Here is a 56,932-nt window from a genome sequence, read left to right as displayed (position 1 = left end):
AATCTAACCTTCATCATTTTTAGCCACGTTTTGGCAAAAATATTGTCATTCTTTTTCTTTTCTTTTCGTTTTTTGTAAAAATAACTTCTTTTTTTTTTAAACGTATATGTAAATACTTGAAATAGTTAAGGACATTTATGTCAAAATGGGATAGTATTTAAATAAAAACATGAAAAATATTAAATTCACAAATATGAGAACTATTTCATCCATTTTTACCAATTAATTTTTATTACAAGAAGTAAGGGAAGTCATCTCCAATTGGAACTATCGAGCTACAAACCAGTGTGACATTTCATTAGTGGGCGATGCATGTCAGTACTCAATCTAACAAGGTGTGACATGTCCCACAATATGGTCTATATATATCCATGTCGAAGCACATAATGGCCGAATAATTTCATTCACCTTCTTGGATAATTTCATTCACTTTCTCTAATAATTTACTTAAATATATATAACTTTCATTGGTTTACAATTTCGTAAAGTACCTCTTTTATTTTAAGTTATAATGAAAGTAAATAGAAATAATAAATAAAAAGGATAAGAAAAGTATTTAATGAAATTTCAAACTAATAAAGATCAAATGTATTAATTAAAATCTTAACGAAGATTAATGAAATTAACTTTAAAGATAATTAACTTGGGTGGTGTTTGTTTTTTTTACTTAATTCTAAATAGAACCTTAATGTTTAATAGTGTTAAATATTAGATTGTTTGTTTTTGTAATATTTTATTTCTATTAAGCATTAAAAAGTAAAAAAAATCAATATGTTATTTTTTCTACTTAAAAAAAGTTATATATTTTGACTTTTTCTATTTAGTAAAAAGTTTATAATAAGTCATAAAAAAATAAAAAAATAAATAACTTAAATTCTAAAACTAAATTGTTTTCAACAAAAAACTAAAAAAACAAACACTATCATAAACTCTTTGAAATTAAAAAAATATTATATATGTTAAACTTACTTTTAGATTAAATTACAAAATGTATTTTTGAATTTTCGTGGAAAAGACATCTTGCAGGACTTGTGATATGACCTTAACACATGTGATAGGTCACTCGTTAAAGCTTAGCACATGTCATATACGACATTAGATGACCCAACTCTAAACAAAACCATTGCACCAACCTCATGGGATAATCCATCTCACACAACCTCTTAAGGATTTGGACTTGTTAGAAGACAAACGACCAAGTTGACAACACTCACACAAAGGGTGTAAGACTCAACAACCATATTTTGAGTAGAGAATGTTGTCCAAGTAAAAAACCATCTTCTCTGTCTTAAAGCCATATCCTATTGATTCACAAAGTTTCACTATAATTAACCCAAATTATTAACCACTCCAACAAAAAAAAAAACGTTCGAATTTGTTTGTTTGTTTGTTTTTTGTTTTTACTTAAATCTAAATAAAACTTAATTTTACCTGACTTTAAATATAACTTAACAATATGAAATATTAAATTATTTATTTTTTTATTAATTTATTTTTATTAAGTATTAAAAATTTAATAAGATATGAGTAACCGTGTTTTAATTGTTTTGAAAAATTATTTTTAACATTCAACAAAATACTAAATATTTTGATCTTAAGTAAAAGAAAAGTTACAAACAAACATTTAAAGTTTTAAAAAAAAATTACATTCAGTATTAAATTAAAAAAAATATCACCTTAGTTAACAAGTTAAAAACCTAATAGCTTACAATCCTCGATATTCTTTAAGAATAAACTCTAGCAAATTACAAAATATAATAAATAACCTAATTTTTCTTTTTTCCTCTTATTTTTTATCATCGTTTATGTTTTTTCGTATACCCATTTGTTCAGTGGAGAAATTTCTTCAAGAGAGACCCAGTAATAGAGATGACAAAGTTTGATAAGATTCATCAATACAACATGAATCTAATATGTTTTTCATAGGTTTGAATTAAATATAAATAAATTTAAGTTAGATTCATGTCGGCTTCCATAACCTGTTTAATAAATAAGTAATTTTTCAAGTTGCATAACATGAATTCGATCTAAATGGACTCAGTTAATAATCTCACCATTAATCTAATTATGTTTTTAAACAATTTAACCTATATTTGACTCATTTTAAATTTATTTTTAAATAAAATAAGTTAATTGAATCATAAACATATTTGGTCAAGATATGATTAAATGTATACAAGATCTAATTCAACTTAATTATTAAATAGAAAGACCTAATTATTAAATAGATTAAATGAGTTACATGATAAATTACCTATTTTAATAATTGGACAATATTTTTGTTTATGATTTTTATATAATTATTAGTAAAATATTCGGTGTCGGGTTTGGATTGAATTATGTAATAGAATATATGGATTTTAACGTGACATGTACACCACCCAACAACATGAATTGCAACCCTTACCCACTAATACTCACTCTACATGCTCTCTCCTACATGGGGCATCATGGGCTCCAGGAATTGAGGAGCATGCCAAGCAACAAGCATCCATTTCAGGCCATCTCCACATCAGCATCTAGTTTCCAACAGCAACAGTTACCCTGCCTCCATCCACGTCTAATTAGCGACTAATGGACGATTAGCATTCATGTTTTGTTTCACATGTATATTATTAAAAAAAGGGATGATGTACCATAGAAAAGACTCGAGATATTGTTGGAAATTTGTACAAATGTAATCATTTAGCTCATTGAAAAATTCTTCTCTCTAATCTCTATCATGTCCATGTTAGCAACCAAGCTTTTTTTGGAAGAATCATTTGTATAGTAACAAAATAAGCTAGGGATAAAGCCTACTTTAAAAAAATAAAAATAAAATAAAATTCAAACCTTATATTCTCAAAATACTTTTCCTAGTTGCCAAAGGTATCTATCCAACGGTAGATCCTTTCGATTCAACGTCTTAGATATTTCCTTAATATAAGAAAAGACACATCCCCTATATTCTTCTATAAAAAAAATGTCAAATAAAAGATGATAATGCATTTAATATTATCATCTAAAACCTAACTCATCATATTCAAATCAAAATGATGGTTAAAAGCAATTTTTTTAGTGTTTCTTATATTATTTCTCTAAGTCTTTATAATAAGCGTGTCCGTCGTATATATAGGGTTATTACGCGTAAACTTCTGAATGATCATGAGAGATTCGCAAGTTTTTTTAGCTAAATACTAAATGAGAGGCATTACCCAATTAGCATGACCTTATTGATGGTCAAGTGATAGTGTAAAAATGTATAGAACGTAAAGAAATACCTTTTAATAGATGGTACTAAAAGGGTTCTACTATTTTGGTCGTGGTATCATATTGAATTGCATCATTTCTGAGATACTTAGGTGACATATACCTAATTTTGACATCACCAATGATACTTATACTATACATTCTTGTATATACTACGATAAAAACCAAAATATATTTATTAATATTTAGACCATCCTTTTTCTTTATCCTCAATCATCATTAAAAGCAAGTGGGAGGGATAGTATAAACAACATGTGTCTAGTTTTCCTTTCTTTGTTTTGATTAATTGAAAAAAAATGTCCAACACATTCCATAAGGAGCCCAACGTCACGCGAATATTCCAACACAACACGTGGGGGTTTTCGTTTTTCACCCATAGAACGGGTTTGGCAATGTGAAAAAGGGGAGGACAAAACGGTAATTTCAAAGTTTCCACTAGGGAGCAAGGAAAGAATCCCTTCTGACAAGGAGTGACTCACACGCACGCCAATCCCATCAACTCTGACTCGAACTCAACTCTACACTCGCGTAAGGAACCGCCCAAAACTTGCCACGTGTCTTATCGGCGACGAGGGGCACCCAGCCATTACCGGGAAAATCCACGTCATCTTCCTATTAAACATAAAAATAAAATAAAATAAAGTGGCCGCCTCCAACTCATTTTCCTCAAGTTTCTCTCTCTCTCTCTCTCTCTCTCTCTCTCTCTCTCTCTCTCTCTTTTTTCTTTTTTTTAGTTCTCTCTTTCTCTCTGATAACTTCAGACTCTCTCTCTCTCTTGCGCCTTCGTCTTGAAGTTATCTTGAAAAACCCTAGATACCATTTGTTGAATCTTGTTGCTTTCAAGTGCATTTGGGCTCAGCTTTTGTAGATCTCTCTCTCGCTCTGCAGGGTCGTTCAGGTGAGTCTATAGACTCGGAGTCGCGCTGAGTCGACTCGAGGGTTTTATGGTTTTCTTTCTTTTTTCCTTTCTTTCTGATTTGCGCTGATTTTGGTCTTTTTGGTGTTTGGTGGATGTCTGGTTTTGTTTTGTTTTGTTTGTGTTTTTTTTTTTTTGTTTTCTGTGGGTTATCGCGGTTTGTTTTGGGGATTTCGATCTTTGCTTCTTGGTTTTACTCTCTGTTTGGTTGCCGAGAAAATCGAGGGGAAGAAAAGGGAATGATGTTTGGGATTGGGGGGGGGGGGGGGCGTTTGCTGTTTTCTTACGATGGGAATCGCGGAAATTCTTGGATTTGGAAGTTTGATTTCTTTTCATTTCTTGTCCTGTCTTTTTTTGGTAACCAAACGGAATTTGGCGGAGAAATATATATATATTTTGATTTTCTTGGGAATTAATTATTTTGAATGCAGCTCGGTGCTTTTGGAGGTGAATTTTCAGGAAATTTCCGGTAAATTCGACTTCTTAGAGGGTTTTCTTGTTTAAAGTTGGAGGTCTGGGTCTCATGAGAATTGTTAGGGGAATGCAGAGATTGATTCGTGAGGAGCAGAAGGCACCGTGCTGGAACAAATCATTTGGCCGGGGGATTGACATTAGCGCGCCTAAGGCAAGGACGCGTGATAAACCTATGCTCTAGGTTTTAAGTTTGTAAAATTGGGATTCTGGGAGGGAGATTGGGGATAGGGTTTCAGTCGTGCAAGAGAAAGGATGACTCGGATTTTGGTTCAGCGTGGTTCTGGTTCGAACCCTAATCGCACTTCTTCCTTGCCCAGTTCTTCTTTGGCTCCATCCCAGCCTCAGGCCGCTACTCAAGTTCCTTCTGCTGTCAAAGATGAGGAAGTCGGAGAGGAGCTGCAGGAACAAACAATCGTGGATGATACCTTGGAGACTTGTGAGAATAAGGTGACGAAAACTGATGATCTTTTGCAAGAAAGTGTCCGGAATGACAATGCAAATGATGATAATGTTGATGGTGAAAAGATTGTTAATGATGATGTTCTGGGGTCTGGGGATTTGGATCAAGAGTTTGGTGGGTTGAGGATTAATGAGAAACTTGCAGTTGAAAATGAGGGCTCGAGTGCTGATTCTTCACAGATTGTTAACAGGAGTTCCTATCCCCCTCCTCCTCCTGTCCCTCCCCCAAAACATTGGGCGACTAATTCAAATCCAATGAGATTTGGCTCAGACGGTTCAAATTCTGTACGGATTGGATCACCTAGAAGAGCAGTTGCCTGGCCTATTGTTTCAACTAGGACTTCTCCAACTGGGTCACGGCCTTCCTCTCCCAGGTCTCATGGTGAAAATGAAGGTTACAATAGTGCTGATGAGCAGAATTCCTGCTTTGTATCCTCCTATGATGATGCTGTAAGTCCTCATGGTTTTACTACTAACTAATGAAGTGACTCTGGCATATGCTTGCTTGTTATGGGTTAAGACCCATATTTTGGTTTGTCAAATGATTAGCCAGCCTGCTTACTGTATAAAATTTCTTTATATGTCTAAGTAGTAAGAAGCTTAAGTTCCCTTACCTCTCCCCATATCATTTGATTAGTTATGTAGGCATCATTTCTTGTTTAAATACAGTTTGTGCTTCTTTGATTTGAATTATTTATTGGTTCTGATGTGTCTTTCAATGTTGGAGGTCCCACCCATGTTGCCCATTATAACTCTTACACACCCCATGATCGAAGTCCTTGTTTTAGCTAGTTAGTTGGATGGAAGTATCACATTGATCTTTTTCTAATGCTGAAATTATCCTTCCTTCTTTAACATGGAAAATGGTGCACTTTCTTCTTGATCTGGATGTCACAATCTCAACTTGATCTTGTACTGTTGCAGAGCTACTGTATACATGTGATTCAACATTCTAACATCAGCGTGTTGCATCCATTTCAGGAAAGAGAACGCCAATTTGAGATTGATATCAGGCGGGCAAAAGGTTTAGAAGTCAAACGGATGGTGGAGGATGGGAACTGCCTCTTTCGTGCTGTTGCAGATCAGGTCTATGGGGACTCTGAAGCGTATGATTTGATTAGGCAAATGTGCATTGATTATATGGTATGACATCTTCTTTATGTGAATATTCATTTGAATGATTTATTTTGTTTGTGCTTATATTTTTGTAGTGTACTGCTATGCAGACACTACAAAAATATATTGGACATGCAAATTTTTAGCTGCTAAATAACCTTGTGACTTGTTCAAATGAAAACAAAAGGCATGTGATTTGTGTAGATGGGTGCAGTATATTGGACATGGAAATTTTGCAAACTCTAGATTTGGAATCCTAGAATGTGTTCTTATTCTGTTTTCTCTTTTTCTCTGTGTGTGCGTGTGTTGTTTTGTTTGCTTGTCGGATGCTTTTGTCTTCTACCCTCTCCCCCATGTAACCAAATGAAAAGCAAAGTTTTCACATTCTTGACCATAATGGAATTGTTAGTTCTTTTTTTTTGGATAGTGAAAACATGCTTTCGATATCTTCCAAGTTTCTTTTTGTATTTACAAGCACACAGCTCGTTCGTTGCACTGTTACAGGCAATCAAATACCATTCTGAATTTTTAAAAATCAAACTTAATATGCTTCAAAAGGAAAACAATCAATGTATAAGGGCAGATGATGACTTCAGTGAGGCTGCTGCAAAAATATGTTCTTGAAATGGTGGTACATTGTATTCAGACCCGTCTATATAGTTTGCAATGCAACAATTATACATTTCTAAATATTTTGCTATTAAAAAATTTTTATAGTAAGAAAACTACTTAAAATTCTCTCACTAAGAAACCCTCGAGTTTTTTTAGTGATTTTTCATATGTATTGGGAAAAAAAGAGAGGAAGATTTCGAGTCAAGTCATCCTATGCTATATTGGAATTCTTGGACATATTTAGCTATTTTTCAATGTATGGGAAAAAAAAAAACAAAAGATTTTGACTTCAAGTCATCATATGTCATATCGGAATAGAGGGTTAGTTTAGGTGTAGTGCAAGGTCTTGATGTGCTTTTGCATACCGAAAAGGGTAACGATCTCACTAATTGGGACAAGCAAAGGAAGAAAGAAAAAGCTAGAAGTTAATTCAAAATCACATCATCCATAGGAGCCTTTTCTGTTTTCCATCTTTGGTGTTGTTTGGGTGATGTTTGAGGAAAGGATTCTTTACTCAGTTGGCATGTTAGTTAGAAATGAGGTAGCACAACTGCTCCTTAGGGTTTGCTTTTTTTTTTTTTGATAGGCAAACATACAAAAAACATATATTAGAAAAGGGCACCTTGAGGCTAACCCAAAAGCATACAGGGAGTATACAAGAGGCGCCAAAGGGCACAAAAAGAAGAGGAAATACAAAACCAGCCCTCAACTAGCACCTAGCCAATAAAAAAAACTGAGTAAAGGGAGAGGACCATCATTTACAACCGACTTAGTCCACAACCAAAGGTTACATACGAAAGAATTTTTCAACCTATGAATCGAAAGCTCCTCATTATCAAAACAATCCTATTTCTTTCCTTCCAAACCGTCCAAAAAATACACAAAGGGGCTGCCTTCCATACCTTTTTGCGCTTCTTGCCCAAGTTAAAGCCACACCAACCACTAAGGGTATCTCTAACCGAAAAAGGAAGGACCTAAGTATCACCAAAAAGAGCAAACAATAACTTCCATAACACTCTTGCCCTGGAGCACTGAATAAGAATATGATCAATTGACTCTTCTTCCTCACAGCAAAGGAAGCATTTGTTAGTTAGAAACCGGCCCCTCTTTTTGAGTTGATCCAAAGTTATCACCTTACCCCAAGAAGCTTCCCAAGCAAAGAAACACACTTTAGTAGGCACACAAGGATTCCAAATAATGCCGATAGGGAACTGAACAACTCTACTTGAAACTAGAGTACTATAAAGAGATTTAACTGAGAAAATCCTATCCTTAGTCTCTTTCCATAGCATTCTATCTTCCATAAGAGGATTAAGCCTCCTACCTCGGATTGTCAAAAGTAATCTCTCCACCTCCTCCACCTCCTCCACCTCCTCCACCTCCCAAGTCATTAAAGGGCATAGAGAAGCTAGGACTTCAAACCCCTTCTTCTCCTGAATGATCCCACAACTCCTCTAACCAAGTCTCTTTATATGATGCAAAGGCATACAAAGAGGGGAATGAATTACACAGAGTGAAATTTCCACACCAATTATCTTTCCAAAATTTCACCCTTCTACCATTCCCCACAGAAAAGACCACTTTGTTTTGCAAAAGAGCGCCTTCCTTCCTTAGGGACTTCTTATGTCTGGTTTGCTTATCTAAGGATTCTCTTGGGAAAGGTTCTTATCCGTATTGGTTTGTTGAAGGTGGATTCTCTTAGGGATTGTTGTTTTGTCCTGGATTTTTCCTGTCTTTCTGCAGTGGGGTAACGTGTGTATATTTTGTGTACATTAGGGTTTTCCCCCTTTTTACACACTTTTGTATACTATGTTTGCTTAGAAGAAAAGGAGTGTTGATGCCCAATGATAGGATCTGGCAAGAAGTAGCAAGGCATTAAAGTTTAAGATTTGATCTTGATTTGTTCTTGCAAATGATAACAATGATGTTTTGCTGTGGTTACTCCATGTGTCTCCTAATGTGCTTGAGCTGTGCCCCTTCATTGTATTTTTATAATACCTGCTTTTCCTATAACATTAACAGAACTAGGATCTTGCCATGGGTGACACTGTTCCATTTTGCATTTGATGGAAATCCATCATTTGTGTTTAAATCGAGTCAATTAAGAACCACTCCTAGTTTCACAAGTCTAGATTCAATGATCTGGGGCAGGCCTACATCACCTAGGGTTTGTCTTGCTAGTAGTTGGAATAAATGCCTCATTGTTAGGAGGTGGGTTTGTTTTGGGGAGAGGGGGTCAATCTCGGGGTCTTGTTATCCAGAAAAAAGATAACAGTCAACAAGCATACATGTGTATATGCATGTGTGTGTGTAGGTATGTATGTATATATATGTATATATGTATGTTTATATATATGTATATATATTATACTTCTTGGGATGTCCATAAGTCTTCTGTTTGTTGTTTGATGCTAATGATAAATATCATATTTTAAAAGTAAGTAGGTTAAAGTTGCAAGAAAACAGGGTATGGGTTCACTGTCTTATATTTCCATCTTTGTAGATAGATTCATTACTCTGGCAATTGTTTGATCCTCATAAATAAAGGATATCCTCTCCTCTTTTTTTGGCCTTCGTGCCTTGTATACAATGTGTATAATTTTGGGCGCTTTTAATACAATTGCTTTTATCTAAAAAAAAAATGAAGAAGGAATATATAATTGAGAAAGTATTTTTTTTTTATAAATAAGAGAATATATTAAAATTGCCAAAAGAACTAGCACTTGGAACATGTGAACATCTTTCAACTATGCAGTTCAGTTTGGTTTTTTAATAAGATCTTCTTGAAGTCACACAAGAGAACCTCACACATTTATTCATGAAGAATTGGTTGATTGTGTCTAATGATCATCCACTTTTGTGCAGTGTATTTTAGTCCTTCAATGTATTATTAACCCCTATGGAATTTAGGCTTGAACTTTTGGTAGGCAGGAGCAGGACCAAGAAATTTTCTTTGGGGGCCTCAATTAATGTGAGCCATTGACTTTATTTTAGAAGTTATTCAGCAAAATTTTTTGTTTAAATTGGTGACTTTACTGTTGATAAGGATAATACATATTGTTCTAACTACTAGGCCAAAATTTATCAAAAATTCTGGTTGTCGACTAAATTGACATGAACATTACTGAAACAGGGAAAAAAAGAAAAGAAAAAGAAATGACTTAATTGTACTCAATTTGGGCTTTTACCTGTTTTTTTATGTAGATAGGATATAAAGCCAAAGGGGTTGCAACAAGGTATTTAGGAAGTGTACAAAGAACACCAAAAGCCAAGGAAGCTCAGGAAAAGCACCACATGACCAGAAGACATTACTGAAACAGGGAAAGAAAGTAAGAAAGAAAAAGAAGAAGAAATGACTTAATTGCACTCAATTTGGGATTTACCCATATTTTATGCAAATAAGATATAAAGCCAAAGGGGTTACAACAAGGTATTTAGGAAGTGTACAAAGAACACCAAAAGCCAAGGAAGTGCAGGAAAAGCACCACATGCCCATAAAACATTAATTACTTTCCATACCGTCTGCATGATGTAAGAATCTCAAGCGCCCAATGCACATTGGGTCCCTTGATCAAGAAAATAAATATTTAAGGAAAAAGTCTTTTAAAACCAACTCTAAGCTCTCCAAAGCATGATAAAAATCCTTGATTTGCTGTTAATAGGAACTTTTTAATTTGTCTTGGATGGTGAGATGTTTCATGTTTATTTTCACTGGGCTGTATATGTAATTTTGTATGATTTTTTTTTTTTACATTATTTAATTTCTTTTACTGCCATTAAATTTAGGCTTCATCATTTGTTGGATGTTTTTAAAATTTTTTTTGGTCTTTTGTTTTTGTCGATCTAAAGGTTTTTTATTTTATTTTGGTAGAAATAGAGGAGTTATCTGTTCACAGAGTAGAGGTTGTTCTTATATGTGTGCTCGTATATGATATTCAAATACAGCACTGGACTCCAGATATTGACCTAATACTGACTTTGCCTGAATAATAAATGGACCACTACTTCCTGTGCTCTGCTTCTGATATTTTGCATCCTATGATTGATTTCTTTCAAATATGTTTCAAAAAATTCCTATATTTGTAGGCTGTGCATAATTCCAGGATTGCTTCATCATATTTTGTGGATGTCCCACTTTTTTAGTTTTTGTAATTTTATATGCGCGAGTAACATTTCTTTGAGACGTGGTGCTTCTGTTGGTAATTTTTCCTCAGTGAAAGCATCAGATAAAAGTTATCCCTTTTCTTATTCAGGAGCGGGAGAGAGATCACTTTTCTCAATTCATAACAGAAGGTTTTATGTCTTACTGTAAGAGGAAGAGAAGAGACAAGGTATGCAATCTTGTAATTCTATCCATATGTTGTTTTTATCAGTTCAAATTCCAAAGATAGAACATTTTGAACTTGTTTTCTCATTGCAGAGGACCTTCTCACCTTTCTTGATTGATCTTTTATAGATTTGTTTGATTGAGCTTTTTAAGAAACATAGGGTTGCTATTTCTTTCTCTCTTTAACATAATGTATCAGAGGCTGCCTAATCCTAGTAGTGTAAAGTGGTGTGATGTGATTGGTTTTTGGGGAAAAATTAGTTAACCAACATGGTTGGTTTATAATTAAATTAAAACCAAACCAACCTTTTAGTGATGGAAAAACTGAATCAAACCAAGCTTGTTTAAAATCGGTTTGGTTTGGTTTGGATGATTAGTTGGATGCAAGTTGATTTAGGCTTTAAGGCTAATCTGTTCTTAAAAGTGATTGAAACAAGCTTGGGCTTGGGTTTAAAGTTCAAAATATATTAAAAAATTTTAGTCCAAAATATAATAAATGCATTTAAAAATTAATTTGATCATAATATAATAAAAATAAATTAATTTAATAGATTCTAATATAAAAAAAACTCATCAAATAATGAATAATTATAAATAAGTCTTAGAATGTTGGTTTGGTTTGGTTTTTATCGGTTAGGAGACAAGGAAATCGAAAACCAAATCAATAATGTTGGTTTTCAAAATTCTAAAACTGAACCGACCTTTATGATTATTGAACTGAACTGATTTGATTGTTTTTGATTGGTTTGGGTTGATTTTATCAGTTTTTATGGTTTTACTTACACCCCTTCCTAATCAATGCAGCTTTAAAATACTAAAACTAAGATTCTCAATATTTAAAACAGTGTTTTCAATGTGGACCAGAGTGGCAAAAAGAAATGTGAATACTGGGGTTGGGAATTTCTATGGATTGGGCTTTCATCTATGGGGTGTCAAATAATTGGCTTTAGTGCTAAATCAGTTTTCATACGGCCTATTAATAATACTGACTGGAAAAAGAAAATATTAATTGGTTATCTTATCCAAAAGAACTAGTAGTTAGAAAGGGGAAAGGATCTTGGTCTTTGTTTTCTCAAAGGATCTCTCTTATGTATAATTCTTTCCCTTCTATGTATAATATTCTTAATCAGCTTTATTGATTGGTTGCATTTTCGGTGAGGGTGGGTGTTGTTTCTTGTAGCCCTCCTTTCCTCTTGGTTCTCCCTTTTATATGTACTCTGTTATTTCACCTATCAAAAATATTCTTCTCATCAGACAATTGAATCAAATGGTCTAAACCAGCAACCTGGGAATCAGCCCCATTCCTAGAATTCCACACAATTTATTGGTATCTCCATATTTTTTTATAGATTATCCTTGGTATTAGTCAGATGCTTCTGAAGAAATAATCTCAAATCCAGGGGCCTTGTGTACATGGTGTGGTTGAGACAATTCTTTGAAGTGATTCTTATTGGCAATGAATGCGTGACTTTCATTGATCTAAGAGAAACCCCCTTGAAGAGATCTTGTGGACACTGACTCAATAGATTCCATTGAAAAGGGCTTGGTTTCTGTTGATAATAAATAAGTTATGAAATCTTTGGCATATTTCTCAATAAATGGTTTCTCAAACATTTTTACTGATAGTCAAATTAGAGATAGAATATATTTACAAAAAACACCTAATCAAAGGGGGCTCACAACTCAAAGTACATAGAAGGTGTACAAGGCACATCTGAATTCACACAACTAAAAAGAAAGGCATGCGTGATCAATCAGTTGGTTCAAAACAGCACTAAACTATCAACAAGGTCATGAAAGGAGATATCTACATCCATCAGCAATTCTTTGGACCACAAAAACAGTTCTTTCGAAAAATCATTCTTTACAACTAAAATTTTCTGCTCCAGTAAAATATATATCAACAGAGAATGAGGGGCCTGACGGCTCATTATGAGTTGCCTTACCCTAAGAGTAGTAGCTGATGAGAATGCGTCACCAAAAACCCTGCAAGGTGCAAGCCACCCTGTATTTTGGAAAGGCTGGAAGACTCCCTGCTTTTGCTTACATGCAATCTAGGAAGCAGTTTTGAGTTCAATGGCACATTTGAAAAGGTCAATCTTGCCCTTATTTTTCATAAGAGCAGTTTTAAAACACACTTCCAAAACGCAATGGGCATTAAGCACAAAAACAACACTGGCTTCTTCTTTTGCTTCTTCTATTGGTTGACAGTAGAAGCTGATCTATATAAATGGCCATTAAGCATACTTGGCCTTGAAACAATGTGTATTGATGCATTTGAAGGTAGTGGATGATGATGTAGTGGATGATGATGTAGCAGATAGATTATATGGCAAACAGTTTGAATTTTGCCTAACCATAAATGAGAAAAATGGCGAACAGTTGGAATAAAAATGAACTGGTGTTGGCCAGTTTTTATAGAATGCAAGAAGAGTAAATACAGGTGAATTGCATGGCTGTAACTGAGAAAGAAGGCTACTTAACAGGTCTCATGTAATAAAATTTTAAATCAACCTTTTAAAAGATGTTGCATCATTTCACAGGTTCATTACTGCATAAGGAACATGGACAGAACCACTCTACTGACTCTACCAACCCCCAGCTGAAAGAATGATAAAATTGTGCATCACTTCATTTGCTTCTTGTCTTGTAAATTTTCATTACTTTTGGGAGAATGTTTCCTAGCTGTTAACTTCAGTTTACTGCATTTGTTTAGTATTATCTATTGTGATAGCCTATCAATAACCTGACACAGCATTTGATTAAGGGTCTGTTTCCTTGTCTTTTTTCCATTATTGATATGAACATTATACTTTTCTGTTGGGTGCAGGTCTATGGAAACAATGCAGAGATCCAAGCTTTATCTGAAATGTATAATCGGCCTATCCATATATATTCCTATAGCACAGGTGCTGCTCTATTAGAGATGACTGATGATTGTGACATTCATTAAGTGAACTTCCTTTTCAACATTCTTACTTTCCACTAACACACAGTCTTCCTATTGCACAGAACCTATCAACATTTTTCATGGAAGCTATGATACTGACACACCTCCCATTCGATTAAGCTATCATCATGGGAATCATTACAACTCACTTGTTGATCCCCGGCGATTAACCATTGGTGCTGGGCTTGGATTTAGCTCTCTACGTGGGGTGAGTATACAAGTCTTGTTGTATTTAGTATTGGATTATCTAATACCTGTTTTTCATGCAAATTGAATAAACACAACACTGTTGTAGAACAGGGAAAACATGAAGGCCTATCGTTCATTTAAGGCTCTGTTTCCACCAGTATTAAGTAGGAATTGCTCCATCTTTTTCTTCCACTCTATAATTCACAGCCCAAAGTCAGCTGTTAGGTTATTCTTATCATTGTTATCTGTTGGTTGACTTTCTGACGATATCTTTTTGTTGTTTTCTGTATAGGTGAATGTTGACAAGGATCAAGTCAAGGCTGCTATTAAAGCTCAACAAGACCAACAAATTGATAATGCAAGTACCTGTATTGTTAGGCAGTTTGATCTACATTAATCTTTGGCTTAACATGTTAATTACTTGTGCTATTTTCTTCATTGTTAATAACAGGCACTTCTAGCTGAGGGGCGGTTTTACTCGGATCTTGAGCTCACTGAGAAGGAGATTGAACGTATGGTGATGGAAGCCTCTCGAGCTGAGTATCTTGCTGATGACAAATTCAAGTCACAACTTGGCTGTAGAGAGTCTTCTTCTACGTCTGGTGCTGAACCATCGTCTTCTGGAGCAAGTGAGTGTATTCTTCAACATATAATGGCAACTCAATTCTTATATGGTGTAATGTGATTTGATTCTCGAGTAGTTAAAAAGTAGGGAGAGGAGAATATGGAATTAAAATCAACTGTTTTGGTTTGATTGTAACAATTAAAAAGTTTGTGCTATGCTGATGAAGTATTTGGACACACGTGAAACATAGGGCCATCAGGGAGCGAGACGAAGCTGGAAGGGGGAAGGGAGCAGCATGGGTTACCAGATACTGTCCTCAGCAGTAGCATGCAGATGGTTCTGTCAATGGGGTTCAGCTATCTGCAGGTGATTGAAGCTTACAGCATATTTGGGGACGATGCTGAATCTATGGCTTGTTACCTGGTGGAAACTGGGAGTAGCAGCAGACGCAAAGGCAAGGCAACTGAATGAAAATAGCATGACAATATTATTAGGATGCGAGTGAGAGGTTATATTGGCTTCTTGTTGCTGACATTGTAGCTTTAGTAAAGAAAACTATTCCTATGTAGCAAGCAGCTAGCCTTTCTGAACTCTACTTATGGGTTATTCAAGCCTAAATAAATAAAATGGATTTAGCGGTTACGTCCATGGCTTTGCTTGTAAACCAAATAACGTGGGGCTTTATTAACAGTCTTCACTCTTCAGTCATGTGAAGTAACTTTTTTTGCTTTTACATTGGTAGTGCTTTTTGATGGAGGGTAAATAATCAGAAATTGTCCGTAGGCAACTCGGGTTTCTATTATGGAATAGCCCTTCAATGCATGCAGTTCCACATGAAGGGTGTGGATTGCCAATCTCTGTTTTTTTCTTTTTTGGGGTGGGGGTGCGTGGGGGTATTTATTTTAGCATTAAAATAAAACCCTGTAAGGTGCTTGTACATTTGGACAACAAGAGAAACTGACGTTAAATTTCTAAGAGTGTGTTTGATAATGATTTTAAGAAGCGTTTTTAGTATTTTTAATGCTTGAAATTTTTTATCATTAAAGATATTAGAAACACTTTCTAGAATCACTATCAAACATATTTTAAAAGAATCTTTTATTAAAATTTTATAGATTTTCTTGTTTTTTTTTTTTTAAATTCTGTGAAAGTGCTTTTTATAGTAATAGTATTTCTAAGTTTTTAAATATTTGTGGGATCATTTATACATGTAAATAAAAAATTTAAAAATATTAGAAAATTGAAGTAATTGGGCATGGGTTCAGAAAATCAGAATATTTGAGTATTAGGTATTGAAATCTACTTCTTGATTGTTATATTATTTATTTTGCATATTCTTTTTCACCCACCAATATTAGCATTTTATTCCCACAAAAAGCCATGATCGGAGTAGTGAGGTGAAGCCCTGCCCTGCTGGCAAATTAAAAGAGAAAGAAGCACCGTTGGTTCGTTGAAGGGCAATTTGGTGAATTACCCAAAAAAAAGAAAAAAAGAAAATAAAAACAAAACAATAAGGGCGGAGTGAAGAAGAAGTAACGAACGACTCTTGCAGAGATAGAGAGGCCTAACCAACAGCAGATTCTAGGGTTTGTGTTGGGGAAGCCCATACAGCAAATTACACGCCCATTAATAGAAGAAAAATAAAGGTAAAAATGTCACAGAACGGGAAATTAATGCCAAATCTGGATCAACAGAGCACCAAAATCCTCAATCTCACTGTTCTCCAACGAATCGATCCCTTCGTCGAAGAGATTTTAATCACCGCCGCTCATGTCACCTTCTATGAATTCAACATCGACCTCAGCCAATGGGTACTCCTCTCTCTCTCTTCTCCCCCACTCGTTTTTTTTTTTTCCCCTCATTATATGCTTTTCATTCATTTACAGAGTCGAAAGGACGTCGAGGGATCTCTATTTGTCGTTAAAAGGTATTTTTTTTCTTCTTCATGTTTTTATTATATAATTTGAAATTTTATGAATTTTCTATTTTATGGATTTGTTTTGTTTCAGGAACACTCAGCCCCGGTTCCAGTTCATTGTGATGAATCGGCGCAACACAGGTTGGCACTTCATTTATTGATCAATAATTCGTTCTTTTATTTTTATTTTTATTTTTAATTTTTTGGCTGTGATAATAATTCATTTCTGCAGTTTCATTATGTTTGCTGCATAGTCAAAATTTCTCTTGCATGCTGACTAGGAGAACATAGTTTTTTTGGAATGATTCTGAGAGACTAGACAAGTGTAGAAACAGAAATGTGGTGGGATTGAGCTAAGAGAGTCATACCTAGTCAAATTAGAGGTTTGGGTGTTTGATTGGATATGGAAAGTGTACTTCCCTTTGTATTTGATGATGGGAACTGGACTGGAAGACCTGTCTGAGGGCCCTTGCTTAGCAAATTTGTGCTTTTCCCTGAATTGCTTTAATTTTTGTTTAGGATTTAAAAATTATATTTACTCATTTTAATGATGTAATTTCTTCCACAGAATTAGACCTCCTGCTTGTGGATATATTGGTGGCAAGTTTACTTGATACATATTTCAATATGTTCTCCAGCTCTGTTACCTAACATGATCCCTGACAAAGGGAAAAAAAAGCAACCCCCCCACAACCCTTTGGCTCTCTCTCTCCAGCTCCATTACTTAACTTGAATCGCATGATCCTCTTTTAGTAATGATAATTCTCCCCGGTTTATCATTTTAAAATAGGCCCACCTATGTAGCATGGACCCTCCTAAATGGGAGCCATAATTGTGTTGGAATTTAAGGATCAGGACAAAGATTCAGAACAAATAGGATGGCTGGTTGAGTTCAATTCTGTGTTTGTACAGAGGAGTATTATGATTATTATTAATTTTTTAAGGTATTCCCTCATGCTGAACTCTATAAATAAAAATTGTACCTCCTTAGGTGCACCCTTTGCTTAGGCATTCTTAATATATATTTGATTTTTGCCTATCAAAATAAACGAATAAAAAAAAATTTTGAGCAAACTGAATTTTGATAAAAAGAAACATATTTTTTGTGGACAAAAGTGTGCATATAAATTTTTTTCTTGAAGAACAAAATGAATTATGATATTCATGAGTAATAGGTCATTTTTTCCTTTTTTCTTTAATTCCAAAATAGTAAATATTAGATAAAAAAAATCATAATATGGTCTCCCACTTTGATTCTATTTTTTTTTTGATAGGTAAAAGAGTATTGTATTAAAAAAGGTATATACGATGTATACATATACAAAAACCAATAGGGGTGAGAACTCACAAAAAACGATCGCACCCTACGGGGAGTCTAACCAATCTACAAAATCTATCTAAGAAGTAACACTATCCCCCATGTACACTTTAACCCAATCCCAAAAGAGAGAAAAAAAAAACTTTGAATTGTTTGATCTAATCTTTCCCTATCCTCAAAGGTTCTCCTATTCCTTTCCCTCCAAATGGACCAAAAAATGCATAGTGGGCCAACTTTCCAAGCTTTTTTCCTCTTTTTGCCAACCGAGAAGCTATTCCAACTTAAGAGCACCCCTCTGACAAAAGAATGCATCACCCATTGTACATGAAATAGAGCAAAGACCATTTGCCACAATATGCTTGCTTTTGGACAGTGCAACAGAATATGATCTTCCGCTTCCTCTCTAGCCTTGCACATGTAGCATCTGTTTGACATCCTCCATCCCCTCCTTCTAAGTTGGTCCTTTATTAATATCTTAGCCCAAGTTGCCTTCCAAGCAAAAAAGCTAGTTCTTACAGGGACTTAAGAGTTCTACACTATACTGTGTGGGAAAGGCTCCGCTCTCCTACTTGCTAGAGAGAAGTAAAAAGACTGAATTGAAAAATCTTCATTCTTAGTCCCCAACCAAACCATGTCATTCTGTAGCGATGGAGTAGTTATGCAACCTCCCAAATAAGGCATCGATGTTCTCCAACTCCCAATAATTGAATTGTCTAATAAACCTCAGATTCAAACTACCCCCATCCCAAACATCTACCACCCAAGCATCCTTAGAGGAAGTGATAGCATAAAGGCATGGGAACGCATCCCTCAAAGAGGCTTCCCCACACCACCTATCTTTCTAGAATTTCACTCGATTCCCTGAACCAACTTGAAGACTTGTTTTATCTTTGAAGACCTCCCAACCATTTCTAATTGCTTTCCAAACCCCTACACCAAACCTCCCTCTCACCTCCTTTGTGCACCACGCCCCTTCATATAACCCATACTTGCCAACAATTACCTGTTTCCAAAGAGGGTACCTTTCCTTCACAAATCTCCAATACCATTTCCCCAACAGGGCCTTATTGAAAAAAGAAAGGCTTCTAAAACCCAAACCCCCCCTTTTTGTTTCTCCATACAAACAATCAACCAATTAACCAAATGAGGCTTTTGCACCAAATCCTCTCTTTCCAATAGGAAGTCTCTTTGAATCTTTTCCAATTTGGCCACCACTCTTTTGGGGATAACAAAGAGGAACATAGAGTAAATGGGTAAACTAGATAAAGTGCTTTTAATCAATGTTTGCCTTCCATCTTTCGAAATATATCGTCTCTTCCACAAAGCAAGCCTTTTTTAGAACCGTTCCTTCACTCCTTTTGAAACCCTACTGGACTTGTGAGGAGCACCCAAGGGGAGGCCTAAGTAAGTGGTTGGAAGGGTGCCCACTTCGCAACCTAAAACCTCGGCAAACTGCACCAAATTTTGGACATCCCTAATAGGAATCAACTCACTTTTCTCCAAATTAATCTTGAGACCCAAGCATGCCTCAAACAACATAAAAACACAACTCGAGTACTCTAGATTTTCCTTCTTGCATGACAAAAAATGAGAGTATAATCTACAAAGAACAAATGGGAGACCTCTACATCCACATCACGCCTTTCTTTAACCCGGAACCCCTAAAAAAAGCCACCATCCTTTGCCCTGGAAATCAAACAAGTAAGGATCTTCATCACTAAAATAAACAAGGAGACAAAGGGTTTCCTTGTCTCAACCCTCTAGAACTGCTGAAGAAACCAAAAGGAGTGTCATTGACCAAAACAGAGAAATGGACCGTAGAGATACATCATCTAATCCAAGCCAACCACTTGGAGCCAAAACCCATTTTATCCATAATTGCAATTACATAGTTCCAATTTACATGGTCATAAGCCTTTCCTATATCAAACTTGTATAGTAATCTTCTCAAATTATCTTTAAGTCTAGAATCAATGGCCTCATTAGCTATCAAAATTGCATCGAAAATTTGTCTCCCCCACAAAAGCATGCTGAAAATCCAAGACCAAAGTGTCCACCACCTTTTTGAGTCTATTAGCTAGAACTTTGGCCAACAGCTTGTACAAACCCCTAACCAAGCTAATAGGCCTAAAAACCTTTAACTCTTCAACCTCCCCTTCTTAGGCACCAAGACTACACAAGTAGCATTTAGACTTCTCTCAAAGCATCCTATCTCATAGAAATCACCAAAGAAGCCCATGACCTCACTTTTAATAACATCCCAATAGTCTTGTTAAAAGGCCAAAGTAAAACCATCTAGACCTGGGGCTTTATCACCACACAAACTAGACAAGGCTGAAAAAACCTCATCTTCAGAAAAAGGAAGCTCCAAGGCTGCTGAATTTGTAGACGACATAAAATTAAACACTAGTCCCTCTATACTCGACCTCCACTCCCCCATCTTAGAAAACATCAATTGAAAAGCTCTTGCCATCCCCTCTTTAATATTGTTCTCCCCTATTAGTAAATCACTATTTATCCTTAACTTTTCTAGAAAATTCCTCGTTCTATGAGTGTTATCCATTTTGTGAAAGAATATAGTATTTTTATCCTTTTCCTTTAGCCACAACTCTCTTGATTTCTGCCTCCAGGAAATCTCCTCCGACATTGCCCATATTTTAAACTCATCTACTACCCTCCTTTTAACCTCTAATTCTTCCGCTGTGAGGGCTTTATCTCTTTCCATTGCATCCGACTGTCCTAACTGCACTAGAGCCTTAAGTTTTTTGGTAGACACATTCCAATAAACCTCTTTGTTCCACACTTTAAGATCGTGCTTCAAACTTTTGACTTAACCGCCAAAATATGGCCATGAGACCCCTGGACCCTATATCCCTCCCACTAATTCCTTATGAGGTCTTTGAACCCTTTCACCTTTAACCACATATTTTCAAAACTGAATGGAACCTTTCCATTTCTTATCCCTCCACCATCCAACATTATTGGTGTATGATCAAAGACTGGATTTGCCATGATTTTCTGAACCAATCCACTGAATTGGCCTTCCCAATCGTCAAAGACTAGAAAATAATTCAGCTTAGAGGCTAAACTGTTGTTTGAACCACCACTCCACGTATACTTGCCATCAAATAGGGGAAGGTCTTTAAGGTGCAACTCATCAATAACCTCTGAAAAACGTCTCATGGTAGCCGAAAGTCTCATACAACTCGTCCTTTTCTCTAGATATCTCACCACATTGAAATCCCCCCCAATACACCAAGGATCCCTTTAGAGACCTCTTATAGCACTTAGCTCAACCCAAAAATCTTCATGGAATGAAAATAGTTTAACATGACTCTTTTTGAATACTTGTAGACATTTGTTCAATGCTCATTAGGACATGTCTAGAACTTTACTATGTATATATTTTACAGGATATACAGATGACCTATATAAGTCAAACACTTAATGGATATGTTATAATGTGGATTTTGGCTTGAATAAAGTAAACTACTTTGTCTTAAGGATCAAACTATAGTGAAGGAGGAATGACATAGGTTATTATAAAATAAGAAAGATAAGTAATATTGGTAATATATAAAACATAATGCTATGAAACTCTATATGTATGTGTGTGCGTGCACGAATTTTGATAGGCAAGAACATAAAATATATATTAAAAGAACTAAGAAAATGGTGCAAGAAAGTACACACGACGTATACATTTGTCTCCAAAATAGGCAAACAAGAGGAAGAGAGAAGAACGAAAAATAAACTTGCTTTCCTTAGTCTGAGCTAAGCCAATTTACAAAGCCTATCATGGTCAAAGAATGATCATCTATGTACAGTCTTAGCCCATTCCAAAGATGTATTCATAAAAGAGAGTTTAATTATTTCTTTGAATTGTTCCAAGTCTTCAAAGGCTATTTTGTTTCTTTCCTTCTACAATGTCCAAAACAAACACAACAGAACTACCCTTCAAACTTTTTGTCTATTTCTTTCCTAGGAAAGCTCCAAGCCAACTCAACAACGTTTCTCTAGCTGTAAAGTGCATAATCTATACTATACCAAACAAAGAGAGCAATAGTACCCATAAGATATTATTAATCAAAACACCAATGCTTTCTTCATAGTCCTTTTACCTAAAAAGAGTCAGTTAAAGAAGATTTCGGATTTTAGACCTATCAGTCTGATCACTTGTCTATATAAGGTAAGCAAAAGTATTGTTAGGGCGTCTAAGAGGAGTACTACACGAGACCATCCACTCCACTCAAGGTGCTTTTGTTCAAGGGAGACAAATTCTGGATGCAGTTCTTATAACCAATGAGATTGTGGACGAGAAAAAGCAATCAGGGGAGGAGGGAGTTGTATTCAAGATAGACTTTGAAAAGGCTTATGACCATGTGAAATGGGATTTTTTAGATCACGTGTTGGAGAAGAAGGGATTTAGTTCTAAATGGAGGAGTCGGATGAGAGGTTGTCTGTCGTCAATCTCTTATGCTATTCTAGTGAACGGTAATGCTAAAGGGTGGGTCAAGGCATCTAGAGGTTTAAGACAAGGTGACCTTTTATCCCCTTTCCTATTCACTATTGTTGCAGATGTGTTGAGTAGAATGTTGTTGAAAGCTGAGGAAAGAAATTTGCTGGAGGGCTTCAGGGTAGGTAGAAATAGATGTAGGGTGTCCCATCTGCAATTCGGAAATGATACCATCCTATTTGCTAGCCCTAGAGAGGAAGAATTGCAAACTCTTAAGAGTTTATTGTTAGTGTTTGGTCAAATCTCTGGGCTTAAGGTCAATCTTGACAAGAGTAATCTTTTTGGCATCAACCTTGATCAGAATCATCTCTCTAAGTTAACATTGATGCTTGACTGCAACGCTTCAGATTGACCCATACTTTATCTGGGTCTTCCTTTGGGAGGGAATCCAACTGCTTGTGGATTCTGGGATCCAGTGATTGAGAGAATCTCTAGGAGATTAGACGGATGGCAAAAGGCTTACTTATCTTTTGGCGGTAGGATAACTCTCCTACACTCTTGCCTTTCCCATATCCCTAGCTACTTCCTTTCTTTGTTTAAGATTCTAGCTTCAGTGGCTGCAAAAGTCGAGATGATTCAAAGGGACTTTCTATGGTCAGGGGTTGGGGAAGGCAAAAGAGATCATCTTGTTAGGTGGGAAGCAGTGTGCAAGCCGAGGGTTAAAGGGGGTTTGGGGATTGGGAAGATACCTTTAAGGAATCGTGCTCTTCTAGGGAAATGGTTGTGGAGGTTCCCTAGGGAGAGTACATCTCTATGGCATCAAGTCATTCTTAGCATATACGGGACACACTCAAATGGTTGGGATGCTAATACTATAGTCAGATGGTCACACCGCTGTCCTTGGAAGGCCATTGCACAAGGCTTTCAGGATTTTTCCAAGTATACTTGGTTTATTGTATGAGATGGGGAAAGAATTCGCTTTTGGGAAGATTTGTGGTGGGGGGACCAAATTTTAAAAGACCAATATCCAAGACTATATCGAGTAGTAATGGATAAAAATATTCCAATATCTTCAATTCTCGGTTCGTCTCGCCCTTTCTCATGGAACTTTAATTTCCGTCGTAATCTAACCGATTCTGAGATAGAAGATCTAGAACGCCTCATGCACTCTCTAGATTGTATGAACTTATCCGCTTCCGCTTCAGACGCGAGATCATGGTCCTTATTGTCTTTAGGTTTGTTCACAGTCAAGTCTTTCTTTACAGCCTTGTCCCAAATGCCTGATTCTTCTTCATTTTTCCCCACTAAGTTTGTATGGAAATCTCAAGTCCCTTTCAAAGTTAAGGCCTTTGTCTGGCTTGTGGCACATAAGAAGGTAAATACCAATGACTTGCTACAATTGAGGAGACCCCACAAAGCTCTTAGCCTTGACATATGTAAGTTGTGTATAGAACAAGGAGAATCAGCAGATCATCTCTTCCTCCATTGTTCAGTGACGTTGGGGTTGTGGCACAGACTTTTTCAGCTAGCCAAGATGGATTGGGTACCTCCGAAAAACATTTCAGACATGATGTTCATCAATTACAAAAGATTTGACAAGTCCAAGAGAGGGGTAATTCTATGGCAAAACGCGAGTATAACGTTAATCTGGGTTGTGTGGCGGGAAAGAAATGCTAGGATATTTGAGGACAAAGCTAGGAATTCAGGGAATCTTTGGGATTCCATTCATTTCCTTGCGTCCTTTTGGGCGTTTTGTTCAGCGGGTTTTAAGGGCATCCCCCTTAACGTATTACAACTTGATTGGCTATCAGTGTGTAGATCCAATAGTTCCAATGGGACGGCCTAGTGTATTGTTATTTCTTCATGATGTTTAGTTTTACTTTTGGCGGGAGGATTCCTCATCCTCCTTTTGTATTTCTTTTTCTATCAATATATTCATGCGTGGTTTCCTATCAAAAAAAAAAAAAAAAATAGTACCCATAAAATATTTGCTTTAGGGCAATGTAGGAGAAAATGATAAGTTGATTCTTCCTCTATTTTGTACATTTAACATTTATTGGACATCATCCTTTCCCTCCTTTTAAGCTGTTTGATTGTCAAAATTCTTCCCTATGTTGCTTTCCATGCAAAAATTCCACTCTTTCATAGGAACCAAGAATTCCAAACTATGTTTGTGGGAAAAAAGGCTCTCTTTTTCAATAGACTAAGGATTTGTTGGAGGATTTGACAGAGAACTTGCCACATTTGGGCTTCTTCCACCCCATTCTATCATCCTCATCTCTCTTGATTGAACTTGTTTGCAGTTTCTGAAAACGAGTCGTCACTCCTTCAAGCTCCCAGTCATGAAATTGTATTGAAAAGTGGGAAACAACCTTCCCCAACTTGCTCCCAGACCTCCCCAATTGTATTGAACCTTCCCCAATTGTATTGAATCTTTGGTGGTGGCTATAGAAAATAATGGTGAAAAGGTCTTTTTCAAAGATTAGTCTCCACACTATCCATCTTTCCAAAAGTTGACTCATGTTCCATTGCCAATTTTGAAATGAGATCTGCTCTTGGCAGATTCCCACCCATTTCTAATATTGCCTCTCACACACCCACCTCATCTCATAACCATTCCTCACACTCCTTGAGCACCATCCCCCTTCTTTGTCGAACTAACCCCCATACTTTTTGTCCAAGCAAACCATGGACAAATTTTTGATATGAGTGTTTTTTTTTTTTGTAGACTTGGCTCTATCCAAAAGAAATTTTCTTTAGATCCGCTCTAATCTTAATCTCACTTTTTTTAAGGACAATGGGTAAAGACATGACATAAATTAGAAGACTAGACAATATACTTCTGGTCAAGGTGATCTCCCTCCTTTGGATAGATATTGCCTCTTCCACATACTGAGCCTACTAAGATGCTTCTTCCAATTTGTGTTATTGTTGGTGTAGGAATTTAGATTATATAATTGTCTTATAAAAAGGACTATGATCATCACATAATATAATTTTATATAAGACTCAAGGAGGGTCTATAATGGGTTGTGCTTTCTTTATGGTGCTTCCTAAGTTTATATGCAAAATGGTGGGCCTGTATATGAATAACAATTAAGGATGTTGTACTTGTATGAGTTGTAATGGTTAATAAGTTCAAATTCAATAATTTTTTATATGATTTATAAGCTTGATTTTCACAAAATATCCAAAATCTTACTATACATTGAAACATAAGTAATGTTGTTTCGGTAATGGGGTGTAGAGTAGGGAAGCTTCCCACTTCTTATTTGGGCTTCCTTTGGGTGCCTCTTTCAAATTTTCAAGGGTGTGGGATGTAGTGGAAGAGAGATTAAAAAAATTGTTTTTGTAGTCCCAAAATATCCAAAATCTTACTATACATTGAAATATAAGTAATGTTGTTTCGGTAATGGGATGTAGAGTAGGGAAGCTTCCCATTTCTTATTTGGGGCTTCCTTCAAATCTTCAAGAGTGTGGGATGTAGTGGAAGAAAGATTAAAAAAAAATTGTCTTTATGGAAAAGGCAATATCTCTTTAAGGGAGGGGGGCTCACCTTGATCAAAAGCACCTTATAAAGTCTTTCAATTTATTTCATGTCTCTATGTCATTCTACGAAAGGTGTGTGCAAGACTCGAAGATTCAAAGGGATTTTTTGTGGGGAGGTGGTGTCTTAGAGAAAAAACCTCATTTGGCGAATTGGAGTTTTGTTTGTGATGATAAGAAGGAGGGAGGCTTAGGAATTTGTAGTCTTGTGGCCTTAAACAAAGCTTTACTTGGGAAGTTGAGTTGCAGATTTGTTGAAAAAGGGGAGTCCTTTGGAAACAAGTCATCATTGACAAATTTGGGTTAGAGGAAGGAGGGTGGTTTTCGAGAGGAGTGAGAGGAGGTTATGGTGTGGGGGTGTGGAAAACCATGAGAAAAGAATGAGAGGGTATTCGCTGTAAATCCCGCTTAATTGTAGGGAATGGGAGAAGGGTTAAGTTTTGGAAGGACTTGTGGTGTGAGGACCAAATGTTGAAAGAAGTTTTCCCTAATTTATTCTTGGTGGCGATTAATAAAGATGAGTGGGTCAAACACTTGGGAGGAGGGCAGAGAGTTGGGTAGTTGGAATCCTCGCTTTTCAAGATGTTTTAATGATTGAGAGATGGATAAGGTGGAGGCCTTGTTCCGGAAACTTCAACCTTTGGTCATGAGAAGAGTTGTGGAGGATGTTTTGAGCTGGAAAGGAAGTAGGAATGACATTTTTTCTATTAGATCCCTTTACCGCTCCCTCACAAGGGCTTCTAGTAATCCTTTGCCTTGGAGTATTATTTGGAGGTCTTGGGCTCTGATGAGGGTGAGTTTGTTTGCTTAGAAAGCGTCTTGGAACAGAATTTTGACTGTTGACCTCCTTGAAAGGAGGGGATGGAATATGCTAAATAGGTGCTACTTGTGTAAAGAAAAAGAGGAAGCCAATGATTATCTAATTTTGTTTTGTAGGAAGGCTAGAATGTTATGGAATTTGATCTTCTCATTTTTTGGTGTGCAGTGCGTTTTGCACTCCTCGGTTAATAGGAATTTGCTTGGTTGGGATGATGCTTTTGTAGGCAAGAGAAGGGAGAAGGCATGGAGTGCTGCCCTTTTATGCTTAATGTGGACTTTATGGAAGGAAAGAAATGAAAGAGTGTTCAAAGATGTTGAACGGTCCAACCAAGCTATCAAATATTCTTTTTTGTATACTTTTGTGATTTGGGTTAGGGTGTATTTAGAGGATCATTCTTTGTCTATGTTTGATTTTATAGAGTGGCTGTTTGTCTAGTAAAGGGAAAGGTTTTTTGTCCTTTATGCTTAGTTTCTTGATCATTTGTTTGTATACTTTGTGTGTATTGTTTTCGCCACTTCTAGGCTTTTCTAATACAAGCTCTTATTTACCTATCATTTTTTTTTTTAACCATGATTGTAGAGGCGATGAATGGGAAGGCTACGCCTAGAATGTTATGATGAGGTTTTGGGTGGGGAGGATTGAGTGACTGAAGTAATGTAAAGTATGGAAAATCAGTTTTGTTGAAAATGACATGACAAGATATCCAGACTCAACCGGAGGAAGTAGGGCAAAGATAGCCTTTTTGAGATAAGCTGTGGTAAAGAAAAAGACATTCAAGAGAATGAAATCAAATTTATGCTGATTGAGTGGGCAAGTAAATGGTAACAAGCACACCCAAAGATATGATGAAACTAGTAATTAGGTTTGCGGTGAAACAATTTTTTTAAAGGAGATTTATTTTGAAGGATAGGTGAGGGAAGTTTGTATAATGGTGTAAACAGAAAAGGCAAAGGCAAACTCCCAGAACTTTTAAGGACAAGGAAGCATAGGCAAGGTTAGGGCAATTTCTAGAATGTGGTGGTGCTTTCATTTGGCTTGTCCATTTTGTTGATGTGTATGTAAGCTAGAAAATTGATGGTGAATGCTGTTGGATTCAAGAAAATTGTTGAAAGGTAAGGAAGAACTTTCACCCTTTTCATTTTTTTTTTCTTTTTTGATAGGTAAAAAGAGTGATTAAAGGAAGAACATTCACTCTTTTCATCTATTTGAAGAATTTTTATTTTTGTCTCAAGTTGATTTTCTTGAAGTGTTTTTAATTTTATGAAAGTATTTAAGGCTTTTGATTTAGCTTGTAGTGGGTAAATCCAAGTGTATTGAGTGAAATTGTCTATGAAGTGAATATGATAGTGGAATCCTTATGTTGAAATTGTCCATCTGTTTTTTCATTGTCTCACTGCTTAGGTAATTGGCACAATTTTTTCAACATTGTCAATCTTAACTAGGTTCCTCCTAGAGGCATAACAGAGATGCTAGGAATTTCCTTTGAGGGATTTGGAAGTCTTTCAAAAGGGAAGGCAGGTGGCTGTTTTATATTTGATTTGGTTTATTTGGTTGGAGAGGAACGCAAGGATTTTTGAAGATAGATGGGGATCAGTGGATGCCATTTGGGACTTGATTTCCTTTTTCTCTTCTCTATGGCCTCAATCACCAAGCCTTTTTCGGATATTCCATTATATCTATTAATGCTAGATTGGAAGAGTCCTTTCTACTTAAATAGTTTGAAGAAGAAGGTAATGATTGATCAGTTACCCCCTCCAATAGGTTTGGTAAAGTAAAACTTTCATGAATGTTCAATGGGTAACCCTAAACAAACATGTAATGAAGGTGTGATTAGCGATTATTCTGGTACAGTATTGAGAGCTTTCTCTAAGCATGCTGAAATGAGGTTAGCCATCAAGGTGGAGTTGTTGGCATTATTGGAGGGTTTGATGCAAGCTATAGTTTTATCTCTATCCAATCTAATTTTAGAGGGAGATTTTGCTGCTGTAATATCTTGGGTGAATAATAAGAAAAGGGGTTTAGGGAAGTTTGACAACTAGATGTGCAAAATCATAGATATTGCAAATGAGTTGGGTTGTTCTTTCTCTTGAAGTTCTCATTCAGCTAACCAAGTTGCAAATTAGTTTGCCAAACAAGAAGCAAAGCATATGACCTCCTTTGTTGGATATTTCCTTCCTTGTCAAGTGTCCAATGTTTTTTCTCCTATATATATGTGTGTGTGGGTGTGTGGGTCTTTATTAAGAGGGGCTAGCTTTTGTGGTTCAATTTCTTGGTTACTTTCTACCTTCTTTTGTACATCTTTAAAGAATTGCTTATTCTTCTTGTACTTATCAATTGATTGATGAATATGTTGGTTTCTAATTAAAAAAATAATATATATCTAGTTGTTACTAAGAGTCTATAAATAAGTCTTCTTAAATAAAATAAAGCATCAGGAAGGTTCCCTAGAAGTAACCACTATTTTTTTTATTAATTTATCAGAATAGGCCATGAAAGGCTCCTGGCCATGAGACATGCAAAAGAATCCGCCAAAGGTTTTGTATTTTGCCAAACAACAAGAAAGCCAACACAAGAGGACTCCTAGATCATGTGTGAAGGATTACAAAAGATCTGACCAATTATGGGAGAGAAAAAGTGAATTTAAGAAAGTTTTCAATTTTTTCTTTTCATTTTGGAATCTAGGTTGCAGGAAGCATGTTTGATCATCTTAGTTTTTACTTTTAGGAGACTACTTGTGTGACATATTGGAAAGCGGCGAACCCTTACAATTCAATTGTGATGGCTTATGATTTTCTCACACCAAAGAAAGAGGATTGTCAAAGAAGCATTCATCTCTAACCTTCTTGCCTCAGGTATGAGCTCTTTGCCAACCAGGATTAGAGGTGATTTTGAAGCTTGGTTCAAAGGAAGCACTAGTATTCAGTACACAAGCATGGCATAAAAAAAGAGCCTTAGATGAAAGTACCTTGGTTAGACCCAAACTGCACCTATCTTTCCTCACACCAAAGAGATGGGTATTTAGAAGGAGAAAGAAGACGAAATCATATAAAGTAGAAGATTCTTAATATTTTCTTTCATTAAATTTCATATATTATGATACGGTCATAGGATTGATTTTTGAGAATAGGATTTCTTAACTTCCAGTATTTTTGGGTTTTTAAGAGAAGTGAGTGTGGCAGATTTTTGGAATCATAGATTTAAAAGGAGCCTTTTTAGACAGGGAGTTGGCAGCAGAGAAATCCTCTTTGCAGATCTTAAACTACATGTCTCTAGTGACTCAGGGGATAAGCTAGTTTGTAAGATCGATGGAAGGAATCATTTTCCATCAGATCATACTACTTGTCTCTAGCCTCAAATTAGATGTCCACATTGCCCACTAAGGTAATTTGGAATTCTAGAGTGCCTTCCAAGGTTCAGTTCTTTGGTGTCAGTAGGAACTTGGAGGAAAATTCTGACTTTGGAGAAACTCATGAAGAGGACAGATTTTGGTTAACAGGTGCCTTTGCAATGAAGACTTTGAATTTGCAGCTCCCATCCTCATTCATGGCAGATAGACTTTTGGGTTGTGGTCTATGGTATTCTCATTATTCAGTGTGTCTTAGGTGCTTCCTCGTTTGCTTATAGATGTCCTTTGCTGGCATAGTACTTTTGTTGGAGCCAAGTGCAAGGTTATTTGGATGCTGATTCCACTATACATTTATTGAATTGTTTAGACAGAGTATATCAGGAAAACATTGAAGGACTGGAGGAATCTTGCATGGAGTTGAAAAAAGTGTTTCTTCATAGTTTATATTTGTGGTTAAGAGGGGAAATGAGCTCTCCTTTTTTGTCCTTTATGGAATTTGTAGATAATATGGGGATTGGCCAGTGTAGGAGTGGTGTAGTATGATTTTTTATGCACTGCTTATGTACTTTCTTTGTACATGGGTTGCAACGCTTTTTTGTCAGATGCCTTTTTGAAATGTTTTGCTTATTTTCCTATATAAACCACCATCACCAACCACCCACCCACCCCCAACACACACACAAAAACCAACAAACTAAGAGAATTTTCTCTTGATCACACCGTCTGTTTGATTTACTATTGTAGGTTGATGGTAATCATGTGGTATCATTTATAAGTTATCTCTTACTGAATTTGTTCTTAGTACTTTATTTATATTGAGAGGGTGTCATTTCACCTTTTTCCCAAAACATAAAACAAATGTTAAGATGTGCCATGTTATTAAAATGAGCAGATAATTTGGTGGAGAATCTCTTAGGGGATTTTGAGTATGAAGTTCAGGTTCCATATCTATTATATCGAAATGCAGCCCAAGAAGTCAATGGTATTTGGTTCTACAATGCACGTGAATGTGAGGAGGTCGCGAATCTTTTTACCAGGTACTGTGTTGTTCCCTACAATTGTATATATTTTATAAATTATTTAACTTCTTGATGAATTCTCGCTAATTAAGACAACTTTTTGTCCTTATGGATATACTTAATTGATACCACTATTTTAATGATGAGTTTGCAGTGGGCATTGTGGATCTTTCCCTTAATAAATGTTCAAAATAGGGTTAGGCACTGAAAAGATGATGTTGAAGTGGTTCACTCTTTATAGAAGCTATTTGACATCTTACAACATTGATTGCTATGGTAGTTTTGAGAAGAAAAACAAAAAAAATAAAATAAAAATAAAAATTGAGACCCTCTCCAAGAAAACACATTAAACAGGGAAAGAAGCTGCAAAGCTTCATATATATTCAATGATAACTATTCTATCAATTCTCTCTAGTTTAGTCGGTGCGTGCTTGCATGTATTGTGCATGATGATAGAATGATTTGCTCTCTATTAGTGGTTGAACCTTTGATCTAATGGCCATATGCATGGAAAGCCAAGTGACACAAGAGTGCTAGCGGTGTTGGAATGATTTTTACATAAGACTTGGTGGTTGATAGTGCTACTTTTGGTTTTTTGTGTGAAGTTGTAAACATATGCCACATATACCATGGTGCTTATGTATCTAAATTATTTAGTCGAAGAGGTTCTAATGGGTTTCTATGTTGTCTATACATTTTTTTTGGCAAAACAAAAAATTAGATTAAGAGTGACCAACAAAAAAGGGAGTGCAACCCCATTATATGAAGAGTATACAAAGAGTGGGGTTTCTTGGTGTGGCTTGGAGCCAACAAAAGACAAATATTATACAACCTGAATTGAACCCAATATCTCTCAATGAAATCCATTAGGGAAGGGGTGGAAGTTCCCTAGTGGAGGTCTCGCTTTGGCTCCTCTTGCAGCTCGATGAAGAGCCAGGATGGCTTTTTGATCCTTGTTCATCTCAGCTTCCCATTCCTATTGTGGGGATTGTGTTAGCCACTTAAGAAGTGTTGATTGCCAAAGCTAGTAGGTTCCAAAGTACGGATTTTAGGGTTTTTTCTCCTTTAGGGGGAAGGATTTCTTCTTCTCCTCCTTTCTCTTTAGTGTAACGTTCTGGTTAGGGGTGAGATTGTAACTTGTCCTTGTGGAGAGAATATAGTGGAGATGAGTCGATGGGGATGTCGTCACTGTGAGAGGGCCTTTAAGAATGATTCTTCATGATGGATAAGTGGTGACCTTCTAAGAAAATTTCTTGAGCTAGTTAGAGAGCAGTGGGGCCATTGAGGGTAGTGGTGATATTGGTTTGGAGAAGGTTGGCTTTTCTAGCTTCCAGGGAAGGGAAAATCCCTTATTTGAAAGGTCCTTCCAAAGATTGGTTGCTTTCAATGGATTTATACAGATGCCAATTAAGGGATTCTAGTGGAAATTTGCTCCTTGTTGAGGAAAATGGAAGCTAAGAAAGGAATGGGATTCTAAACCAAGGGAAAATTAAGAAGCATTCTTCAACCTCTCGGTTTGGGAGGTGGAAGAGGTGGAGGGCTTGTTCTGGAAATTGCATTCTTTGATTTTGAATAGAGATGTGGAGGATGTCTTGAGCTGGAAGGATAGCAAGAATGGCTTTTTTTCTGTTAGAACGCTCTATCGCTCCTTTACAAGAGCCTCTAGTGACCCTTTTCCTTGGAGTATTATTTGGAGGTCTTAGGCTCCGATGAGGTTAAGCTTTTTTGCTTGGGAAGTGTCTTGGAACATAATCTTGACAATTGATTAGCTTAAAAGAGGGGGTTGGAATATGCCGAATAGGTGTTAGTTGTGTAAAGAGGAAGAGGAAACCAGTGACCACCTGATCCTATTTTGTAAGAAGGCTACAATGCTATGGAGCTTCCTTTTCTCTCTATTTGATGTGCAGTGGGTCCTGCACTTTTCAATTAAAAGGAATTTGATGGGCATGGAGCTTTTGTGAGTAAGAGAAGGGAAAAGGCTTAGAGGGTTGCCCCTTTTTGCTTAATGTGGACCTTATGGAAGGAAAGAAATGAAAGTGTTTAGTGATATTAAACGGTTCGACCAAGCTTTAAAACATTCTTTTTTGTACACTTTTATGAATTGGGGTAGGGTGTATTTAGAGGATCATTCTTTGTCTATGAGTGATTTTATAGAGTGGTTTTTTGTCTAGATAGGAGAAAGGTTTTTGTCTTTCTTTTTACCTAGCTTCTTAGCAGTTGTTTATATACTTCATGTGTACTCTTTTCGCCGTTTCTAGGTGTTGCTAATACAAACTCTTTATTTACCTATCAAAAAAAAAAAAAAAAACCTCTTGATTTGGGAGAGACTTTCAAAGGCTAGATTGCTTGGTATGCTATGGAAGGACTTTCAAGAAGACTAGGAGGTGCAGAAAGAATAATTGGGATATGGTTTCAATTGATCGATGAAGTTTTTTTTTTTTTTTTTGATAGGTAAAGATAATTCATTAAAAAGAGACGCCAAAAAAGCGACTCAAGGTATACAAAACTATGCAAGGTATACAAACCTAAACACCCACCACCAAAAAGGCTAAAGAAAAAGAAAGAGACCAACAAGTCACCTAGCCCAAAAACAACCTTAAAAGGATCCCGACCAATCAATGAAATTAATCATAGTTAGAGGGCATTCAACTATAAACAACTTAGCCTCAGACCAAAGAGAGAAAAGAAAAGAATATTTCAATCTTTGGATTGACAACTCGTCATCCTTAAATGCCAATCTATTTCTTGTCTTCCACACTGTCCAAAATATATGAAGAGGAGCAGCTCTCCACACCTTCTTGCGCTTTTTGCCCACAAATGAACCATGCCAGCTAAGAAGAGTCTCTCTAACTGAGGAGGACAACACCCACGACACCCCAGCCAAGGTAAAGAGTAACTCCTATATGGCCCTTGTTTTTGAACAGTGAAGAAGCAAATAATCTATGGTCTCCTCATTCTCAGGACACATAAAACATCTATTTGCCAAGGACCATCCTCTTTTCTGAACAAGGTCTAGAGTTAAAGCTTTACCCCATGCAGCCTCCCACGCAAAGAAACTGATTTTGGGTTGTACCCACCCATTCCAAATACAGCTAGAAGGAAACAAAACAGGGCAGTCCGCTTCTAGAGCAAGGTAGAGAGACTTTGCTGAAAATTTGCCGCTCTTTGTTTTGGTCCAAACCACCATATCCTCTACATCTCCAAGCACTCTCTTCTCGTGAAGATGCTCCAAAAATCTTTTCGCCTCCTCCACCCTCCAATCATTTAGAGCTCTTAAAACAGGCTCCAACCCCTCTCGGCCAAGGGATCCCAAACATCCGCCACCCAAGCTTCCTTTTCAGCAGACAAGGCAAAGAGGGAAGGAAAAGACTCACACAGGGGGGAGTCCCCACACCATCTATCCCTCCAAAAGCTCACCTTCCTCCCATTGCCAACTCTAAAAGAGATTCGAGCGCCCACCAACTCCCAATCCATCCTTATTCCTTTCCAAAGCCCCACACCATGTGCCTCTCTCACTTCCCGAGAGCTCCAACTCCCTCTATCTTCCCCATACTTTGTTCTAATCACTTGATTCCACAAAGTCTCTCTCTCATTTGCGAATCGCCAATTCCATTTGGAAATGAGAGCCTTATTGAGAATGGAAAGACATTTGACCCTCAATCCCCCTTTCTTTTTACTTAAGCACACCACCTTCCATCTTACTAAGTGTGGTTTTCGCTCCAAGTTGCCACCACCCCAAAGGAAGTCCCTTTAGATTTGCTCTAGTCTTCGTCTAACTGAACTTGGTAATCTTAGGAAGGACATAAAATAAATAGGGAAATTCGACAAAGTGCTTTGGATTAGAGTTGCTCTCCCCCCCTTTGATAAGTATTGTCTCTTCCACATGGCCAATCTTTTATGGAATTGCTCTTCCACTCCATCCTACACTGATATTGTCTTAAACGGAGCACCCAAGGGGAGGCCCAGATAAGTAGACGAGAGACTACCCACTCTACAACCAAAGTCCAAGGCAAGATCATCAGTATTCTCTACCCTCCCTACTGGAATGAGTTCACTCTTTTCCAATTTAATTCTCAATCCTGATACGACCTCAAACCACATAAGCAACCAGCTTAGGTAAGTCAGCTGGTCTTGAGAAGCTTGGCAAAACACCAAGGTGTCATCAGCAAACAGCAAGTGGGCAATTTGAACCCTTTCTTCGTTCCTACCCTTCACTTTACAACCCGACATAAAACCTCCATCCACAACCCTTTTAAGAAATGAGCTAAAAACCTCCATGGCTTTCACAAAAAGATAAGGCTATAGAGGATCACCTTGCCTCAATCCCCTTGAGCTTTGGAAGAAACCCTTAGACGTTCCATTAATCAACACATAGAAATTTGCAGTGGATATACACCACTTAATCCACCCTATCCATTTCTCCCCAAAGCCCATTTTTTGCATAACTGTGAGAAGGAAAGACCAGTCCACATTGTCATATGCCTTCTCTATGTCAAGTTTGCACATAAAACCATTCTCATTATTCTTCAGAATCGAGTCAATGGCTTCATTAGCTATTAGCACTGCATCTAGAATTTGTCTACCTTCCACAAAGGCCCCTTGAGCCTTAGAAACCACCTTTCTAACCACATTTTTAAGTCTATTGGCTAAAACCTTAGCCAACCACTTGTATAGGCTTCCCACTAAGCTTATGAGCCTAAAATCCCTCAAATCTTCAGCCCCCACTTTTTTTGGGATTAAAACCAGAAAAGTTGCTTTTAGGCTTTTAACAAATTTTTTGTGATCATGGAACTCCCAGAAGAAACTCATCACATCCTCCTTCACAAGGTCCCAAACAAACTGCCAGAAAGCCATTGTAAAGCCATCAGGCCCCGGGGCTTTATCCCCACTACAACCCAACAGTGCGTCATACGCCTCCTCCTCCATGAACTGCGCCTCCAAAGCATCAACATCCAAATTCTGCAATGTTTCGCACTGTAGCCTGAATAAAGGAGGGCGCCAGTCCCCCGGATTGGACAACAAAGATCTAAAGGCATTTACTATTCCTTCGCTAATCCCATTCTCCTCCGAATGCCAAACACCATTAATCCTAATTTGGTCCACATTGTTTCTTCTTCTGTGAGCGTTTGCCATCCTATGGAAAAATCCCGTATTTTTGTCACCCTCTTTCAGCCACACTTCCCTCGATTTTTTTCTGCAAGTCATCTCTTCTAATAAAACCCATTTTTTATATTCTTCCCTCGTTTCTCTTCTAGCATCCATCTCTTCCAAGGACAGTCTGTTAGTCTTCTCCTTTGCATCCTAAAACTGCGATTGATCCAAAGCCAAATTCTTCCTATATTCTACCCTGCCAAAGACATCTCTGTTCCACTCCTTCAGTTTAGACTTTACAACCTTTAGTTTTTCGGCCAGAATAAAGCTTGCAGAACCATTAAAACTGTCCCCCTCCCACCAAGCCTTCAACAGCTCCTTAAACCCCTCCACTTTAAGCCACATATTCTTAAATTTGAAAGGAGATGGTCCTCTTCTCAACCCCCCTCCTTCTAACAGAATTGGGAAGTGGTCAGACATTGGTCTCGGGAGGACACATTGCCTTGAACCACTAAAACGGTAATCCCACTCCTCATTGACCAAAAATCGATCTATCCTTGAGAAAGACTGGTTATTCACCCCTCCACTCCAAGTAAAAGGACCGCCTATCAGGGGCAAATCCTTTAGCTGTAAATCTTCTATTACATCTAAGAATCTTCTCATGTCTGAATTCAAGCTCCCTCCTCTACTGCGCTCTTCAAGGCTTAAGATGACATTAAAATCACCATCAACACACCACGACCCATTCCAAAGACTGTAGATGCCCCCCAACTCATTCCACAAACATTTCCTGTCTGTCCTCATGGTCGGACCATAAACCCCTGTAAAAGTCCACATAAAGCCATCCTCACAGTTTTTAAAATGGTAGGAAATTGAATGTTCTCCCTTTTCTAACTCTATCAAATCCAGTACCCTATTATCCCAGAACACCACTATACCACCCGCTGAGCCCCTTGAATCCACAGTTCCCCATTCTAAAAATCTTCCCATTCCTAAGCTCCGAATAAGACCCCTTGACATCTCCTGGATTTTTGTTTCCTACAAGCAAACCAGGTCCACCCTATTCTTCTTAATCAAGGCTTTGATCACCTTCCTTTTATCACAATTATTAGCCCCTCTAACATTCCAAGAAAGAAGACGTATCTTCATCTAAACTGAGAGCAGTTGCCCCCCCCCCTCTAAGATAATTCACAGTCCATTCCAACTTCCTCAACTCCCTTTCGAACTTTGAATATTCCAATTTTCTCTTTTTCCTACCTTCCAGCTTCCCTTTCTGAACTTTCCTTTCTTTCATTCTTTTGAGCAGAAACAAGATCTCTCCTTCAAAGCCATCCATCAGCATTCCGAGGCATCGTCTAAACTTAGCCAAACAACTTGACTGCCAACTCAGCTCACCCCCTTTGTTCCCTTCCGCCATAATCTCATGAGGAGCCCTATCCAAAACAACCTCCGTCCCCTCCTCGGTCCTCTCGTTTGCCAACCCCGACAACCCGGAGACCTCTGCCTCCCTTCCATCCGCCAATATCATTCTAAGAGGACCCAACTCTATTCCCCCAGCTATTTCCGAACCACAACCCCGATTGCAACCCCCCTCTGTGGCGTCAAACAACCCATCCGGCCCAAAAAGAGAAGAAGAAGAAGAGAAAACCCGCTTCCCCAATGAGAAAAAAGGCCTAGAAAGAGAACCTGTGTACCTGGATGCCTCCTCCATCAAAGCTTCGTCGGTGAGTACTTTAGTCTTTGGCGTCGGAGGAGACGAACCCTGCTGGAGTGCAAAATCAGCCCCGTCTGGACACCCATAGACCTCCTCACGGCAACCCCCACAAGCCCTAGCCTCAAAAGAGTCTTCAACAGTGGGTCGTCCCACCACAACTAGGCCTTTATGAGAGTCCAGAGTGGGTCGGCCCACTTCCAAGCAGTTCTTTAAGTGCGTGTTTGGTAATGGGCCTAATTGGGACAGCCTGCCGTCCTCCATGGAACCAAAATGGCCCTCCTCATTGGGCCTCCTCTGGAGATTTGTCTCCAGCCTGAATGATATTGGGCTTAAGTGTGATGGCCCACAAACTTCTTTGCTTCCAAGCAGGCCCTCCTCGATGGGCCTCCTTTCCACTGCCAGCTCCATGTCCCAACCCAAAATTCCCTTAGCTTTAGCTGCAGGCCCAGTTTTTGAATTATTCCCCCAATTAGATTGCTGCCATATTTTGGACTTGTCTACCTCTGTCCCTCTTGTCGACATCAAGTCAGAAAAAGGAGCCTCCATGTTTGTCCTACAGTGTTTTTCACCATCTTCAGACGACACAGCCACCTTTGTAGGTTGTACATTTGATTGCATCTGCTTCACCACGCAGCTGGCGCGTGAAGTCCCCCCTTCTTCTTCCCTAACCTCTTGCTCCTTTCCCGACCCATTTCTGATCGCCGGAAGCACTTTGGACACCCTTGGCAGCACCTCCCACCACAGTTGAATAGCAAAGCAAGTAGTGTCGATTACCACTTGCAGGGAACTTGACCATTCCGTCCCCTTCGACTTCACTAATAATCTGGCCCATTGGAGCTCCTTTAAAGCAACAGTGTTTTCATCCACTGCAACGAAGCCCCCACAACAGTCTCCAATCTTCTTAAAAACTTCCCAGCTCCAAAGGTGCAATGGTAATCCCATCACTCTCACCCAAACTTCCTTAAGATGTTCACAACTTTGAGAACAACCCACTTTTGGGTCCCACCTTTCCAAGTGCAGAATCGAATCCTTAAAACATCGGAAACCTCTTAATAACAATTTGTCTGCCTCTGTTTTATTCTCAAAATCAATCAAAATAAAAGGGCCCCCCATTCTCGCGAACTTTACTCCTCCTTTGAGTTTCCAATGACTTTTTCCCCAGCTTTCCAGATCACACAGGTGTGGAACTGAAACCAAAGTCTCTCCCCATGTCCCAACAAGGCATCGGTCCAACAACTCCCTTCCTCTTGACACGTCTTCTTCTCTTAGTTGTAGCCATGCTGCTTCCCCTAGCCATCTCACTCTTGAAACTCCTCTTGTATTCACCGCATCAACGTAGGATTTTTCTTTCTTCCCCTTCGAATCCCCATCTCTGCTCTCAGTCTTAGAGGATTCAGGAACTTCCCTGGGCTCATCACGTGTCGATATTCCAAGTGACCGAAGTTTTCCAACCAACAAAGCCCAACCTTCCAAGAAACCTTTTCCTTTTGGGAACACTAAACAATGTCTCTTTGCATCCGAGTCAACCACTAAACACAATAAAAATCTGTCAACCTCATTTGCTCGACATTCTAGTTTAAACTTCCTACCTCCATCCTCCCAGCTTTTGACGAATCTCTGCCCAAACTCCCCTCTACAGTTAGCCTCCACTCCCTCTAACAACCAGCACAAGTTGGAACTTCCAAACCTTATCCACGAAGTGAATCCTCTGCTTCTTTCCACAATGATCCCCTTTAGTTTCTTCCCAAGCACATCTACAGAAATTTCAAAAGACTTGGAGTTTGCTGCATCGATGAAGTTAAAAGTTTTGTCATGGAATGTGAGTGGTAAATGATAAGGAGAAAAGGAAATTGGTTAAGTTTGTGATTAGGACTTAGAAGGTGGATCTGGTTTGCTCCCTAGAAACCAAGGTGCAAGAGATGACAATGCAACAACTTTACAAAGGTCCCATTATCTATTGGAAGCTTGTAGCATTGGTCCTGACAACAATTTATTGCTTCTTCTACATTAGTAATGCGGAATAGAGTAAGGCCTTCAAGGAAGAGAAGTTATAGGAAAAAAGTCAAGGTCCTAAATAAACTTTAGAAGGTGGTTAGAAGTCTAGGTATGAGAAGATTTTTGGATTGGGGGGTAGTGAAAGCAAGGTTCAAAGTATCAATCAAGTCCAGTATGACTCAACCGAGTCATATTCGCCTTGGACTTTTCGTCGTTGAGTCTAATATTCGATATCATATTAAACATAGACTTGGTCAAGATTTTGAGTTGACTCGGTTGAATAATTTGAGTTGTTGAAATATTCCTAGTTAAACTCGTAAATATGTTTTTTCCCCTTGCAAATCACGGCAAAGAGCAACCAAAATTGAGAAAACTCTTAAAAATCATAGATTCTCTTCAAAAATAAAAGTTTTTCAGGACCCATGACTTTACTCATGATGAAGTAGAAGAAGAAGAAGAAGAAGAAAGAAGACATCCTTCATGTCGATAATGTTGTTGTGGTGACTACTTGATTGGTGAGAAACATCAAATTCTTCCATTGACGATGATCTCTATGTGTTGGTGTTGCCTCTCTTTGGTTTGTCTTTGTAATGTCATTAGTGTCGTGTGGGTGCGCGCTATTTAAGAGGCTCTCTGCCTCTACCAAACTGGGTACCCTCTCTCTCTTGGTGGTATGGGTTAGGGGTGTTTGAGTTTGGGAATTAGAAGAAAAGGGGTAAATGTATTATTCTATATAAGAATGATTTATTACTTCAAATACTTGTGTGTTATGAATTGCATCAATTTGCCTTATATGCTAATGGTGTTTGGAATTGGGAATTTGAAGATTATTATTGTATATGCTAAGGTATGGTATGAATTGCTTCAATTTAGGTAATGTATTATTTTATATGGTAATAGTACTATATTTGGTGTATTATTTTATATGCTAATTTATTGATTGTGATATATTGAAACCATTCAATTTATTTTTATGTTAATATATTTTTTAGTTTATTAGTTTCTTAAGCTTATTTAATTATATTTATTTTTAAAAATAATTTTCAACATATTTTATAAGTTTTTGAACTTCTTAACTAGCCTATTTTGCATACTACCTGATATTGGGCTAAGATGTCGAGATTAATGTGCCTTGAAATCCTTCGAGTCAATGACTGATACTACGACTTTGAAACATGAGTGGAAGCTAGAGGTGTGTCTAGTGACATTTTGGTTTTCTAGGATAACAAGGTTTTAGAGGAGTTGTATATGGAATGTGGATTCAAAAATTGTGAGTTGGTTTTGTTTGAATGTTCATTAAGGTGTATGGGCCAGTTTTGAGGGGAGAAGAGGTGTCTAGGAAGAGCTAGGTATTATTGAAGGGTGTGGGATGATCCATGGTGTATAGGCAATGATTTTAATTAAGTCAAATTCTTAGGGGAAAGGAGGGATTGCTCATGGTTATCCTCATAAATGAGATGCTTCTCAGATATTATAGAGGATTTGAGGTTAAGGGATCTTCCTCTGATTGGAGGTCCATTAACTTTAAGTGAAGGCCTGATGTCTTAGTTGGGCTTGAGGTTAGACTATTTCTTAGTTTCAGAGAGTGGGAGGACCATTTCTTGGGTTTGGTAGTCATTGTCTTCCAATGAATGTTATGGTTAGGAAGGTGGAGGTTCTCTCTCAGATCAGATTTTAGGATTCTTAGGAGAGAGTCTCTCCATTTTTAGTTGAGGAGGTAAAGGCTAGAAGGGTGGCTTTGGAGGAGCAAAAAGTAGGCTTCAACAGAAGAACTTTATAGAGACGGAAATCTAGAGAAATTTAGCTAAGGGTGGAGATAAGAACACCCGGTTTTACCACAAAATGGCCAATGTGTGCAGCAGGAGAAACTTGTTGACCAACGTGAGAGTTAATGCCACAAGTTTATTTGAGGACGACAAGATTAAGCATGGGGTGTGTAGAGCTTTCCACTCTTTGAGATGGATGATTGGAGACCAAGTATCAAGGGATTAAGTTTTGAGGTTTTTGGGAACGATAGTTCCAAGAGATTAAAAGAGTAGTTTTTGGAGGAGTTTTTTGGGGCTCTCTTTAGTCTAAGTGGGGACAAGTCTCCTAGGTCAAATTGCAGTAGTGTTGGGACATCGTTAAGCTTGATGTCATTGATCTGTTGGGAGAGTTCTTCACTAGGCACTTTTTGTAGAAGTTTAAACACCGCTTTCTTGGTGTTGATCCCAAAAAACGTTGGTGCAGTCTGAATAATGTTTTTAGAATCAGACCAATCATTGAACAAAAAAGTTACCGATTTAGATTCAATAGTAGGACTAGTGGTTGAACCATGATCGAACTGTGTTGTTATAAATATATAATTTATATATTATTAAAATAAAAAATAATTATAAAATGAGAAAAAACATATAAACAATTTAAAAACTTCAGCATATTTCATTTTTATATTCTTAACACTAACAAATTAACTCATGATAGGACTAAAATGTAAATTTATTTGATCATTAATATTTTTAATCTTCTTGAATAACACATATATAGTTTAAAATGATAAAAATAAAATTAAATTTTTTTTTTTATATTTATTAGTGAAAATTGATATGGATAAATATTTAGTTTAAAATTTATATCGAGAATTCAAGAAATTGATTCTTCCAAAATCGGTCGACGCTCACCCAATTTGGTAGATGAATCGTTGGATTGTTCAATTTGATACTGATTCAACCCATAGTCTAGTTCAATATGTGAGCCAAACCATGGTTTGAGGGTCCGATTTAGTTTGGTTCTTAGAGCATTGGATTTGAAAGACTTCAGACCCATTAGTCTTGTAGGGGGATTGTAGAAGCTCTTAGCTAAAGTGTCGATGAACAGACTAAAAAATGCTATGGAAAAGTGGTGGACTGCGGTTTGCGCTTCAAAAAGTTTGAGAGTTTCTTTGTTTTTAGTTTTATAAAGTTGGGTGTTTTCTCTTTTGCTCAGTTTTTGTTTTTGTGGGAAGGACCTCTCATCCTTCTCTTGTTTTCTTCTCTTTCTCTTGTATCTTTTCTTCTTTTAATATAATTTTCTTCATTTCTGATATAAAAAAAAAAAAAAAAGGTGGTTTTTCGTTATCAACATGCTTTTATAGAAGGTAGACAGATCCTACATGTAATTCTCTTTGCCAATGAACCATTGGACTCAAGTTTAAAGAGCAACAATTCGGGGCTTATTTTAAAGATAGACATTGGGAAGGAATATGATTACATTAATTGAGACTTCTTAGTTACGATCTTGACTCAAATAGGGTTTAGCCAAAATTGGACTAGTTGGATAAAATGGTGCATTTCCTCAACAAGCTTTTTTGTCCTTGTAAATGGAATCCCTTCTCATTTCTTTCACAGCTCTAGGGGTTTGAGGTAGGATGATACCCTTTACCCTTATGTTTGGTGATGACGCTATGATTCTTGGTGATGCCAATCATGATCAACTAAGATATTTTAATTTGAGTTTTTTTGTGGTTTGGGGTGATATGAAGTTTAAAAATGAATTTGAATAAAAGTGAGGTAAGCCCTGTTAGGGGAGTTGCTAATGTGGAGGACTTGGCCTCGGTATTAGATTGTAGAATTGGTAAGTTGCTCTCTAGCTACTTGGGTCTCCCTTTGAGAGTCTCACAAATCTTTCAAGGTGTGGGATGTGAAGGAAAGATTTAGAAAGAGGTTAACAATGTGGAAGAGATAATACCTTTCTAAGGGAGGGAGACTTGCCTTGATCAAAAGCACTTTATGAAGTCTTTTGATTCATTTCATGTCCTTGTTTGTCATTTCGAGAAAGGTCAATTTAAGACGCCAAAGATCCGGAGAGACTTTTTGTGGGGAGGTGGTGTTCTAGAGAAAAGACCTATTTGGTTAATTGAACCATAGTCTTCTAGGGAAAGAATGAAAATGGTCTTGACATTCACAATCCTTCAATATAAACAAGGTTTTGCTTGGTAAGTTGAATTAGAGATTTACCATTGATCATTTATCTAGAAACCAATCATAATTGAAGTTTGGAGAGGAGGAATGGGGTTGGTGCTTGAGGGGTGTGAGAGGAGGTTATGGAGTGGGGTGTGGAAAACTATCTGAAATGAGTGAGAGAGCATAAAAGTAAGGTTTTGCATTTTAGTTGGGAATGGGAGAAAGGTTAAATTCTAGAAAGACTTATGGTATGAGGATTGAGAGCTTAAGGAAGTGAAGTTTCTCTTATGGAAATTGCAATAATTCTCAGTTAAAAGGAGGAGGACAAATTGAGATGGAATGAATCCAACAATGGCATTTGTTTTATCAGATCCCTCTTTTCATTCTTAACCAGAGGTGATAAAGAGTCTTTTTTGGCAAGTGTAGTGTGGAGTACTTGGGTACCATTGAAGGTTGGTTTCTTTGTTTGGGAAGCGACTTGGGGCAAAATTCTAACTCTTGATCAACTCAAAAGGAGGGGGTGGACTTTGCCTAATAGGTAATATTTGTGCGAAGGCGAGAAGGAAATAGGGATGACTTGCTTCTCCACTATTCCAAAGCAAGTATGTTGTGACAACTGATTCTTTCTTTCTTTGGAGTGGCTTGGGAGATGCATTCTTCAGTTAGAAGGAACCTTTTGGGTTGACAAAACTTTTTTGTGGGGAAGAAACGTAAAAAAGCTTGGAGGGCTACACCCTTGTCCTTGTTTTGGACTCTTTGGAAAGAAAGGAATAGAAGGGCTTTTAATGATGTTGAGTGGACAAAGCAATCAAATCCAACTTTATGTATTCTTGTATGAATTGGGTTAGTGTCATGGAGAGCGACTCAATGAATTTAATAGATTTTATAGATTGGCTGAGCGTCAAGTAAGGAGAGGGATTTTTTGTTTATCTCCTTCTCGCATAGTTTAGGAATCCTTTGTATAAATCGTGTGTATGTGGTGCACCTCTTTTTAGGCTCTTTTAATATATTTACTCATTTGCCTATCAAAACAAAGGTTAGCCCCCCAAGGGATCTTTTAACTCTTTTTTTTTTTTATTTAAAAAAAAAAAAAAAAAAGTATTCAGGGGAGTTCTGACAAAATCTTTCTACATGTTTTGAATGGTTCTCTTCACTGAAAAATCTTTTGTTCTTCCCCTTCTCACTAAAACAAGCAAAGCAGAACCTACATTCTCCTTTGTATTTTTGTATTCTTGTTCTGTTCCAGCATAATAAAAGCAGTCTGGTACAATTTTAAAGACCCTTATGCAGGCCAAATAAAGCTAGAACAAGGTCCCAAAGTTTTTGGGCTTTGACACTGGATTAAAATATCACATGTTTACTCCTCCTTGATCCTACCACCCCTATTAGCCAAAGTGCAGTTCTTCTTAAACAAGCCCTTTAATGGGCCCTGGAATTCCATATTTGCTTAGAAGGAAACTTCTCTAAGATGTTAGAACTTAAGGAATAATAATAGGACTTGATAGAGAAATTCACATTCTCACCACACTCCCAAACTACCCACACCCAAACACGCCCCCCAACCCCCCACACTCAACCCCAAAAAAACAAAATCCACCACATCAAATTATCCTCCCCTGAAACCTTGGACAGCCACTGCACAAATGTGCTCAGAAAAACTCTGCAATTCCCCTATCTCCCAATCTTTGGTCTCTGTCAATATCTAGTGGAACTCATGAAAAGAAAAAAAGCTGTTCTACAAATGTAATCACAATGGAAATATGTTTCTAAGGTTAGCCAGGTAGGGTTCCTGGGGAATTCAAAGCAACAAAATCTCAGTTGACATGAATTCTAGCATCCTGAATTCACCGAAATGAGGAATTGGGTGGATGGATCTAGATGAATGAAATGCTGACAAACTGTCCTTTTTCATCCACCTAAGTATGTCTAGTTTTTCTGTTAATAAATAGATATTGTGAATATTGTAAAATAATGGAGGCTTAGATTATGCCATTCTTACAATGGTGATAATGGTTGGGCTGCCATTTGTCTTTTTATATGTTTAAAACGGTATCTTAAACATAAGAAGTCACTTTTCATTTAGTTTTATTAATGGTTCATTTCCTTAGGAATAAGGTTTGTTGATAATGTTGTTATGTGCGTTCTCTTGTTTTTTATACATTTAATACCAACTTGTAAATTGCTAGAAATCTGTCTTTGAAATTTTTGGTGTTTGACTGTGGTGCAACTTTCTTACACACGTGATTCTATTCTTCATGTCCAGGATATTGAATGCATACTCCAAGGTGCCTCCAAAGACAAAGGTGTCTTCAACAAAAAGGTACTTTGGGACACATGTCAGGATTACACATGTGAATTTCTTTTTTTTTGATAGACAAAGAGACAAAATTAAATTAAAACACGCCAAAACAGGAGGCGCTCCCTATGTACATAGGCAGTATGCAAAGAAAGCCCAACCCAAGGCAACAAAGGAGGGAAAAAACCTAGAAAGGACAAAGATAACCAACACTCCAATCACCCAACAAATTCAGAAAAGAGAGATAGTCCAAGTCCATAATCTGTTGAGACCACTCAAGAAGAGACCGTAGAAAGAGGTTCCTCAAACTCGTATCTGACATCTCTTCCTCTTGGAACATTCTTCGATTACGCTCTCCCCAAATACACCAAAACAGACAAATAGGCGCCATTCTCCAAACTACACTCCTTTTCTTCCCTAGGCCCTTAATTTTCCATTCAAGAAGTAGATTTCTCACTTAATTTTCCATGTGAATTTCTTATGCTTTTAGAACTAGTGATATGATTTTTCAGGTCTCTATGGGTGAGTTTTGTATAAATTGAGGATTCTAGTATGTCCTATTTATAACAGTCTTGGACACATGTCAGGCTTAGTATGCATGTCATTCCTGAACTTCCTTGTGGAGCTTGTGTTGTCTCTTGTCTGAATTGAAGCAATCTCAATCATTACCTAAGGCATCTGCAACTTTGGTTTGCATCTATTTATGCTTATTTGGGACTTCTCTTCAAGATAAAGAAAGCGTAGGAGTTAAGGAAAAGGGGGCGTGTTCTTTTTTTTTTTTTTTTTTTTCTGTAGGCAACATGCAAGTATATTAACAGGGAGGAAAAGACAGTGATTAAATCGAGATTTATTTGGTTCCCTATCACAAAAAGCAAATAGAAGGAAAAATACCAGAAAAAATGTTGCATAGACTTTGGGCAGCAGGTCAGTAAGATGGAATAGGCCTACTAATATTCCCAATGTACATGCTGCAATGTGATGAAAAACTTTTCCTCCTAGAACAAGAGGATCAAGACCTTCCAATTTTGTGCTGAATCTCTCTCTTTCTCTCCCTCTCTCTCTTTCTCTCTCTCTCTCTCTCTCTCTCTCTCTCTCTCTCTCTCTCTCTATATATATATATATATATATATATATATATTTATTTATTTATTTACACCCAATTCCTTTACAATCCTGATGATGGTGCAGCCCAATCTTCTGACTATAGATCAAATCTACCTTTGCACTAGGGAGTATCAACTAGAGAAAGTATGGAGTTACATAAAATTGCCTGAACTGGTGAATTTGCTCTGCCGCTGAGTGAAAATTGGTTTAGCCACTCATGGTAGCCCTTGATATTACAAAGCAATTAGTCAAGTTTTATTTGGAGAGAAACTAACTAAAGAAAGAAGATAGATGGATGGGTAGGTAGGTAGATGAGATAGATGGATAGAGATATAGATCTAGACAAACTAAAGAAAGAAGAAGATATGTAGATCGCTAAATAGATATAGATGAAGTGAAGTTCTCTGGAGAAAAGTAAAGAAAACTAACTAATGAACAAAGAAAAAGAAGAGAGAAATGTAGATGGATGGATATTTGGGTAAATAGATAAATAAATAAAGACGAGAAATTCATGGAGAAAAGCAAGGAAAACTAACTAAAGAAATAAGAAGAAGAATGGATAGATAGGTAGATGGGTAGATATATAGATAGATAGAGATGTGGATATAAATAAAATGAAGTTCTCTGGAGAAGAAGACAGAAAACTAACTAAAGAAAAAAATAAGAGTGAATTCTAGATAGATGGATACACAATTAGATAGGTGGATATAGATATAGATCCCTGCAATATGCAGCATTAATTTCTGACTTGGTGAGATGAGTCCATGATATAATATGGGTATTTTCTCCTATCAAAAAAATAATATGGGTATTTTCTTCCTACCTTTTGCTCTGAAATTCTTAGAGGTGCAAGGAATAAGTGAAACTGTTAAGAGCATCTTTTACATGCTGTTTCTCTCAACTCTTATGCAGCAATAATCTGTGATCTGATGATTCAGACAAAGATTTAATATGAGAGTTTTCTTTCGATTTTTTGCACTGAAAATTCTTCGAGTTGCATGATCTAATTATTTGTGTAAAACATGTTCTTGTCCTTGGTGTGGAAGACAACAATTTGCAAAAATAATAGAACTTTTGCTATGGAGTGCAGTTTTTGCTTGATATTTTCTTTATTTCCTGATATTGAAGGGAACCAGATTGGGGACAGAGATAGGAAAATATTAACAGGGTCTAGGAAATCTGTGCTTTCCAACAACATTCCAACAATTAAATAAAAAGACAAAAATCTGTGTTTTTGCAGATTGGGAGAGAGATAGGAAAATATTTAAGTGCAGATAGCAAATCTGAGTGTTTTTTCTGTGTCATAAGGTTTTTCTGTTTCATGAATGAGAATTAGAAATGTTGGAAACTTCTTGTGCTTAGAATGTGGCTGTGCAAGTAGGCTGGGTAGATGATATAGTACGTAAATATGCTAACAATGGAAGATTCTTTGTGAACTCATAGTATAAGGCTCCTAGCTCGGATTATAGAATCTCTTTCCACTTGGAAGCATTTGGGATCACTCGTTCCTCCCAAAGTTGGTTTATTTGTTTGGGAAGCAATTTGTATGAAGATTTTTACTTGGGATGAACTTAAGTGAAAGAAAAGAGTATTAACCAATGTGTTATTTGTGTAAACGGTAAGAAGAATCAGTAAACGGTTTACTTATCCATTGTGGAATAGCAAGGAAATTATGATGTTTGTTCCTTTCATTTTTTAGTATTCGAGTGGTGTTTTGTGAGTCAATAATGGATATATTAAGTAGTTGGAAGAAAAGTATTGTTACAAAGGGGAAGAGGAAACTGTTCAAGTACTGCTCACTTGCTTGTTTTGGTGTGTATTTGCAAGTAATGCAATAGAAGAATTTTTATGGTTTGGACTGGTCCCAGTTACAGCTGAAAATTGTTTTTCTGCATTCTTTGAGTTGATCAATAGTGCAGCAGGTGATGAAAAGCTCTCCTTTGTAGATTATATTGACATTTCCGATGATTCTCAAGGTGTGAGACATTTTTCTTTTTGTTTTAAGTGATGCTTGCATACATCCCATGTACTTGAATTGTACCTTTTTTGGCACTTATTCATCCCATGTACTTGAATTGTACCCTTTTTGTCACTTATTTTATTATATCTTATTTATTTGTCAAAAATTATTGGTTTTCATGTTGTTATTATGTGCAGGAGTTCTTGTTAGTATTCGTTTTCTGAATTGTAGATCTAATAGCATGCACTTGTGCTACTGATAACATTGGACATTCCATGATTCCATTCATCATCCACTGATGATGTTTATCCCTTTGGTTTTTTCTTCAGTTCTTTCACTCCAAAGTAGCACTTGTTCATCACTTACGAGTGCAAATATTTTGAATATTTGGTTGGTGTTACATTTCAGGAAATTATTATTATTATTGAAAAATGCATTTCGCGAAAATTATCGCTAATTATGTTTTACTGCAGCGAGTTTGAGGAATTGGAAGCAGTTCCAACTATGGCAGTGATGGATGGTCCTCTAGAGCCCTCATCATCAACCTCCTCAAATGTTGCAGATGTTCCTGATGATCCTTCATTTGTGAACTTCTTCAGTGTATGTTTGCTTCCTGGGAATGAACTTGGATTTATAGCTTTTTCATGGTATTTTATTTTGATCCAATCTGATATCGTTGACATTTTTAACATGCATCCATCTTATCATTCAGAAAATTTTAGTTCCTTTTCTAAAAGACAGAAAATCCTAGTCTTAGTGGGTTTTTCTTTTTCCCTTTGATGGGCAAAAACTTTCTTGTTTAAGATTTTATGGTACTCCCTATATTCCTATGTTTAAGAGTTTGTTTCTTAAGATAATAGAGAACCCAGATCAATAAAGTGAAGTACCATTTTCCTATTATTCTGTTATGAAAATCCTCTTCAGTGGAATGTATTTTGTACATCTTCTAGGATGTTCAAGGCACTTTCTTGTAAACAGTTTTGAATAACTTCTCTGATGTAATCAATTTTAATATCAAGGCTAGAGTTATATTGTTTACCCTTTCACTAGGGTCTAGTGAAGCAGTGATTTCCAGCTTATGTGGAACAGTGGAACATATGAAAAATCTTTTAAGAATCTTACAATATGGACTGTCAAAAGAAGAAAGCATTAACTTAAATGTGGTAAAAATTCAACTATGTATTCAAATGCACAAGGCTCCTGGAGGCATAGAAGAAGCAGCTTAAAATTTGAAGTGATGCATCAATAGTTTGAGAAAATAGAAGGGGGAAAAAACACTGCAGAAAGAAAAAGAACTAACAAGCATGGAACATAAATGCATTTAAAGAGGGTAAAGGCCAAAATACAATTAAAAGCTTAACCATGTCCAAATATAAAAGATTCAGGGAGGCACGTACTCCCCCACAAAAACCTCTAGTAGTGATGCACCGTGCTTAGCCTACTTACTGCTGCTGTTTGATTGATCAAAGAAGGTATCTATGTAGACGTGGACTGCAACTTGAGAGAGGTCAAAGATTATATAGAACTAAATGTCCCTCTTCCATGGCCTTCGCTTCTTCTTTGAGACCCAAGAAATCACTATAGCCGAATCACCTTCCACTAGGAAAATTGGTAAAACCATGGTAAAATCAAACCCTCCAGCTATGCTAACAACTTTGGTTCTATAATCATATCCTTCCCAGTAGGCTTGGTGAGGTCCTGATCACCTCCCATGATCTTGGAACACAATGCTAGTGTATATGAGTTTACTGTTGAGCATCCATCAAAATTAAATTCAAATCACCCTAGCAGGATAGGTTTCACTTCACATGCACCTCCTCAACCGTTGTGCTCATCGAACACAAAGTGGCTTAACTGAGCTAAACATGAGCTCAAGTTCCCACTGAGCCCAAGTTATAGTCCTTCCAAAGTTAGAGGTGTCAACAAGAGGATTAAGGCAAGGAGATCCTCTTTCCCCCTTCCTATTCACCATTGTAGCAAACGTTTTAAGCATGATGTTGTTAAGAGTAGAGGAAAGAGGTATCCTAGAAGGCTTCCTAGTGGGGAGAAACAGAATTAGGGTGACTCATTTGCAGTTTGCAGATGACACTCTCTTCTTTGCAAATGCTAGAGCGGTAAGCTTATCCTACTGATTTTTAGGCACATTTAAGGACCTAAGATCAATCTAGACATTTTTATCCTTAGGCAGAAGAATAACTCTAATTTAGTCTTGTTTCCTCAGATTCCTAGTTACTTCCTCTCAATGTACAAGATTCCATCCTCAACGGTGACAAAATTTGAGAAATGCAAAGGAATTTCCTTCGGTTGGGGTATGGCGAGGGAAAGAGAGATCATCTTATTAGTTGGATCCAAGTGTGCAAACAAAAGGTGGAAGGAGGGTTGTGGTTTAGGAGCATTTCCTTGAGGAATAGGGCCCTCTTAGGGGAAGTGGCTATGGAGATTCCTTAGGGAGAGTACCACTCCATGGTACAAGGTTATCTTGAGCATCTATGGAACACATCCAAATAGTTGGAATGCAAACATTTTAGTTAGGTGGTAGCATCATTGCCCTTGGAAGGCCTTTGCTCAAGTGCTCTAGGATTTGTGTATTCACACTCAGTTTTTTGGTGGGGTACGAGACCAAGATTTGTTTTTGGGAAGACTTGTGGTGGGGGGGAATGGCCTTTGGCTTCTTAATTCCCAAATCTCTATAGAGTCACATCAACTAAAAACACCCTTGTTTCATGTATCAATTTTCCGTCATCTTGGAACCTTTACTTTCTGTGAAACCTCATTAATTTGGAGATAGAGGATCTTGAGAGTCTCATTTCTGTTCTCAACCATGTCAAGCTATCACCATCTTCCATAGATGTGAGACCTTGGTCTTTATCATCCTTCAACTTATTTTTTGTCAGTCTTTCTTCCTAGCTTTGTCTAATCTATCATCTTCAAGTGAGAAGGCTTTTCAAAGCCCTAAGCCCAAAGTTTGCTCTTTGTGTATGGGGCCTAAGGGCATTAGAGAATTGATAAATCATCTCTTTTTACATTGCCCGATGACTTTGGAGTTCTGACAGAAATTATTCAGACTAGCTAGTTTGGCTTGTTTTCCTCCTAGAAGTGTTAGTGACATATTGACTGTTTCTTTTATGGGTTTGGGGAACACTTCTAGAGGCAGAGTGCTATGGAAAATCATTTGTATTTCTTTGATGTGGACATTTTGGAAGGAAAGAAACGCAAGGGTCTTTGAGGACAAGTAGAGGTCTATCGAGATGATATGGGATCTAGTCTACTTCCATTCATCACTTTGGACTTCTATCACTACAGCTTTCCAAGGCATTTCTCTCAACGTATTTTAACTTGATTGGATATTGACATGTAGATCGAAAGGGGTTAACATAGCTTTGTCAAGCTAATTTTTTTATGTATTTTAGGGAGTATTACTTTTCCTCTATGTTGATCAGGTGTTGTATTGTGGGGAAGGATTTCTCATCCTTTTCTTGTACCTTCATTTTTAATGAAAATGTGTTTGTTTCTGATTAAAATAAATAAATAAATAATCTCTAACTGCATATCGAGTATAAGAGAGGAAATTGAGCTAGCATTGGGCTATACTTTTCAAAGGTCAGAAATCAGTGTCACAGATATATGTTGAACTCCTTCCATTAAGGTACTTCCTGTGTTTATATGGCCTTCTGTCAAAAGCTATTATTGTTAGAATTGCCAAACCACTTTGCAGGGCAAACTTCACTCCTTGAACCACATGTCAGTGAGAATCATAGTTTACATTTTATATTGCAAATTCTGTAGGATTTTGATTTTGATTGGCCTATGACATTAACTCATCCTCCCCAGCTCAGTTTTATTTGTTGCTTTTGATTCCCTGAAGGTTTAGGAGGTGATTTTCTTACTGGATTTAGGCTGGATGAGGGTTGATTGAGTGGATATGTTATACGAAATCATGAGTTGGCATCTACAAAGAGCATCTGGTCGTTACAAATGTCATGTTTGCTGTTAAACTCTAGAATTCTGATATTAAAGATGTTTTCTTTGTGATGGGGTTCTGAGAATGTTTAAACGGTGTATTCAGCTCCTTTCTTCTTATTTATGGTAATATTTGTGGTGGTCTTTTTCTAGTTTTCTTTGCCTTTCTAAGTATTTCAACCTTTCTGTTTTGTCACTCGTTTCCTTGAATGTCTACTGAAACAATCCTTCAAAGGGCTATTCTGCTATCTTGCTTATACTTCTGACTGGGTACTTAACCCAGCCAGTCCATCATTATGTAATATGGGTCAAGGGGTGTAATGCCATCATAATCGTAACTGCAAAGATTAAATTAGTGTGTATTGATGGGAGCTTGTGTCATACTCGGATGTCAAGCATTGATTTGGCACAAATGGAAGGTAAGATAAAATAAATAAAAAAAAGCTTAGTCAAAGATTCGAAGTTTTAACACATTTCTGTGTCTTTATAACTGAAATAGTAGCTTGTTCTTTTTCCAGTTTGTCTTCAAATAACTGCTATTTTTCCTTTCTTCTTTTTCACTTTCTTGTTTAAACAAAATGGTTGGCATACCATTCACATACAACCATATTTTGCATCTGAATACTTTAGTTAGATTCTATGAACTTCCAATTTTCTACATTTTGGAGGGTAACTTTTGTAACCCACTCTATCTGATCCTGCATTAACCTCTTAAACTAATATTTGCAGGAGGCTGTAACAATTGGCAATGCTTCAAGTGTTGCAGTTACTGGACAGCCTTACCAGTCTTCTGCAACACCCCCCCTACCTTCTTGTCCACCCAATGCTATTCCTGGCACTGTTCCGACCTTGCAGCTTGCTTCTCCTCCTCAATCAACATCTACTTCTTTGATTCCCATCCTTGATACCTCTCAACCCAGCAGCACAAGCAACCGAACCACTAATCTTGTAAAGCCTTCTTCATTTTTTGGTCCTCCATCCTCTTCCCCACTGATGATGCCACCTCTCTCTTCTGCCATGCCTACTGCTCCCCCCCTCCATCCACCTGTAACCTTACAACGGCCATATGGTGCTCCGATGCTTCAACCATTCCCACCACCCACTCCCCCACCATCCCTTACACCTACTTCTATGCCAGCCCCAAATTATGGACCAGTTATCACTAGAGACAAAGTCCGTGAAGCACTTCTGATGCTTGTTCAGGTAATTTTTTTTTCCGATTTTGAACATTTTTGAAGTAGCTAGCACTGAAAATTTTCAGGTTCATATCCATAGGGTGTGCTGAACCTGTTTTCTTTGTAATCCATTTCCTGTTTTTCCTTGAAAGGATAGTTCATCCTTTGTGTCCTTTATTTCTTTTTATAATTTAATCTCCTATCAAATAAAACTAATATTACTACTAGTACTAATAGTAATAATTGGTTCATACTCTTATGGGTGTTCCGAAACTGTTTTCCTGGTAATTATCATTTCCTCGTTTTTTCCTTGAAGGATAGTTCAAGTTTATAAGGGAGTGATTAGGGAAGAGTTAGAAGTGTTTTCTTTACAAAAATTAGGTGTTTAGAAAAATTTTAAAAATCACTTTTAAAAGTCTGGAGAATTACTTTTAAGTGATTCTTGAACTAGCCCTTGGTAGTTGCTTCTTCCAAAAATTACTGCTTTTTTTTTTTTTATAGTATTACACATTATCAGAAACACCATCAAAACTATTTTTCAATTTATATCAAAACATAAGCTAAGTTTCACAAAAGCATTTCCAATAGAGGTGCCAGTATAAAAGTGCTACAGGTTAAAAGCATTTTAGCCATAATCACTTCCAAATGGGTCTTTCGTCCTTTTGTACCTTTTATTTCTTTACATAATGAAATGGTTATTTCTTATCAAATACTACTGCTGCTAATGATGATGCTGATGTAGTCACATTTAAATTCATAGCTGATATGCTTATATTTTCTTGTTCAAATAGCTGCTGTTGTTCCTTGAACTTGGTGGTATTGAGAAAGGTCAAAGAATTAGAATTTTCATTGGAAGATATTAGACCACAATTGAAATCAAATGGGGTGTTAATAAGGAAAGGCCTACATATTCATAATATCTCTACTCCAACTATGGAAGACTACAAATGTATTTATTGTTTGATCGGTAACAAATTCTGAGGAAGGTAGGTGGCTGTTTATTTTTCATGAACAAGTCTTTTCATGAATAAAATTGCATGGAGGGGATAGGCACACCAAGTCCTAGCATTTAAGAAAAATAAGAATACAATTTGAAGGTGGATTGACATAATTTTCCAAAGCTAAGTACTACATATGTCGTTTTGGTCATTAGCCATTAGTCTGGATGCTCTGAATGGGATTTTCTGTGTTCAAGTTTCATAGTTATTTGGTCTTGTTAAGTTCTTCTGTGAAATGATAGTTTAAGATTGTTCAATGTACTGAAATTTGACCTAGGAACTCTCTTCCTCACATTGTTTCTGAAGTTAAATATCCCAGGCTACTGGTCTTTATCACATGGTCCATAGATTTCTGCTCTAGGCAATAGGACAACCTCCAATCTACAGAAAAACTGCAACTTGTTTCCCTTCAGTCGTAGGTTTCATTGTTGATATGGAATTACATCAAGTCATACTTGTTACTCGCAGCTTTTGTAGCTTTTCTTTCTACTAGTCTGCTTGTAGTTGTGCCTTACTGTGATGTTGCTTATCTTTTTATCCTTCCTTCCTGATGAGCTGTTGGCTTGTGATAGGACAATCAATTTATTGATATGGTCCATCGAGCATTGCTGAATGCACACCACTCGTGATCAGTTGGAAGAGGCATCTCCTATTTGCTGGAATTTCTGTCCGTAAAATCCACAATTGTGATAAATTGGAAGAGGCATATAGTTTCCTTGCTGGAGTTTCTTCTATTGTGTAGTTTTTTACTCGCTCTAAGCGCATGTAAGACCATTTTGTACAGCAATCACACTCCATCCGGTGGCTTTGACATCACTGAAACTCATTTCTAATATATATATATATATATATATATATATGTAAGATCATTCTGGCTTTTGATCGTTTGGTGAAGTTGATGATCAACGACTACTGCATTTGAAGGTTGCCCCAAGCTTATATTCATTGGTGGAAAGGTTATTTATGTTGAACCACAAAGTTAACAAAAAGTCTTGTGGCTCAATGGGCATCGAGTATTTGTGGAGTACGTAAATCATACTTATCTGCACCCATTAATCTGTTGTTTTTTTGTTCATCAATATAAGTTTAAATTCTTTTTTGCATGATGATTCTTACAAGTGTCTGAAAATTTGGTCATCTTCTGGGAATGGGGTTTGCCTAATGATCCCCTGTCACTTTTCTGTCTCCTTCAAATGTGGTGATGGGCAATGGGTTTTTGTTTTTTCCTTGCTGTCATGGGAATAAAAGGCTAAATCCTCCACAGATCATGTTGTAGCTGTTACTATCAAAACATCCTCCAAGCTTAAGAAACGCTTGTTTTTTAAGGTGTCAATGATTTTTTATTGCATATTGAAACAGCATTTTAAGTATGGTATTTATTAAATAAAACTATCATCTTTACATGCATGTCTTCGGAGCTTTCATTTTTAATTTTTGTT

General features: G+C 37.1%; 2 protein-coding genes across 7 annotated transcripts; both read left to right on the top strand.

The window, feature by feature from the left end:
* Positions 1 to 3,960: 3,960 nt before the first annotated feature.
* LOC117916083 (OTU domain-containing protein 5) lies at positions 3,961 to 15,521 on the top strand. 4 transcript variants are annotated; one of them, XM_034831907.1, is made up of 10 exons: positions 3,963 to 4,147; positions 4,597 to 4,634; positions 4,713 to 5,548; positions 6,080 to 6,241; positions 11,080 to 11,157; positions 13,984 to 14,062; positions 14,166 to 14,311; positions 14,585 to 14,650; positions 14,744 to 14,921; positions 15,108 to 15,521. In XM_034831907.1, exons 3-10 carry the CDS (start codon positions 4,892 to 4,894, stop codon positions 15,326 to 15,328), a joined length of 1,587 nt encoding a protein of 528 aa, XP_034687798.1. In that variant the 5' UTR covers positions 3,963 to 4,147; positions 4,597 to 4,634; positions 4,713 to 4,891; the 3' UTR covers positions 15,329 to 15,521. The 4 variants fall into 4 exon arrangements, with proteins under 4 accessions (XP_034687800.1, XP_034687798.1, XP_034687799.1 ...); XM_034831908.1 differs by lacking the exon at positions 4,597 to 4,634; XM_034831906.1 differs by having other exon boundaries at positions 4,597 to 5,548.
* Positions 15,522 to 16,331: 810 nt separating this feature from the next.
* LOC117916115 (mRNA-decapping enzyme-like protein) lies at positions 16,332 to 56,596 on the top strand. 3 transcript variants are annotated; one of them, XR_004651509.1, is made up of 9 exons: positions 16,337 to 16,668; positions 16,744 to 16,784; positions 16,867 to 16,916; positions 31,154 to 31,298; positions 46,264 to 46,320; positions 49,834 to 49,960; positions 54,050 to 54,523; positions 55,287 to 55,481; positions 56,066 to 56,596. XR_004651509.1 is itself a non-coding variant. In XM_034831973.1 (8 exons), the coding sequence occupies exons 1-8, from the start codon at positions 16,510 to 16,512 to the stop codon at positions 56,120 to 56,122; spliced, it is 1,110 nt and encodes a 369-aa protein (XP_034687864.1). In that variant the 5' UTR covers positions 16,354 to 16,509; the 3' UTR covers positions 56,123 to 56,596. The 3 variants fall into 3 exon arrangements, 1 of the variants encoding a protein (XP_034687864.1); XR_004651510.1 differs by lacking the exon at positions 46,264 to 46,320 and having other exon boundaries at positions 16,332 to 16,668; XM_034831973.1 differs by lacking the exon at positions 55,287 to 55,481 and having other exon boundaries at positions 16,354 to 16,668.
* The last annotated feature ends 336 nt before the right edge of the window (positions 56,597 to 56,932 follow it).

This window comes from Vitis riparia, chromosome 6 (genome assembly GCF_004353265.1).
Source record: "Vitis riparia cultivar Riparia Gloire de Montpellier isolate 1030 chromosome 6, EGFV_Vit.rip_1.0, whole genome shotgun sequence".
NCBI classification, from domain to species: domain Eukaryota; kingdom Viridiplantae; phylum Streptophyta; class Magnoliopsida; order Vitales; family Vitaceae; genus Vitis; species Vitis riparia.
Note: the sequence above shows the minus strand (reverse complement) of the source record. Positions and strands in the feature narration are given on the sequence as shown.

What these genes read in the sequence shown, in the direction of transcription:
- LOC117916115 (XM_034831973.1), top strand. Translation starts at nt 16,510, where the DNA reads ATGTCACAGAACGGGAAATTAATGCCAAATCTGGATCAACAGAGCACC. An exon ending in CATTTGTGAACTTCTTCAGT is followed by an intron (nt 49,961 to 54,049) that starts GTATGTTTGCTT and finishes TAATATTTGCAG; the next exon opens with GAGGCTGTAACAATTGGCAA. An exon ending in CACTTCTGATGCTTGTTCAG is followed by an intron (nt 54,524 to 56,065) that starts GTAATTTTTTTT and finishes GGCTTGTGATAG; the next exon opens with GACAATCAATTTATTGATAT.
- LOC117916083 (XM_034831908.1), top strand. Translation starts at nt 4,892, where the DNA reads ATGACTCGGATTTTGGTTCAGCGTGGTTCTGGTTCGAACCCTAATCGC. An exon ending in AGAGGAAGAGAAGAGACAAG is followed by an intron (nt 11,158 to 13,983) that starts GTATGCAATCTT and finishes TGTTGGGTGCAG; the next exon opens with GTCTATGGAAACAATGCAGA. An exon ending in ACCATCGTCTTCTGGAGCAA is followed by an intron (nt 14,922 to 15,107) that starts GTGAGTGTATTC and finishes CGTGAAACATAG; the next exon opens with GGCCATCAGGGAGCGAGACG.